General features: G+C 33.6%; 3 protein-coding genes across 3 annotated transcripts; 2 read left to right on the forward strand and 1 right to left on the reverse strand.

Annotated features, from left to right (window-relative positions):
- Positions 1-27,485: 27,485 nt before the first annotated feature.
- On the forward strand, positions 27,486-28,185 carry LOC139886634 (17.8 kDa class I heat shock protein-like). Its single transcript, XM_071870567.1, has one exon. The coding sequence runs from the start codon at positions 27,584-27,586 to the stop codon at positions 28,049-28,051; it is 468 nt and encodes a 155-aa protein (XP_071726668.1). The 5' UTR covers positions 27,486-27,583; the 3' UTR covers positions 28,052-28,185.
- On the reverse strand, positions 28,147-33,115 carry LOC139841499 (uncharacterized). Its single transcript, XM_071831715.1, has 12 exons — positions 32,946-33,115; positions 32,716-32,850; positions 31,646-31,712; positions 31,506-31,572; positions 31,353-31,403; positions 31,063-31,238; positions 30,670-30,691; positions 30,255-30,494; positions 30,103-30,171; positions 29,923-29,982; positions 29,440-29,491; positions 28,147-28,528 (listed from the first exon to the last, which is right to left on the reverse strand). Exons 1-12 carry the CDS (start codon positions 33,094-33,096, stop codon positions 28,440-28,442), a joined length of 1,179 nt encoding a protein of 392 aa, XP_071687816.1. The 5' UTR covers positions 33,097-33,115; the 3' UTR covers positions 28,147-28,439.
- Positions 33,116-34,709: 1,594 nt separating this feature from the next.
- On the forward strand, positions 34,710-40,901 carry LOC139876331 (U-box domain-containing protein 13). Its single transcript, XM_071863643.1, has 4 exons — positions 34,710-35,165; positions 37,677-37,793; positions 37,895-38,353; positions 39,431-40,901. The coding sequence occupies exons 1-4, from the start codon at positions 34,887-34,889 to the stop codon at positions 40,553-40,555; spliced, it is 1,980 nt and encodes a 659-aa protein (XP_071719744.1). The 5' UTR covers positions 34,710-34,886; the 3' UTR covers positions 40,556-40,901.
- Positions 40,902-72,089: the final 31,188 nt, after the last annotated feature.

Consider the following 72,089-nt stretch of genomic DNA (forward strand, 5'->3'; position numbering starts at 1 on the left):
TCATTCGAAACTCTATATCTACGAATTCTAGACCATTATTCGCTTGACTTGAAGTCGGGAAGAGAAAACAAAAGTATGGAACTCCGAAATATAAAGGAGAATATAAGCCCGATAACAACACATAAATTACAAACCGTGTATATCAATTTTTATTGCAACATAAAGATACGGGAGAATTAAAAACATTATAACCCCAAGGGCGAAGTAAAAGAAAACAGATTCCTCCGGTGATAGTTGAAAAAGGAGAATGATTGTTGAGATAGTAAGGAGAAGGACAAGAATCAGAACTGAATTAAACATTTTCATAATCTTTTGGATGTATAAACTAAGAAAGAAAGTATAGGAATAGTGAGAATAATGGAACGGAAGAGTTTAATTTATAATGGAAATGTCAGACAGAGTAATCGGGACAGATCATCGCATTTAATTAAAGAGATCCTAATTTCCTCAAGAATCAGATCTTATAGATTTCATAGATTTTCTTTAAATCCCTTGATTTCTGGAATTCAAACGTGACTACGTCAAAAGTTAAATCTCTATCTCAATCTTTGGTGACAGCTTCACTCGTACGCTTCACATAATCGAATCGTTTTATCTATATTAATCAATAATGATAAAACTATAGTTATCAACTCGTATTCGTCATGAAAACACTTTTATTATTAACCATGACGACCACACTCAAATTTCGGGACGAAATTTCTTTAACGGGTAGGTACTGTGACAACCCGGGAATTTCCGACCAAATTTAAACTTGATCTTTATATGTTTCCGACACGATAAGCAAAGTCTGTAAAGTTGAGTCTCAAAAAGTTTGAACTATTTTCACATATTCATGTGACTTTCGGAACCATTGCTTGTAAATATGTGGATATATATAAAAAAGTGTATATAAATATATGTATAATGTATATAATAACATGAACATTAATAAACTATTATATACATTTATCATTATAAATAAATATGTAAAAAAAAAATACATTGTAATAAAAACTATTATTTTATATAATATATGTATATTACTTGTATATATATATATATATATATATATATTGTTATATTTAATTTAATTATTTAATATATATTTATTTGCGTAGTAAATTTTGTTATTTAAAACTGTTTATATGAATTCATTTGCCCTATGCCTAATTCCAACGATTCTCGAACAGGTGTAGTAAATAAATATAAATATATAGCAAGACAAATGTAAGAGTTTATATATAATATTTTGAGATACACTTTAATCAATCGAAATTAAAAATGTAAAATGATAAATAAAATAATTAAGTTACTATTGAAATGAATAAATATATATGATTTATATTAATAATTAGTATATTAATATATATATATATATATAAAATATATAAATGTTAAATATTCATATATGTTATAGAATAAGAATTACATAAGTAATGAAATGTAAAGCTAATATATTATATGTAATTACAAGTTAAAATATAAATGTTGTATTATGAACATTATTTTCACTAATGCTGATATTAATATTAATATATGTATTATTAATATTATTAATTTTAATGAGATTGGATATGTATGAGTTGTGATTATTACTATTATCATTATTAATATTAATATTAAAATCAGTATTTCTAGAAGTATTATTTTCAATATATAACTAAGTTATTACTAACATGAATTTATATATAAATATATATATGATTTCGGTACATGATTATTATATGTACCATGTACATGCATTAAAATGTATAAGAAATTAATACTCAATATAAGTTATTACATAATGCATATTATATAGTATAATCAATAAAATATAATACCAATATATTAAATTTAATTATAAATATAAGTTGTTATAATTATTACTTTCAATACTAACACCAAAATTCAATACTAATACCAATACTAGTGATATTAATATTATTAATTTAAATATATAATCTATAGGTATAATTTTGATACGTATAGTTATTCATATTATTATTATCATTAATAATAATATTATTACTACTAGGATATTATTAAAGAAATTTTATTAGTTATAGTATTAAGAGTAATATTGTTATTGTTATATTTGTTAGGTAATAAGATTAATTATGATATATAAATATAAATACATAAATACAGATAATTTATAAATACAATTAAATACAAAATATATATATATATATATATATATATATATATATATATATATATATATATATATATATATATATATATATATATATATATATATATATATATATATATATATATATATATATATATATATATATATATATAGATAATAAAGACTAATTATATGTATTATATAAAAATAGATAAGTACGCGTATTTATTAGTATATCACTATCTGAATCTTTATTTTTTTGTTTTCTTCTTATATCTATATTTTTCTGTTACCTCCGTGAGATAGAACCCTACCACAAGACCTTGAGCAATTTTTTTTTTTTTTGAATCAATCTTTCGAATAACAGGTTATAACCCAATGCTGCAAATTGATTTAAAGAAACAGATATATTTCTTTCTTTCTTTCTTTCTTCTTTTTCAGCGAAACCTCTGTTCCAACTCGCTTACTATCAGAATTCGAAATTGAAATAATTGTTAGAATCCATTAATGTAGCTTTGTTAGGAATCTTTTACGCAAAATATCTTCAAAATTTCAGTTTCCAATTCTTTAAGATGAATTCGAATTGTACAGTCAAAGTTTATAATGAAAAAGTCAACAATTTTGTTCATAGAGGAATTTGAAATCGTTTTGATGTTATAGGTTCAATTGATGATCAAGATAGTTTCCAACAACGATTTAGAACTTATGTTATTTAGGAACTTTTATCTAAAACGTGCCCGTAATAAAAATCAAATTTTTTTTTATTTTCAATCGACGAACAACTACAGCTGTTGTATTTTTTTTTTTTGTATGTTAATCAAATTACTCACTTATAATTATTTTGGTACTGAATACTAAATCCTAAAATCAATCCATTTCAAAGCTTTGCATCGATGGTGTAATTTGGTCGATCCAGTGTTAGTTTTGGAAGAAGGAGAAGACAAGTGAAACAGAAATAAGATCGGTTTAATAATAAATAGGTTGTGTATTAAAACAGAAAAATTGAATTGGATCAATGGTTTGAGAGAGTGTCGGGTTATCGGGAGGTCTTGGGTTCGAGTCTCCTCCGGGACAATTCTTTTTAGAAAAGATTCTTAAAGGGTATACACTTTTATATTTCATTTTCATTATTACGATTATTATTATTATTGTTATTATTATTGTTATTAGTGTAGTTATTAGTATTATTATTTTTACTAATAAAAGTAATAGTTACCATTTATGATTATTATCGTAATTATAATTATAATGATGATATTATTATTGATTATTACTAAAAATTATTATCATTACTAGTATTATTATTAGGTAGTATTAGTATTATTAATGTGATTAAAATTGATACAAGAATTATTATTATGATTATGACTATTATTATTATTAGTTTTATTATGAAAACAACATAATTTATTATTATTTTCATTAATAATAGCATTAGTACCATTTTTAGTATTATTAGTATTATTATTATTAAAAAATATATATTATTAACATGAATATCATTGGTAGTAATGTTATTATCAAAACTAGCATTTTTTTAATAAATAAATATTTTGTATATAAAAATATACTTATTTCGTATACCAAAATTATATTAAAATTTCATATAGATATATATCAAATATTTTTACATTTTTTTTATATATAAATACTTACACACAACAAACTATTGATTTTTAAATATAATACGATATATATATAAAGATATTATAATATAAATAAATGTATAGATATTAATCATTTTAAAAATATATACAAAATAAATATATAGATAACATATAATCTAAGATATAAAATAAGTAAACGTTTTAAATGGAATTTAGTATAAATTCTATATAACTATAAATATATAAATAATATATATATTAATAAATAAATGAATGTGATTTTCATTATATTTATTAATAGATATACAAATTATATAGGTTCGTGAATCTGAGGCCAATCTTGCATTGTTCAATGACGTCATATGTATTTTTACTACAAAATACAGTAGTGTGAGTTTCATTTGCCTTTTTACCCTTTATATTTTTGGGCTGAGAATACATGCGCAATTTTTATAAATGTTTTACGAAATAGACACAAGTAATCGAAACTACATTATATAGTTGAATGATCGAAGCCGAATATGCCCCTTTTTGCTTGGTAACCTAAGAATTAGTAAACCGATCTACTAATTAACGCGAATCCTAAAGATAGATCTATTGGGCCTAACGAACCTCATCCAAAGTACCGGATGCTTTAGTACTTCGAATTCGTTTTTATCATGTCCGAAGGATTTCCCGGAATGATAGGGGATATTCTTATATGCATCTTGTTAATGTCGGTCACCAGGTGTTCAATCCATATGAATGATATTTTTGTCTCTATGCATGGGACGTATGTTTATGAGAAATGGAAATATGAAATCTTGTGGTCTATTAAAATTATGAAATGATTACTTATGATAAACTAATGAACTCACCAACCTTTTGGCTGACACTTTAAAGCATGTTTATTCTCAGGTGTTAAAGAAATCTTCCGCTGTGCATTTGCTCATATTAGAGATATTACTTGGAGTCATTCATGACATATTTCAATAAACGTTGCATTCTAGTCGTCGAGTTCATCAAGATTATTACTAAGTCAATTATAGTTGGTTATATTATGAAATGGTATGCATGCCGTCAACTGTCGATGAAATGAAAGTTTGTCTTTTAAGAAAACGAATGAAATGTTGTAAAATGTAACATATAGAGGTCAAGTACCTCGCGATGTAATCAATTGTAATGTATTCGTCCAGATGGATTAGGACGGGTCGTTAGAACCACTCTGAGACCTCGTTGGTCATAGCTATGTTGGTCACAGTTGGCACCCTCTTTTCGGGTCTAAGCCACCACTCCATAGGCCACCAATCGGACGTATCGGGGCCTAAAGATGATGCCAGCTCTGATACCAATTGTCATGGTCTTCCTGGGATGAACCGGAGAAGACCCCGATTCTCAACATGGGACGAACCGGAGGTGAGCTCGAACTAGCCATAAGCCCAAGAGTCGAACTCACTCTCAAAACCTAGCTTGCACCTTGATTTATAGCCCAACACTCAGCGATAGTCTCCCTAACGGTCGACGGTAGTGAAGGGACCCGTCCTAATCCATCAGGACGAATACATTACATTTGGTTACATCACGAGGTACTTGACCTCTATATGATACATTTTACAAACATTGCATTCGTTTTTAAAAGACAAACTTTCATTTCATCGAAAGTTGACGGCATGCATACCATTTCATAATATATCCAACTATAATTGACTTAGTAATAATCTTGATGAACTCGACGACTCGAATGCAACGCCTTTTGAAATATGTCATGAATGACTCCAAGTAATATCTCTAATATGAGCAAATACACAGCGGAAGATTTCTTTAATACCTGAGAATAAACATGCTTTCAAGTGTCAACCAAAAGGTTAGTGAGTTCATTAGTTTATCATAATCGATCATTTTCATCAATTTAATAGACCACAAGATTTTCATTTTCATTTCTCATAAATATACGTCCCATGCATAGAGACAAAAATCATTCATATGGATTGAACACCTGGTAACCGACATTCACAAGATGCATATAGAATATCCCCATCATTCCGGGACTCCCTTCGAACATGATAAATTTTGAAGTACTAAAGCATCCGGTACTTTGGATGGGGCTTGTTGGGCCCGATAGATCTATCTTTAGGATTCGCGTCAATTAGGGTGTCTGTTCCCTAATTCTTAGATTACCAGAATAAAAGAGGCATATTCGATTTCGATCATTCAACCATATAATGTAGTTTAGATTACTTGTGTCTATTTCATAAAATATTTATAAAAGCAGCGCATGTATTCTCAGTCCCAAAAATATATATTGCAAAAGCATTTAAAAAGGGAGCAAACGAAATTCACTCTACAATATTTTGTAGTAAAAATATTCATACGACTGAACTGAACCATGCATGGTTGGCCTCAGATTCACAAACCTATATCATTTGTATATATATATATATATATATATATATATATATATATATATATATATAGTAACACATATAACCGTAATCGAACAGATCTATATATTATATCTTAAATTATATATTATATATATTTAATTTGTGTATATATTTGAAATGAAATATTTATATAGTTATATCAATATATATATATATTAAAAATACGTAATTTGTTAAAAATGTTAATATGATTAGTACATACTTATATGTAATATTACTATAAGTATATTTTTATATCAATAATAGTAACAAAGGTTGTATTCGATTATAATGATAATAGTAATAATAATAATACTGATAAAATAATAATAATGCCTCTAATAATAATGATAATAATAATTATCCTAATAATAATAAAAATGATAATTTTATTAAAAATGTTATTTTTAATAATATTGATAGTAATAATTTTTAATAAAAATAATACTTTTACTAGAATGATACTTTTCTTAATAATGTTAATAATGATAGTTTTAGAAATAACGATATTTATAATAATAATGACAATAATCATGACAATATTAGTTTTAATTATACTACTACTACTACTACTACTGCTACTACTACTGCTGCTGCTGCTGCTGTAGTGAACCCGAACTTTTCCATGTTTATATATATTAATTGAGATTGATATTTACATGATTAAATGTTTCCAACATGTTAAGCAATCAAACTTGTTAAGACTTGATTAATTGAAATATGTTTCATATAGACAATTGACCACCCAAGTTGACCGGCGATTCACGAACGTTAAAACTTGTAAAAACGACATGACAATATATATATGGATATACATATGGTTAACTTGAGATTATGATAAGTAAGTATCTCCATAAGTATATTAACAATGAGTTATATACATATAAACAAGACTACTAACTTAAGGATTTCGAAACGAGACATATATGTAACGATTATCGTTGTAACGACATTTAAATGTATATATATCATATTAAGATATATTAATAGATCATAATATCATGATAATATAATAATTTAACATCTCATTAGATATAATAAACAATGGGTTAACAACATTAATTGAGATCGTTAACTTAAAGGTTTCAAAACAACACTTATATGTAACGACTAACGATGACTTAACGACTCAGTTAAAATGTATATACATGTAGTGTATTTAGATTTATTAAAATACTTTTGGAAGACTTCAAGACATATATCAAAACACTCATACTTAACGAAAATGGTTACAGTTACTTTTCCATTCTTTTCTTTCATCAAGAATTCTAGTCGTATTCTTACCCGTATTATACACAGCTTCAAAATGTACTTACTATGAGTATATACCAATAGGAACTAGCATGGGATTCCACTCTTGATTATGTCATGTATGACTAATCAATTTTAACTTCTACCATGAGCTAGTCAACTAACTAGAACTCCTTTTAACCCCACTCACCAATTACCACTCATCATTCACTCCATTTCACTTCCAATTCTCTTTCTAATTCTCTCTCAACACACACACACACACTATTATGAATGTATTTTTCCAGTAGTTAATCATCATCTTCATCAAAAATCACTTCAAGAATCAAGCTATAATCATCATAGGAAGAACACTTCAAGAACACTTCAAAAATCCCTTCAAGTTTACTAATTTACTTCCAAGCTTTCTAATCCATTCCAAGTAATCATCTAAGATCAAGAAACCTTTGTTATATACAGTAGGTTATCTTTCTTATTCAAGGTAATATTCATATTCAAACTTTGATTCAATTTCTATAACTATAAACTATCTTAATTCGAGTAAAAATCTTACTTGAACTTGTTTTTGTGTCATGATCCTACTTCAAGAACTTTCAAGCCATCCAAGATCCTTTGAAGCTAGATCATTTCTTGTCACTTCCAGTAGGTTTACCTACTAAACTTGAGGTAGTAATGATGTTCATAACATCATTCAAATCATATATATAAAACTATCTTATTCGAAGGTTTAAACTCGTAATCACTAGAACATAGTTTAGTTAATTCTAAACTTGTTCGCAAACAAAAGTTAATCCTTCTAACTTGACTTTTAAAATTAACTACACACATGTTCTATATTTATATGATATGCTAACTTAATGATTTAAAACCTGGAAACATGAAAAACACCGTAAAACCGGATTTACGCCGTCGTAGTAACACCGCGGGCTGTTTTGGGTTAGTTAATTAAAAACTATGATAAACTTTGATTTAAAAGTTGTTATTCTGAGAAAATGATTTTTATTATGAACATGAAACTATATCCAAAAATTATGGTTAAACTCAAAGTGGAAGTATGTTTTCTAAAATGGTCATCTAGACGTCGTTCTTTCGACTGAAATGACTACCTTTACAAAAACGACTTGTAACTTATTTTTCCGACTATAAACCTATACTTTTTCTGTTTATATTCATAAAATAGAGTTCAATATGAAACCATAGCAATTTGATTCACTCAAAACGGATTTAAAATGAAGAAGTTATGGGTAAAACAAGATTGGATAATTTTTCTCATTTTAGCTACGTGAAAATTGGTAACAAATCTATTCCAACCATAACTTAATCAACTTGTATTGTATATTATGTAATCTTGAGATACCATAGACACGTATACAATGTTTCGACCTATCATGTCGACACATCTATATATATTTCGGAACAACCATAGACACTCTATATGTGAATGTTGGAGTTAGCTATACAGGGTTGAGGTTGATTCCAAAATATATATAGTTTGAGTTGTGATCAATACTGAGATACGTATACACTGGGTCGTGGATTGATTCAAGATAATATTTATCGATTTATTTCTGTACATCTAACTGTGGACAACTAGTTGTAGGTTACTAACGAGGACAGCTGACTTAATAAACTTAAAACATCAAAATATATTAAAAGTGTTGTAAATATATTTTGAACATACTTTGATATATATGTATATATTGTTATAGGTTCGTGAATCAACCAGTGGCCAAGTCTTACTTCCCGACGAAGTAAAAATCTGTGAAAGTGAGTTATAGTCCCACTTTTAAAATCTAATATTTTTGGGATGAGAATACATGCAGGTTTTATAAATGATTTACAAAATAGACACAAGTACGTGAAACTACATTCTATGGTTGAATTATCGAAATCGAATATGCCCCTTTTTATTAAGTCTGGTAATCTAAGAATTAGGGAACAGACACCCTAATTGACGCGAATCCTAAAGATAGATCTATTGGGCCTAACAAACCCCATCCAAAGTACCGGATGCTTTAGTACTTCGAAATTTATATCATATCCGAAGGGTGTCCCGGAATGATGGGGATATTCTTATATATATGCATCTTGTTAATGTCGGTTACCAGGTGTTCACCATATGAATGATTTTTATCTCTATGTATGGGATGTGTATTGAAATATGAAATCTTGTGGTCTATTGTTACGATTTGATACATATAGGTTAAACCTATAACTCACCAACATTTTTGTTGACGTTTAAAGCATGTTTATTCTCAGGTGAATACTAAGAGCTTCCGCTGTTGCATACTAAAATAAGGACAAGATTTGGAGTCCATGTTTGTATGATATTGTGTAAAAACTGCATTCAAGAAACTGATTTCGATGTAACATATTTGTATTGTAAACCATTATGTAATGGTCGTGTGTAAACAGGATATTTTAGATTATCATTATTTGATAATCTACGTAAAGCTTTTTAAACCTTTATTTATGAAATAAAGGTTATGGTTTGTTTTAAAAATGAATGCAGTCTTTGAAAAACGTCTCATATAGAGGTCAAAACGTCGCAACGAAATCAATTAATATGGAACGTTTTTAATCAATAAGAACGGGACATTTCAGCTGCCGCCGCTGCTGCCGCCGCTGCTGCTGCCGCCGCTGCTGCCGCCACCGCCGCTGCTGCTGCTGCTGCTGCTACTGCTACTACTGCTGCTACTACTACTACTACTACTACTACTAATAATAAAATAGAGTACAACCTTTGACGAACAAGCTCCTAAAAATAAAATGCCACAGTCCGGGCTCGAACCTGTGACCTCTCGTTTTACACACAACCTACTAAACCGTCTGCTCTGCTTCTATTTTTCTGTTATAACCCGATATTTAAACTTTATAACTTAACTCGTATTAAAGTCCATCTTCTTCTTCATTATCAAACTAATCAACCCAAGAACATTCCAATCAATTAGCTAACTATTTTATGACTTTCAACAAGATTAAAAACAATCTTTACAGACCCTTGAATTACTTGAAAACGAAAAGAAGAAGAAAAAAAATAAAAAAAATAAAGCTGCTTGGTACGTCGCTGTTTTGGAAAAAAAAGAAAAAAAATTGATCATGAAATTTCGAATGTTTTAGGCTATGAATTTAACATGAAATATTTTGTAAATCGTTCATAGAAACTATTGAAATCATCAATTTAGTTGGAGATATCAAAACGATTACGAATTTTGCGATGAACGATTTATTTGACTTTTTTTCTTCAAAACTTTGACTCCAAAATTAAATTTCGTTTTGAGGAATTGGATCGTAAAATTTTTCAGAAAGATTGAGTAAAAGATTTCTAACACTTCTTCATTATTACATTTTGAAATTTCATTCGAAATCGAGCCATTGTATTTTGAGTTCATAAACAAAGACTATCGACTAAATTTTAATATATTTTCTATTTTTAATTCGCTCAGAGCTGCACAAGTAATCATATAGTGGGTGAATTTTGTTTGGTAACATAACTGAAACAGACTTGTAACAAACCCCTGACAGAAACAAATTTTAGAAAGTTTGATTGAGAAATATGAGAGGGATCGTACCATTTTCTTGACTAATTATAGTTTTTATAATTAAATTAATATTAATAATTAATATATACAATTAATAATAATAATAATAATTTATAATAATACTAATTATTAATGATAATGATATCTAATAATAATACTAACATTAATTAAAATGACAAAAATTATAATTACTAATTATAATAATAATGATATTAACAATGATAACTATAATAATAATAATAACATAACAACTTATTCATGTCAGGCTTCATATATATATATATATATATATATATATATATATATATATATATATATATATATATATATATATATATATATATATATATATATATATATATATATATATATATATATATATATATATATATATATATATATAATATTAGAATAAATTACATAAATGATACAAATATTAATATTATTGTTAATATTAATAATAATTTTTATCAAAAATGATACTAATAATGATAAGAATAAAAGTAAATAAAATGATAATGATAATATCATTATTGATTTATTGATACTAATAATAATACTAATCCTAATAGTATTAGTAATAATAATAATATAACAATTTATATATATATATATATATATATATATATATATATATATATATATATATATATATATATCATTTTCATATTAATAATTACTAATATAAATGCTAATATTGAAAGTAATAATAATATTACTATATCTACTATAATTTAACTTATATCTAAACTTATTATATTAATATTACATTTTATTATTTATGTAATATATATATATATATATATATATATATATATATATATATATATATACTAACATACATTGAATGCTTCAATATATAGAATTCATATATATATATATATATATATATATATATATATATATATATATATATATATATATATATTTATTCTAATAACAACTAAATAATTGTTTTACATTTTTAATTCCAATGATTAAAGTATAATTTATTAATTGAAAATATTATACTTTTGTTTATATATATATATATATATATATATATATATATATATATACATATATATATATATATACATATATACTTACACACAATTGTTCGTGAATCGTCGGAATTTGGTCGAGGTTAAATGAATGTATGAACATAATTTAAAATTCTTGAGATTTATCTTAACAAACTTTGCATATCGTGTCGGAATAATATAAAGATAAAGTTTAAATTTGGTCGAAAATTTTTGGGTCGTCACAGTACCTACCCGTTAAAGAAATTTCGTCCCGAAATTTGAGTGTGGTTGTCATGGTTAACAATAAAAATATTTTCATGACGAATATGAGTTGGTAAATAGAGTTTTATTACCATTGAGTAATATGGATAAAACAAATGCGATTTTCGTGAAGAGTACTAGTGAATCTATCACAGAAAAGTGAAATGAGTATATGCATATTTGTCTTAACCGGTGACGTAGTCATGGTTGAATTCCGGAATTCAAGGGATTCAAAAAGAAAATTTTGGAAATCTATAAGATCTGATTCTTCGAGATTTAAGAAAATTAGGATCTCTTTAATTAAATGCGACGATCTTTCCCGATTACTACTTCTGATATTTCCATTATAAATTTACCTTTTCCGTTCCCTTAGTTTTCATCACTTCTATACTCAATTCTCAAATTCAAAAGATTGTGAAAATGCTTAATACAGTTATAATCCTTGTCGTTATCCTTACTATCGCAACAATCATTCTCCTTTTCCAACTTCCACCGGAGGAATCTGTTTTCTTCTACTTCGCCCTTGGGGTTATAGTGTTTTTAATTCTCCCGTGTCTTTATGTTGCGATAAACATTGATATACACGGTTTGTAATTTCCGTGTTGTTATTGGGCCTTATATTTTTATTATATTTTGGAGCTCTTTTGCCTTTTTATTATCTTCTCGACCTCTATTAAAGCGAGTAACGGTCCAGAATTCGTAAGTATGGAGTTTTGAATGAACGTAATGTTCTAAACAAGAATAATCATAATAGCACGATTTGATTTATCAATTTACCAGAATCACTAAGGATAGAACTATCAAGAATATACTTTCTTGATATGTTCAGTAGTTAAGTAGAATGAAAGAGTTATGTAACATGGCAGATGATGACGTTATGGTCTGTGAATCATCACGTTCCATTCAGAAACTCAGCATGACTTACTGTAATATAATCACGTTGATCAAGTGTCATTATATTATACTAACTCATGCTTCAGTTTCCAACACTTCAGCAAAAACATTCATAATTTAAACTCGAAGGTTTACAGAATATAGAAACTAAACAGTTTCTTTTATGATGTAATACAGATAACGCGAAGAGATAATTAATATCGGACAAGAATATTTATGAAGATATCTTCAGAAATATTGAGGATATTTACGATGAAAGATACTATAATATCTTAGAATTTTAGATTCAAGGTGTGATAAGAAAGTTCCTTCACAATGATTTAGAGCAATTAAGGAGTAAGGTATTCGCTAAAGATTGCATCAGGAACAGAGTCATCAGGATTCTTTAAATACAGGGTTTAGTCCTTGTATTTGTCCTTGGTCTCCTTCATGGTTTGCTTAATCCGTTTTCCAGTTTCAACTTTTCTGAGACTTGCCAACATACTATTGTTTATCATCAAACTTTCGACGGTTAAGGTCGTTTACGATTGTCTACAGTTTCTGCTGCTTCATTCAGCTTTTTTTTTAAACATTCAGAGTATTGATTTGTAGACTGAGTGCTTTTCAGAATTTCAGAATGGAAGATCATAATTCTAAGAGATAAATGTTATATGTATATATATAACTGTTGATGTAGATATGCTGCGAGATTTCAAAATACTGATTGCTAGTTCTCGGTAATTGGTATGGTCATTCTCGTTACAAGATGCCGATGAGTTCATAATAAGACTTCAATAGATAAATATAGTGATTTGTCGGAGAGATTTAAGTCAAGGAGCAACAAGGTTGCTGGTACGTCTGCTGGTAATATGGTGGAATATAAAAAGTTCCCCGATAACGAAGGCGAAAAGACAACGTATATATCAAGGTTATACTAAGGTCGTTTCGAATGAAAGGTCGAATTTTATTTGCTGAAGCTGTGACAAAACTAGATATCTCGAACAGGAGTTGCAAAGTTATTTTCAGTAAAAATAACACTAAAGGAATTAGCACAGACACGTGTTAAACGTTTACACAGGTTCCGAGTGTTTTCAGGTGCATAACTATATGCATCAATCTCTTCTTCCGTAGATGAAATGCGGTTGGTTCATCCTATCGATTGAAGTGTTTTCAAGAATTATGAAAGGTTTGAACGTAGATTGGAATCGTCAAGATACAAATGAGGTTTAAGATGAAATCAAGTGGCAAACTTGAAGAAATGTTTAGTTTCATATGTTATAATCAATATTTTAATTCATTTTAATTGTCCAATGTTATTAGTCCACAGTCGATAGTCCACAGTTAACAGTCCAATAATTCATATATAGTTTAATATATAATATTCGAATTAATTAATACGTATCGTGACCCGTGTACATGTCTCAGACTCGATCACAACTCAAAGTATATATATATATTATTGTAGAATCAACCTCAACCCTGTATAGCTAACTCCAACATTACTGCATATAGAGTGTCTATGGTTATTCCAAATAATATATATAGATGCGTCGATATGATATGTCAAAACTTTGTATACGTGTCCCGATATTTAAAGTGCGTAAAATAAATAACAAAAATTAAATGACGATAAATAAAATTGCGAGAATATAAATTGCGATAATTAAATTGCGATAAATAAAATGTAATCAGTTAGCTAGGAACAGTTAACGTGGATTCTTAACAAAATTTTCTCATAGTTAATTTGTTTGTTTCTAACAAACTTTATTTTGTCTAATGTTTTCTTCATTATGCCACTTGTTGGATTCTGATAGGTCAAAATCCAAATATGTCATTGAATAAAAATGGTTATTCTGCGGTGAACGGATACGTATTTCGGTGGTTGTAAGTAGGATAGTAAATGACTGTTGAATAAGATTCGAAGAATGTACAGTGTAACTTATTAATGTGAAATCTAAATATTCCTCGGGTATTACCTACCCGTTAAAATATTTTCACCATTAACAAGAATTTTTAATTACAATCTTTATGAAAATATACTTACATATACCTTTTCTCCAGATGTAATCATAGATTTAATGAGTTAATATAATATTAATCTCATTTGATTTACAGTTATAACCAGAATACATAATCTCTAAAACATTAGAGATTACATAATCGCCATATAAAACGAAGATAAATGATGTAGAACGATTCGTAGAACAATGATTAAGTTCGAGATATGGATTGTGATGTTGAGACGTGTGATGTTGAAACTTGGGTTGTTGGTGGTACTGTTGGTGCCGGTGATGTTGTTGAAGCTGGTAAATTTTGCACCATATTCTCCAAATTGATTACTCGAGTGCGAAGTTCATTGACTTCTTCTATTATTCCAGGATGATTGTCAGTCAGAACGAGCTGATGAATAATGTTTAGAATTTGAGATAGTATATAATCGTGGCAAGATATTCAGGAAATGAGGGTGAAAATTATAGTGACCCGAACTTTTCCATGATTATTCCATGATTATATATTAAATGAAAACTATATTTGCATGATTAAATTTTTTCAACATGTTAAGCAATCAAACTTGTTAAGACTTGATTATTTGAAATGAGTTTTATGTAGACAATTGACCACCCAAGTTGACCGGCGATTCACGAACGTTAAAACTTGTAAAAACTATATGTTGATATATATATGGACATATATGTAACGATTATCGTTGTAATGACATTTTAAAGTATATATATATCATATCAAGATATATTCATTGTTGGTGATTTGTGTCACCAATATGATTTAATTGTAATGGGATTAAATTGTTAACCAAAATAACCTTGTTAAATATCGAACAAGTTTGGGGAAAGTGTGGAGTGCACAATTGTTTGAACTTATCTTGATTATGACGGTGGTTCGGGGGCAGCGCCCTCGATAGCGGGGTCCAAGGGGTGGCAACCCCTGGCAGGGTCCAAGGGGCAGAGCCCCTGGCTGGGGTCGAGCTGCCAGGTCAGCTTGGAAATTTTTTTTGGGTTAATATCGCTTTATTAAAAATGTGTTAAAAATTTGATTTTAAGATTTCAACAACATTAAATAAGATCATTAACTAAGACACATATCAAAGTACTTCTACTTAGCAAAAATGCTTACAATTACATTTCCATTCATTTTTCATCAACAATTCTACTCGTAGTCATTCAGTATTCGTACCCGTATTATACACAGCTGCTAGAGTACTTACTATGAGTATATACCAATATGAACTACCATGTGATTCCACTCTTGATTATGTCATGCATGACTAATCAAATTTAACTTCTACCATGAACTGGTCAACTAACTAGAGCTCCTTTTAACCCCACTCACCACTCATCATTCACAACTCACCAATCAATCCATTTCACTTCCAATTCTCTTTCTAATTCTCTCTAAACACACACACACACTTAGAAACGAAATTTCCAGTAAACTAATCATCATCTTCATCAAAAATTACTTCAAGTATCAAGCTATAATCATCATAGGAAGAACACTTCAAGAACACTTCGAAAATCCTTTCAAGTTTGCTAGTTTACTTTTAATCTTGCAAATCCATTCCAAGTAATCATCTAAGATCAAGAAACCTTTGTTAATTACAGTAGGTTATCTTTCTTATTCAAGGTAATACTCATATCCAAACTTTGATTCGATTTCTATAACTATAAACTATCTTGATTCGAGTAATAATCTTACTTGAAATTGTTTTTGTGTCATGATTCTGCTTCAAGAACTTCCAAGCCATCAAAGATCCATTCAAGTTCAAGATTATTTTTGTCATTTCCAGTAGGTTTACTTACTATACTTGAGGTAGTAATGATGTTTGTAACATCATTCGATTCATATATAAATAACTATCTTATTCGAAGATTTGAAAACGTAATCACTAGAACATAGTTTAGTTAATTCTAAACTTGTTCGCAAACAAAGTTAATCCTTATAACTTTACTTTTAAAATCAACTAAACACATGTTCTATATCTATATGATATGCTAACTTAATGATTTAAAACCGGAAAACACGAAAAATACCGTAAACCCGGACATACGCCGTTGTAGTAACACCGCGGGCTGTTTTGGGTTTGATAATTAAAAACTATGATAAACTTTGATTTAAAAGTTTTTCTTCTAGAAAAATTATTTTTCTTATGAACATGAAACTATATCCAAAAATCATGGTTAAACTCAAAGTGGACGTATGTTTTTCAAAATGGTCATCAAGACGCCGTTCTTTCGACTGAAATGACTACCTCTTACAAAAACGACTTGTAACTTATATTTCCGACTATAAACCTATAATTTTTCTGTTTAGATTCATAAAATAGAGTTTAATATGAAACCATAGCAATTTGATTCACTCAAAACGGATTTAAAACGAAGAAGTTATGGGTAAAACAAGATTGGATATTTTTTGATTGTTGTAGCTACGGGAAATATTGTAGCAATTCTATACAAATCATATCCTAGCTAACTTATATTGTATTATACATGTATTCTAATATATTATGTAATCTTGGGATACCATAGACACGTATGCAAATGTTTTGACATATCATATCGACCCATGTATATATATTATTTGGAACAACCATAGACACTCTATATGCAGTAATGTTGGAGTTAGCTATACAGGGTTGAGGTTGATTCCAAAAATATATATGCTTTGAGTTGTGATCTAGCCTGAGACGTGTATACACTGGGTCGTGGATTGATCCAAGATAATATATATTGATTTATTTCTGTACATCTAACTATGGACAACTAGTTGTAGGTTATTAACGAGGACAGCTGACTTAATAAGATTAAAACATTAAAACGTATTAAAAAGTGTTGTAAATATATTTTGAACATACTTTGATATATATGTACATATTTGTTATAGGTTCATGAATCGACCAGTGGCCAAGTCTTACTTCCTGATGAAGTAAAAATCTGTGAAAGTGAGTTATAGTCCCACTTTTAAAATCTAATATTTTGGGATGAGAATACATGCAACTTTATAAATGTTTTACGAAATAGACACAAGTAATTGAAACTACATTATATGGGTGAATGATCGAAGCCGAATATGCCCCTTTTAGCTTGGTAGCCTAAGAATTTGAGAACAGACCCCCAAATTGACGCGAATCCTAAAAATAGATCTATCGGGCCCAACAAGCCCCATTCTGGAATTTGGAATGCTTTAGTACTTCGAAATTATCATGTCCGATGGGTGTCCCGGAATGATGGGGATATTCTATATGCATCTTGTTAATGTCGGTTACCAGGAGTTCACCATATGAATAATTTTTATCTCTATGTATGGGATGTATTGAAATATGAAATCTTGTAGTCTATTATTATGATTTGATAATATATAGGTTAAACCTATAACTCAACAACATTTTTGTTGACGTTTTAAGCATGTTTATTCTCAGGTGATTATTAAGAGCTTCCGCTGTTGCATACTAAAATAAGGACAAGATTTGGAGTCCATGCTTGTATGATATTGTGTAAAAACTGCATTCAAGAAACTTATTTTTTGATGTAATATATTCTTATTGTAAACCATTATGTAATGGTCGTGTGTAAACAGTATATTTTAGATTATCATTATTTGATAATCTACGTAATGCTTTTTAAACCTTTATCGATAAAATAAAGGTTATGCTTGTTTTAAAAAAATGATTGCAGTCTTTGAAAAAAGTCTCATATAGAGGTCAAAACCTCGCGACGAAATCAATTAATATGGAACGTTTATAATCAATATGAACGGGACATTTCAAAAATGGTGTTGCGGATAGGTTCGCCGGTAAGTGCTTCAGGTTCTTCACCAAGAGGTGAATTCGGTTGACGGAAAGGATCACCTTTTTCTTGTCTCCAATGATTAAGTAAACTACGAACCCATCAGATGAATTGGGGATGGCTGATTGGTTAATTCATTCTGGTGACGCTGCTTTCGGAGCTTAGGTGAACATCCATGTCGAAATAGCTGTCGGAATAACTATCGGAATAGCTATCGAAATCTGGGGGACTCGAACCGGTTGAGGGATTCATCTCGTACGATCAGATGAAGGATTTTTGATAAGAAATAGATTATAGGATGTAGATTAGTACCCTGCAATACATAATTTACATATGCATATATAATACTAAAATCCCATAAGTTACGGAGGAATCTACAGAAGCTGTCAGGCAAAGGTAACAATAACATATACGCTAAGATATGAATTTATCTATACACTGTCTATGCAATAGAGGCAGTAAGACGTGTCTATACTTAAGGATGATAAGCAAATAATTTTCGACACGAAATGATAAGCAAAACTTTTGACATGCAGACACGGTCGAAGTCCAGACCCACTAATGCATCTAAACAACTATCAGTTAGACACATTAATGCAAGACCTGGTTCGCTAAGACCACCGCTCTGATACCAACTGAAGGGACCCGTCCTAATTCATCAGGACGAATACATTACATTTGGTTACATCGTGAGGTACTTGACCTCTATATGATACATTTTACAAACATTGCATTCGTTTTTAAAAGACAAACTTTCATTTCATCGAAAGTTGACGGCATGCATACCATTTCATAATATATCCAACTATAATTGACTTAGTAATAATCTTGATGAACTCGACGACTCGAATGCAACGTCTTTTGAAATATGTCATGAATGACTCCAAGTAATATCTCTAATATGAGCAAATGCACAGCGAAAGATTTTTTTAATACCTGAGAATAAACATGCTTTCAAGTGTCAACCAAAAGGTTGGTGAGTTCATTAGTTTATCATAATCAATCATTTTCATCATTTTAATAGACCACAAGATTTTCATTTTTATTTCTCATAAATATAAGTCCCATGCATAGAGACAAAAATCATTCATATGGATTGAACACCTGGTAACCGAAATTCACAAGATGCATATAGAATATCCCCATCATTCTGGGACTCCCTTCGAACATGATAAATTTCGAAGTACTAAAGCATCCGGTACTTTGGATGGGGCTTGTTGGGCCCGATAGATCTATCTTTAGGATTCGCGTCAATTAGGGTGTACGTTCCCTAATTCTTAGATTACCAGACTAAAAGGGGCATATTCGATTTCGATCATTCAACCATATAATGTAGTTTAGATTACTTGTGTCTATTTCGTAAAACATTTATAAAAGCAACGCATGTATTCTCAGTTCCAAAAATATATATTGCAAAAGCATTTAAAATGGGAGCAAATGAAACTCACTCTACAATATTTTGTAGTAAAAATATTCATACGACTGAACTGAACCATGCATGGTTGGCCTCAGATTCACGAACCTATATCATTTATATATATATATATCTATATATATATATATAATATATATATATATATATATATATATATATATATATATATATATATATATATATATATATATATATATATATATATATATATATATTAAAACATATAACCGTAATCGAACAGATCTATATATTACATCTTAAATTATATATTATATATATTTAATTTGTGTATATATTTTGAATTATTAATATTTATATAGTTATATCAATATATATATATATATATTAAAAATACATAATTTGTTAAAAATGTTAATATGATTAGTACATACTTATATGTAATATTACTATAAGTATATTTTTATATCAATAATATTAACAAAGGTTGTATTCAATTATAATGATTATAGTAATAATAATAATAATAATACTGATAAAATAATAATAATGCCTCTAATAATAATAATGATAATAATAATAATCCTAATAATAATAAAAATGATAATTTTATTAAAAATGTTATTTTTAATAATATTGATAGTAATAATTTTTAATAAAAATAATACTTTTACTAGAATGATACTTTTCTTAATAATGTTAATAATGATAGTTTTAGAAATAATTATATTTATAATAATAATGGCAATAATCATGACAATATTAGTTTTACTACTACTACTACTACTACTACTACTACTACTACTACTACTACTACTACTACTACTACTACTACTACTAATAATAATAATAATAATAAAAAAAAAATAGAGTACAACCTTTGACGAACAAGCTCCTAAAAATAAAACGCCACTGCCCGGGCTCGAACCCGTGACCTCTCGTTTTACACACAACATACTAAACCGTCTGCTCTGCGTCTATTTTTATGTTATAACCCGATATTTAAACTTTATAACTTAACCCGTATTAAAGTCCATCTTCTTCTTCATTATCAAACTAATCAACCCAAGAACATTCCAATCAATTAGCTAACTGTTTTATGACTTTCAACAAGATTAAAAACAATCTTTACAGACCCTTGAATTACTTGAAAATGAAAAGAAGAAAAAAAAAGAAAAAAAAAATTAAAAAAATTAAGCTGCTTGGTACGTCGCTGTTTTGGAAAAAAAAAAAAAGAAAAAAAAATTTGATCATGAAATTTCGAATGTTTTAGGCTATGATTTTAACATGAAATATTTTGTAAATCGCTCATAGAAACTATTGAAATCATCAATTTAGTTGGAGATATCAAAACGATTACGAATTTTGCGATGAACGATTTGTTTGACTTTTTTCCTTCAAAACTTTGACTCCAAAATTAAATTTCGTTTTGAGGAATTGGATCGTAAAACTTTTCAGAAAGATTGAGTAAAAGATTTCTAACACTTCTGCATTATTACATTTTGAAATTTCATTCGAAATCGAGCCATTGTATTTTGAGTTCATAAACAGAGACTATCGACTAAATTTTAATATATTTTCTGTTTTTAATTCGCTCAGAGCTGCACAAGTAATCATATAGTGGGTGAATTTTGTTTGGTAACGTAACTGAAACAGACTTGTAACAAACCCCCGACAGAAACAAATTTTAGAAAATTTGATTGAGAAATATGAGAGGGATCGTACCATTTTCTTGACTAATTATAGTTTATATAATATAATTAAATTAATATTAATATTAATAATTAATATATACAATTAATAATAATAATAATTTATAATAATAATACTAATTATTAATGATTATGATATCTAATAATAATACTAACATTAATTAAAATGACAAAAATTATAGTTACTAATTATAATAATAATGATATTAACAATGATAACTATAATAATAATAATAACATAACAACTTTATTCATGTCAGGTTATATATATATATATATATATATATATGTATGTATATATATATATATACATATATATATATATACATATATATATATATATATATATATACATATATATATATATATACATATATATATATATATACATATATATATATATATATATATATATATATATATATAATATTAGAATAAATTACATAAATGATACAAATATTAATATTATTCTTAATATTAATAATAATTTTTATCAAAAATGATACTAATAATAATAATAAGAATAAAAGTAAATAAAATGATAATGATAATATCATTATTGATACTAATAATAATACTAATCCTAATAGTATTAGTAATTATAATAATATAACAATATATATATATATATATATATATATATATATATATATATATATATATATATATATATATATATATATATATATATATATATATATATATATATATATATATATATATATATTCATTTTCATATTAATAATTACTAATATAAATGCTAATATTGAAAGTAATAATAATATTACTATATCTACTATAATTTAACTTATATCTAAACTTATTATATTAATATTACATTTTATTATTTATGTAATATATATATATATATATATATATATATATATATATATATATATATATATATATATATATATATATATATATATATATATATACATACTAACATACATTGAATGCTACAATATATAGAATTCATATATATATATTTATTCTAATAACAACTAAATAATTGTTTTACATTTTTAATTCCAATGATTAAAGTATAATTTATTAATTGAAAATATTATACTTTTGTTTTATATATATATATATATATATATATATATATATATATATATATATATATATATATATATATATATATATATATATATATATATTTACTTACACACAATTGTTCGTGAATCGTCGGAATTTGGTCGAGGTTAAATGAATGTATGAACATAATTTAAAATTCTTGAGATTTATCTTAACAAACTTTGCTTATCGTGTCGGAATAATATAAAGATAAAGTTTAAATTTGGTCGAAAATTTCCGGGTCGTCACAGGTAGTCTCCCTTCTAAGCTCGGTCGACAGGTAGCACTTCAATGTCAGTATAGTGCTAAAAGAAGGACCGGATTAATAAAAGTGGGAATGCTGTCACTAGAACGGACCACACAAATAGGGGTGATCTATGCATAGTCATTCCAGGTCCTAAAGGAACGGGTGAAGTCTCGGGATCCGCTCTAGTCGAGTACGAAAACATTTTCCAGTACTCGTCGTTTGTCTTTCAGATTCTACATCTGCTACTGATAATGACTAGACTACCAGTGCCAGCAACCCATATTTGAGCGATGTGGGATCGTAACAAGAACGCCCTAATATGCAAAATAATAATAAAAAAATTTGTTCATAAAGATAAGCTACTATTTGATGATGATTCTTTAAGTTGTTGACGTTTTAGCATTGAAATCCCATCAAACAATGATAATCCCAGTTATTGGAATCCATAGAAATTGATTTCAAGTGTTAACTCTAACCTTTGATAATTTTGTTTATGTTCACGTGATATTTAATTTGATGGTGAGGTGGTCATGATGGGTTCACAAAGCTCACGTTGAACAAGACTGATGACGAAGATTAGTAGTGTTGGTGGTGGTGGTCTGAACCTTCCCTTAATTATTTGCAAGAAGAAGATGAAGATTGGGATCGAAGATGATGAAGAGGACGTTGGGTGCAATTTTTAAGAAATTTCAGGGATCAACCGTGTATTTTTGACGAACGAGTGTTAATGAATTTGACGGTGATTACCTCAATTTCACACTTTTTCAAATCGTACTCCTTTTTTGTGCCGAATTAAAAATCATAACCCTTTTCGGGCTTATGCAAATGGGAGGTTACTTTTATTGTCAAATTGAGTAACTTAGATTAACTTTTCGGGCCCTACAAATATTTAACGTACGAATGTGGTGAATTTATCAATTTAAGTTGTGAATATTGGTGGGTCACGATTAAATGCTGTTGGGATTGGGGTTATCGAGTCGAAAGGTGATGAAGTTATGGTTGCAAATGTTCCTTTTAATTTGGATAGGGTCACATTTTAAATGTTGTTGGGAATGGTGAGGCAATTGTTGATATTGTTACTTTGCAGTTTGGTTGTGAATGATTTTGAGAATGATTGTTGATTCAGGTCCGGGTTTTGGGGGTTTTGGTAATGATGTTGGGAAAAAGTTGGATGTGTTCACGGTCCAAGAGAGGCTGAGCTTCTTAATTCTTTTGATCTAAATGTCGAGAGTGAGTTCTCTACGGTCCTAAATGTAAAAATGCTAAGCCAAAGAAAATTTACGGGGATAATTTTTTCTAAAATTCTTAACAGTGACGGAATGTGAAGTGTTGGAGTCGGGTTTTGTTTGCTTTTGGTTTAGATGATGTGTTCGGGTTCAGGGGCGGCCCTAAGGGGGTGCAAGGTGTTCCACCGCTCATGGCCCATGATTTTCAGGGGCATCAAGATCAGTTTTTTTGATTTTTTGAATGAGAAATTACAATTATGAATCTGGATTTTAATGGATGATGCAAGGTCAGGGAAGAAGATGATAAATGTAAAAAGGGAATAAGGGATGGTACACAATTCATGAGGTCCCACTAGCTATTTGTTTTCTTGTCTTGAAAATATAATACTCCGTATATATATATAATCTTTAATATAAAAAAATAATACTCCGTCCATTGAGTACATAGTTGAAGTTTTGAGATGATGAGATGACAACTTATATTATGGGGCCCACATATATTTCAAAGATTATTTCAAATTGTTATTATTATTAAAAATTGTAATATGTTATTTTGTGATATTAATATATATTATACTATACTTTATTATTATTTTATTTTATTTTATTATTATTATTATTATTATTATTATTATTATTATTATTATTATTATTATTATTATTTTATTATTATTATTATTATTATTTTATTTTTATTATTATTATTTTTTACATACTAAACCTCCTCCCATTTTTGGTCGTTTCAGTTTTAACGAATTGTCACCTCCTCCCATTTTTGGTCGTTTCAGTTTTAACGAATTGTCGTTTTGAGTTTGCGTTCACACTACAAACGGTCCTCCAACTTTCACACAAATTACACAACAACCCCTCAACTTTACACTTTTTCAGGGGTAAAAAATGTAAATTTATAATTTAATTAAAATAAAAAAACCTTACTCCACCCGAATTTATAACGGGCCCTATCTTCTCGCTCGGTGCGAGTTAAATTTTTCCGAGGCCACCGTTCAACTCGAAAAAATCTCACGAACCCAACGGGACTAAGTATATGCAAAACGGACATCGTTAAAAAAACACTAAATAACGGGCCCTGTATTCACGCTCGGTGCGAGTTAAATTTTTTCGAGACCACCGTTCAACTCGAAATAATTTTACGAACACAACGCGACTAACTATACGCGAAACGGACATCGTTAAAAAAAATAAATATTTCGGGCTATATTACATACATATATATACATATACAACACGACTAACTATACGCGAAACGGACATCGTATATTCAAATTGGACCGCGCGTCGAATACAACCGCAGCAACGCGCGGTCGGATTTTTTCTAGTTACGTAGTATATATTACTCCATATATATTAATATTATTTATACATATATAAATATGGGGTTTAGAATACATATATTATTATTATTATTAAACTATTATTTTGATTAAATATTATACTTAATTTTGATTTAAATTCTTTATCTTAAATTCTAGTAACTATTTTACAGAGTAATACATAATATATTTCAACTTTAATATTAAAAAAATTATATTGAATTCATATATTGTAAATATAACTCAACAATTAATTTATGTTATATTCAAGTATAATTAAAAATCTTGTATATATAAGGTTTATTTATTTCATATTTCTTCAAAACATACAAATTTTTTTATTTTAAGTGATTTATTTTAACTTTAGAATTTAAAATTTATCGTTTAAAATTTAGAGGGCACATTTCAATCTTTTCGCTCAGGGCACTAAAATTCATAGGACCGGCCCTGTTCGGGTTGATGGTATCTTTGGTCGTTTATTTGGTGTGGTTAGTTTGCTAATTATGTTGTGTTAGGTATTATTTGTCTCCCTTTTGTTGTTTGGTGTTTGGTTAGGTTTTGTATGTTTAGTTTGGTTTGATTATGGGTCAGTTTTGTTTTGAGCTTTGATTGCCTTGTTATATCGTGTCTTTGGGGCTTCATCTCTTTTATGAAGTTTTTTTTACATAAAGTTCTAGTTTGTTCGTAAATTAAAAAAAAAAAATAATAATAATAAAATAGACGGTTAAGTTTGATATCTTCTGGAGAAACTGGGCTACAGGCAAAATAGGGCAACTTGCCCCGGGCAAGTGGGAGTTGGCTGGCTTGGATGCTGCTGTTTCGAGTCAAGTCGGCTTATCCAAAATTTCAAGCCGGCAAAGCGTGATTAAGAATTACATTTTGTCAGTATCATTTCGAAAGATAAACTAAATATAAATGAATAAAATAAAAATATCATAATATAATACTAATACTATGGTCCTTGTGGATTTGTTGTATCATCCTACAAAGAACTAATTACACTATCCATCCTTGGAGTATGCAATATTGACAAATTTTTCCAGATACCACATGATATAACCTAAATACTTTTATCCTTTCCTTTTTTTTTTTTTTTTTTTTTGAATCAAAAGGCTCCGATTAGATCATTGTGACGTGAAAAACTACCAATAAGCTATGATAAACGTTCATACCAAAACAAGTACTCTGTACTTACCTGTTACTATCTTTTATGCAAAAGTAGACCATGATCGAACTTGAACACAAACTATTGATAACCGTATACTTGTACTAACGTCATAAATAAAACACGCTATAAAGTTAACGTGGTGGTAGTGGTACTAGACACCAAAACAACTACGAAATGTACATTCGACTTCATGCTAAGTTAAAAGATAAAACACATATACATACATTTCTATCTACATATGATAGTATGTTAGTACAATATACTTATTCCTCGCTACTAAGTACTGATTCAAAGCACAATGAAGTTTTATCAAGTAAGAATCTAAAAACGCTAGAACATCCTACTTATAATAAAAAAGTTAAGAGACAGATGCTAGTGATGACTAAAGAGGCATATATCTTTTATCTTTAGCAAAAGGGTCCACAAAAGTGCCAGAATGGTCTAATGAAATCTAATTAACAATCACATATTACTATTGCAAACCCCAGAACCATCTTCCCTCACCTATAAATAACATGATCATCTTACAATCCCACCAACACAATCAAGCAAGTAGTTAGTCAAGTTTCATTCTATAACAAAAAAGAATGTCTATTATTCCAAGTTTCTTTGGTGGTCGTAGAACCTACGTCTATGATCCCTTCTCATTAGACATATGGGACCCATTTTATAACAACTCCATTTCCAATATTCCGTTCGGGGCCCGTGACACGTCAGCTTTTGTGAACGCCGAGATCGACTGGAAGGAGACCCCAGAAGCTCATGTGTTCAAAGCCGATCTTCCAGGGTTGAAAAAAGAAGAGGTGAAAGTGGAGTTGCAAGAAGGAAATATTTTGCAGATCAGTGGAGAAAGGAGTAGCGAAAAAGAGGAAAAGAATGACAGGTGGCACCGTGTTGAGAGGAGCTCCGGCAAGTTTCTCAGACAGTTCAGGTTACCGGATAATGCGAGGGTTGACCAGGTCAATGCTAAGATGGAGAATGGGGTTCTGACTGTAACTGTGCCTAAGCAAGAGGTCAATAAGCCGAAGAAGAAGGCCATTAGTATCGCTAATTAGTAATCTTTATCAAACTCTGAATAATAATAAAATGTGTGACTATATGCATGTGTAACCTTAAGCGAACATGTTGAAGAAACTACGCTATACATGTAACATGTTTGTCATGTAATAAATACTGTGTGTTTATTTCATGCTCTATTTTCAAGAAGTTCAGTAAGCTGGTTCGTTACTCGTTACACTAGTCATTTAACAAACTATCAGAATCTGAACATTGTGCAGCGATGCATTATTATAATGATGATGGTCGTAAGATAATACATAATCTCTTTACCGAACTAACAAGTTAGATAGATATCAATGTTTTGTGAAAACTCATTTACAACATTACCTTTGTTAGTGACATCAGCAAGCTCTAATCTTTGTGTTCATTAAATCTTCTACAATGTTATCCTTTGGCTTCTATGAACTCCCTCAAGTTCTGCCATACTCCTTTGTCATAGGGATTTATAAACCTTGTTGTGGTAAATGTCTCTCCTAGATAAACAAAGATTAGTCAATGTATGGATTCATATAACGCTAACTACGATACTTAAATTTATTTGGCAAAAAAACAAGATACGATTTGAGTTCCTCTCAAGAGGTCTCAGTTCAATCATCATTAAAAGCATACCTTAGGGTGGCCAGGGAAAAGGTTAGTAAACCTTATCTGTTTACCCGTTGGTTAATGTATTGATCTTGAAATATAAAACTACATGAATTTATAGAAACCCAGCAACATCTCACTGTTTGTAATCACCTATATAAGTCAGCAATTTCCCTAAAAGATGAAGGAACTCATATGACATGGTTGCAAATGGCGGTTGCGGCGGACGATGCGGCAGTTTGGTGACTGGCCCGTACCGATTCAAGATACAAATCGTTTAATAAGTCAGGCAACAGTCGAAAGTCAGATAAAAGTCAGTCAAAAGTCAACTTTTCGTCTGACCTTGTTCTAGTATAATCTGAAATCCTAAGCCCATTTAAAAAAAAAATTAGGTGGAAAAACACCGGTATCCTATAAAGATAAATTAATAAACACTAATTTAGGTATTTATTGATAAATACACTATAATTATAGTTATAACCATCACAAGATAGCCAAGTGGTTGGGGCCCTGAGTTCTTTGCAACAGGTATCAGGTTCGAATCACGTCTGGCCGGGCTGGACGGCGCACATCGGATTATGGGGTCGGATTAGCCGCCCTCCCGGGTAGCCCGGACAGGGAAAAAGCTTCTACCTTAACTATTATTATATTTATGTTTATATATAACATTATAAAAAACCTGTATACCTATTATTTAAACTAACACCACATCAGCATATCACTATTGAAGCTGAACATTAGCATCTTTAACTCAAAAGTCAAAAGTGCCAAAAAAAATGTATGAAAGCACGTGAACAAGTACCTGGTTGAAGATGTACGGTACGTTGAAACTCCGGATATTTCTTCCAGTTTAACTGCAAAAACACAAATACATACAGTACTATAGCTCCTGTTTATACGTGGCAGTTTTAACTTATTTACGATCGATTGGGATTGTGTTTTATCACAATCGTCATATGGGCCAAATGCGTGAAAAGTTGCTCAAAGTTCACATTTTAAAGCATACAACTTTCTAAAACAAACTGTATTATTCAAAGATACATATTACTGTTGTAAAAAGCTTTGCTCAAATAACCATACTAATAAATATTTATTTGAAACAAACTACAAAATGGACAAAAACTGTTAACAAGTCAACCCAGCCAGCCTGTTACCCAGACCACCGGACCTGCCATCTTGCCACATCTACTGTGTTATTTAAGACAACTACGTAATAGCGAATAAATAATTCACATTAATTTTCTATAATGTGGCCTCATGGATCAAAATTGATTATAGTACTAACCCACTCATCTGTTCTGATATTGAAACACACACAATATATGTGCCATGCAAGGAATACCGCCTATCAATTACAAACAAAATCATGGCATGTATCATTATCATTATAGAAGTAATAGAAATAGAATAAAAATTAAAAAAAATACATGGTATATTTTAATGTGCAGAATGTAATGAGGTGCACCTGCCATAGAACTTGTAGAAGGGAAAATACCATTGTGCTTGTAGCTAACTTTTCAGTCCAACCGATCTGCTGAATACAAGATCTAAAATATCACAAAATATTATTTGTAGGTTACAAGATTTAACGTGTCGGTTTGAAAGATATTGGCATACCTTCCTGCCACTGCTATCCAATGTTCGGGATGTTGTCACATATGAAACTTGAAATAAAAAGTGACGAGCATTTGAAAATGACGACCTTAATGAAAGAAACTGGATATTAAGAAGATTACTCTGAAACTTACTTTTAGATGCACCCATAATGTAACAAACCTCGGCTATTATAAATCCAGCTAGCAGAATCATAAAAAGAAGTTGATTGTTTTGTCCTGCACTAGATGTCCAAGTCAGTAACTTTGATCACTTGAAGACAAGGTTGTAAAAGCGAGAGTGGGGAACAAGTCAGTCGGGACGAGTCAAGCGTTGACAAACGTTGACTTTTGGTAACTAAGTAAATAAAACATATATCCGTCCCAAAAAAAGAATTCACATTACTATTTAAATCTATCCCAAAATAAGTGTCCCTTACCTGAAATAACACTAACGTATCACTAAAGTTACATTTCTACCAGTTTTATAACCGGAAAAGAAAAAAAATAACATAACATTTTATTCATAGAAATGGAAACTTTGTTGAAGTTAACAAAATTAGATAGTTACTCATGAGTGAGGGCAAATTGGACAATAATATCATATATCTTAAATTGATTTTGTTTTGTTGGGAGACTCTTTTTCGGGACGGAGGGATAAATCAATCAAACATAATACATAAATATTTCAAACATAGAAATATCGCACAAAATCTAATTTACAAATATAAAAGTTTTGACCTAACTTTGACTTTGACCAAGACTTTTTAGCGTTGACCAACTTTTAAGGCGATTTTGGGCGAGTCGCAACGGGCTAGTCCCCAAATCAATGCGTCGGCCGACTTTTACAACAGCGCTTAAAGATGTTCCTCACATTAAAATCGAGACATCTGAAATAATGTATTAAATTACCTATACAATTACCAAACGCAGGACAATGGTGATCGAATCCCTTCACATGTGCTTCACAGTATTTACAATATCTTACCCTTTGAAGTAAAAGTGAACTCTGTTATAACATAAGTATTGAGTACTTTAGTATCAGTATTTTCATACCAAATCAAGCGCTAAATCTAAAGGAGGAAGAAAATTATGAATGCAAGCACTACGTGTTACGGTCAACCTCAACAGTTGGACATCCTTCAATCATGTCAGAAGTTGGGAGCTCAAATCCCTGCATGAATAAACAAGATCATCATGCATGTACTACGATTTTCACGGGAACAATTTTTTATTATTTTTATTTTTATTTTTTTAGTTTTTGAATAATAGTAACCTCCAGATAATTTTCAGTATTGAAGAGAGGTTCGCAATCTACAAATCCAGGATCACCGGAGAGGATCCTGCCACCAATAACAGTCTCATTAGGCTTATCATAAGATTAAGTATTGACCAAGTTGTAGCACATATACAGACCTATAAAGACCAATATGGAGCATAATAACCTCAGCATGGAAGATGATGTTCAATAAACTTGAAACGTCTGCAAAACAGAAGGAAAAAAAAAAAAAAAGTTTGTTTAGTGATGTGTTTAATATAAATTATAGGTATTTGAATAAAAGTGTAAATCAGTTCAAGATTAAAGTTTACATGTTTGCAAATTCTTAGGAACTACATAAGTTCCATTCATCAAATACTTTCGACACAAATTATTTAAAAGGTTGAAACAAATAAGTAACTTTCTAAAATAAACTTCCAATAGAGCAAAGAAGACAACATATAAGTTACAAAACACGGTCTATTACAACTAGTGTAACCAAATGTTAGCACAGAGACGGTGAGTTTCATTTTGACCCCATACAGTAAACATTAATGCAATGCTTAAACATATGCAACGTCTGGAACAATGTGTCGTTCAAACTAGATCTCTATATTTGAACTTTTAGTCACCATATCGAAATCACCAATCGAAAGAAGAACAAAAACAGTATTTTAACATGTAGTGTACTGTCGAATGGTCAGCTCATATCAACTTGCAAGAGGCAGGAGGCCTCCTATTGGTTAGTTCTTTGACCTCGTCTCATTGGTTGGTTTGTGTGTAGAGATAAAGGGTCTATGTATGTAGATACTTGCAAATCGCAAATGCTTTTGAGCCTATAAATAGAGGTTTATGTATACTAGAAACAGTTACTAGCAAAAGCATATGATATACGCTGTCCTCTCGTTTGTATATTTTATAAGACATATAGTTAAGTGGTGCGTTTGAGGAACTAGGCAAAAGTTGGCAAAACCTTTCTGGCGGAATTGGAATTGAATTGGGACACGATGCGTGTCTAGATTCAATTCCAATTCTGCCGGAATCCCATTGGATTCCGTGAGCCAAACGGGGACTTATTGTCGTTGATTAGAATTAGATTAACTAAAGATCACTATGATTAAATTCTACCACGGCATAACATAATTCAGAAACCATACAAATTTATGGTGAAACAAAGGCAAACATGAACATTAAAATAAGAAACAAGTGAAAACAAGAAGTTGATGACCTTGGTGAATCACAAGTAAATACACAAACCAAATGAAGAACAAGTTAGCAAACACGAAAGCAGGAGCTGAGCCACGTAAGCCAAATAACCGTTTGCATCTTCTCCCTATAACAGCTATACCTATTAATACAATCACTGAATAAAGAGATAAAAAGGTAATTAGGACAATCAGCCGTTTTGATATGTATAGATAGATACAGTTATATATAGAGAAGAATAGAATAGCTGACCTGAGAGAAAAAGGAGGGTTATGATGTTGGAGAATGTGAAGAATGAAGAGATTAGGTAGAGGGCAAAGTGAGCGAAGCAGACACAGATGACGGAAACCGTAATCCGGCCGATTGATTTCTTGCGCTTTCTTCGGCGCCCTGTATCTTCCATTTCACATGCGCAAATTGATTCTTACGATACAGTTAGAAGCTTTTTAGAGTCGGGTCGGGTTGGATCAAACTATGGCGACAAATTTTGTTAACAAGGGTTAATCACAATATTTTTCCAAGAGATTCCTTTTTTGAGCAAATAGAAAATTAGTAAGGTCAATTTGCTAAACAAATGAATTCACAAGGGTAGTTTCATAAATTTAAGATACAATTACACAAATGTCCATGCAACTTCATCAAATTACTACATTTACCCAATTTTTACATGCAAAATAAAAAATGAAGATAAATATTATGGGTAAAAGTGTAAAGTTAAATAAATGTACGTATATTTTTAATCTCCACATTTTATGTATTGACAATTAGTTTGAACGGAGTAAATAGAAATTTTTTTTATCATAAAATAGCATGATAACCCGAGGTTTTACTTTTAATGTGGAGTCAATGTGCTTGTTCATATGATGCTTTTCTCGCTTAACTAAAAAAAAAAATTCAATAAAATTATTTGTATACAACCGAACAATTTAATTGTGTTAAAAACTTAAAGAGTTCACGATTTCGCGATGAAGCGGAGAAAATTACCCTCGTTACTTAATATTAATGATTTTAAATGTTAAAATAAGAGTGATAATAAAGATAAAGATGAATATCAAAATACTCAGCAAAAATTTATTCATGGGTAGACTCGATCTGATAACTTTAAAATTGATGTCACACTTTTAATGAGGCTTGCTATAAGTTCAATTTATTAGATGATGATTAGGGATACATCAAATTGAATTCTTGGAGACGAGGCACGTGGGGTTCAAAGACATTTGTAAGATAGTTTTATGCTCATATACTTTTGTCAAATATTCTAAGTTGACAATAATTGTTTACTAAATACTAATGAACAAGGAGGTGATTCTTACAAGTTACAAACAATATTTAACTTATTGCAAGGAAATAAATTATTTGTTGTGAAAACGAAAGGTGTTTTGTTAACGGATATCCTTAAACTCTTAAAGTTCTCGTTTTTTAAACATACATAACAACACACTATGTATTTCTTCTTGAATTTATAGCGACTCCTATAAACTTCCACTAACGAAACCAAAAAAAGCTTATGTTGTCTTATACTCCGTAAAAAGTATAAAACATACTAACAAAAAATTACTCCTAGAATCCCATTTCTCACTTGTAACTTGCAAGTATATATATTATACAAATACAAATATATGTACTATGTACTATTTTTATAATTTGGAAGCTTAATTCTTTATGTAAAATGAATCGGCATTATCTGCATGGGTTAAATTGTGAAAATTACCGGTGCTAAATTAACCATATTCGAGAATCCAAAGTTCCTCTGTCAGTATATCAGTTAATAACCGGTAGACACTCGCAACTCACAAGACACGTGGTGGAAACTCTATAGCCGAATCAAAAACAATCGCCCTAGAGCTAAGTTTCAGCCAAACCAGAGCAAGCCGAACCGAACTGTAACGAGCCGATATGAGCCGATACGAGCCGAGATTGCAAACTCATTTCCAGCTAATCTTTGCCAAAAACAGAAACCGCGACTAAACCCTAGTTAAGTTGTCAGGTTAAGCTCACATTCACAATACACCACACCAGCAGCCAAAGAGCCTACCTGTAAACCTGTTCCCTTCTCTCTCTCCTCACGTTCTCTCTCAAATGGATTCCGACCACCTCCGTTCTCCGGTCACTGTCACCGTCAATTAACAAACAGATTCATCTTCTTTTCATAATTTATACAGGTAGTTAACTTTATTCACAAAAGGTATTGCGATGGCGGAAGAAATAGAAAAAGGTGGATTGATTCAGAAATTAATTGATGTTGTAAACGAGATATCTTCAATCTATGATTACAGGTCTACGGTGAAGAAACTTTTTTCAAACCTAGCTAGAAGATTGAAGCTATTAACTCCATTGTTTGAAGAAATCCGTGATATCAGCAAGGATTCACTTCCTCTTCAATCACATCAATCCTTAATTTCCTTACTCGAAGCCATGGAATCTGCTAAGGAATTGCTTCGCATCGGAAGTGAAGGCAGCAAAATATATCTGGTATAAATATCTCTGTTTGAATCTAATGCTTTCTGATTTTTGTTTTTTATTCTATTATACGGAGTTTTGTTTTATTTTAATCTTCGACCTAGGGTTTTGGTAGTGAAGTTATTGATTTATCTGATGTGATTATTTATTTCCTCTTTTTTATTATTATTATTATTAAACAAATTTAAATTATCAATTACTATTACTATATTTATCATAATCATTTTTATTAATTATTAAAATTCCAAAATAATTAAGATCTTATTTAGTGTGTTGTGTTTATGCTTTGTTAGATCGTTCTTTCAGAGTTGTGTTTATGTGCAATTATTGGCTGAAGCTTGTATTGTGCACATTTCACAAGTGTAATTAATGCTAAATATAAAAAGGGTTATTGTTAATGCAGAATTATCATTAAATCATTATACCTTCATTATAAGAGCGAAACATTAAATGGCGGAATTCAATTGAACTTACAAGACCAACTATCGTTAGTAATCTCAATCGAATGCAACTCTCAGTTGAGTCTTATTTTGTTCAAACATACCGAGAGCAAAATGAGTTGTTCTATTAGTTGTCAAATGATTGGTTATTATCTCAATTTTTGGAATGACGCTATTTATCCGGAATAACAATACTGGCTCGACTGACTTACCAACTAACTAGTGAACGTAAAACTCGTGTACAACTTAGTAATAGCCTAGTTTAACTTCAAACTTCTATTGAACGATTATAATTATCCATAACAACTACCCATTTACTAAAAACACCCTTGTCCTCAAGGACGGTAAGCAAAATACACATCGAAAGCCGAAATCTGGACCACAAAGCTTGAATTTCTTCCCACTTGCTTGCAAATGGTCATCCTAATGCATGCTATAAATGAGTATGTCACTTGTCACTAAAGGATACCGTAAAACTTGTATTACATTCCCGAAGAAGTAAGGCATAAAGACTACATTCGTTAAGCCTTGGAAAGTTTTAGGAGCATTTGAAAACCCGAATGCATGACAGGGAACGTATATAACCATCATGAGTTCTATATGGCATAATGTAATATATAATTTATCCTTTATTCTAATATGGTATATAATATAACTACTTTTGAGATCTCAATTTGAAATAGGAAATGATCCTTGATAAACTTTCTATAACGCACACATAACCTCCAAGTTCCATCCTTCTTAATTTGTGCAAATGGTCATCCTAATGCCTGATATATGTTTTTAGATCAGAAGTGGACAATCAAGTGCTTGTACACTTGTAGCCGCCAGAAGTCATATACTTTACGTATTATTGTAGCATATGCTGATGTAACTTTTCTCTGAAAAAAACTTGATTGGCCATCTTAATTCTTAATATTTAAAGTTTTACGAGAAATGCAACAGGAAATTAAATTTCATGCTTAAATAGAATGAATTCAGTAGAATTCTTGTCCATTATGGTATATCGAAGGGTCCCTTACCGTGTGAATTGGAAAGTCAAACTTACCTATGGGTTAACTTGTAATCTGTTATTTTTTCTAATGAGATTCCCCGCTTTTAGAAACTGCATTTCTTCTTTGAAGTATGATAAAATTTCTACATCAGATTGTAATTATTTGGAGATATCGGTTAACATGAAATTGAATTTTCATGCCTCATTGCTTGACGATTGACATCATCATAAGGTCCCGTTACTATTGGGCTAGAAAACTGACGCATACATCGTCACAGTTGCCGGAGGTCGAGTGTCTTAACTCTTAATACCATTTGGTAAGCTCGAAACTTATCAACGACCGAATTGAATCAAAACTACAAGAACAACTAGCGATCTTAATAAAAGCAACTCTCAATTGAGTCCTAATTTGCTGAAGAACAGATTTTGGAGCAAACATAGTCCTTTTGATTACTAAACAATGGTTATTATCCCAATTTTTTGGTCGACATTATACTCAGTACTTACTTAACCAACTTTCCAACTAATGTTAAACACTTGTACAACTTAGTCACAACCTACATTATAACCTTTGACATCTGTTAGCTGATTACAAATGATCCATGAAACTTTATACATACAGCTGTATATAAACTTATTACTCAGATAGGTAGAAATAATTTGAGTGTATTTGCTATGATTAAGCTAATGGTACGTGTCATCTCTTAGTTTAATAATAAAAATCATAATAATATGTCCTACATTTAGTTTTTTATACAATCAGCATTGGACTTTTCTATTTTTTATATATTTCTTTTGGTGGTTTCTGCTCTCTAGATTCCAGCTATCTTATACCATTATCCGTCAATTAATGCTTTATAGAATATGAAGTTAATGTGTCATCATCGCAAAAGCTCTAGTTTCCTCTATGGCTAGACCAATAGATTTTCTAATTAATTATTTTAGTAACTTCGTTTTTTTTTTAACATTTAAAGGTGTTGTAAGACAAGAGTGTATGCGTCGAGGCCATATTATCTTACCTGTAACTTGTTAAAGTCCATTAGAATTTAGATTAGTGTATTTTACTCAACGTTTCTTGCTGTCATACAGGTCTTGGAGAGGGACGAGATCATGAAAAAATACGAGGCAGTCGCTGTTCGTTTGGAACAGGATTTAAATGACCTTTCAGTTGATGAACTTGACATATCAGATGAAGTGAAAGAACAGGTGAGATTTACCCTAATCTTGATGACAGTAGGTATACAATTATAATCATACATGTGAAATAATCATGTGTTGATTGATCTACTATATTAATGGTTATATAGGTTGCACTTGTTCTTGCTCAATTCAAAAGAGCCAAAGGAAGAACTGATGCACCAGATGCTGATCTGTACGAAGATCTTTCATCACTTTACAACAAGGATATTGATGTGGCAGAAGATCCAGCTGTCTTGAAAAGATTGGCTGAAAAGTTACACCTAACTGAAATAACCGACCTTACACATGAGTCAATAGCACTGCATGAAATGGTTACAGCCACTTTTGGAGACCCAGGGGAAAGTATAGAAAAAATGTCAATGCTGCTAAAACGACTCAAGGATTTTGTGCAGACAGAGAGTCCATACGCAGGCGGCTCACCACCAGGAGAAAGTTCTGCTCTTCCCAGTTGCACTGGTCCACCAACATTGGTCAAAAGTATTAAAAACAGTATCATACCAGATGATTTTCGTTGTCCTATTTCGCTCGAGTTGATGAAGGATCCTGTTATTGTCTCAACAGGGCAGGTAATACTCGTCACCTTTCCATGAATTGTAATACAGGTTACACTTACGAATCGGCCACGTTAGGTTTCTGGGTTTCTGGTTCATCTCTGTCAGATCAGATCAAATAGATAAATATAATGCTTTTTTTAACATATAGGTCATATGGATCTCAAGGCGTACAGATAGTATCTTTAAATTGCATTAATGTATAATATTCACTTGATTATTGAAATTAAATATACGGATACCGATGATTATTGAAATGATATGTAAATCTTTGATTTTTACCTACATATAAACATCTTCACTATTATCTTAAAGTTAAACTAAGAGCGTTTGATTGTTATTGTTACAAAAAATCTTCAGTTGCTGCATTGGTGGTGACTTGACTTTAGGGAAGTCAGGGGCATGACTCCCATGTGCTGCAAAAATATCTCCCTTGTGGTTACCTGCCCATTTCATAGGCCTCGGAGGTTTTCGGACGTCTATGCGTTTGAGCTTCACCAAGGGGTTTTACCACACGTCATACTCGTATGGATTTATGAGGGGCGGTAGGACTATAATTGTTCGTACTAGGGAAATGATCGGGTGGGTGGGTTGGTTGCAACATCACGTTCGGACCCCGTTAGTGACTCGTAACCGCTGTTAGAAAAAGAAATTCTTATACTTTTATTCCTAAACTAGAACTAACAGTTGTTGGGTTTGTGGTGTGAAACACTAAATGAATATTATCATTAAAAACCATTTTGAAGAAGTGTAATATGTTAAAAAAGTTATTTCTATATTTGCATAAATTATAACTGCCTTTGGATATGCAATGTGAATAATAAAACGTGTGAAATCGACCATATGCGGCTGCTATGAGCAGGTACACTGCTAGTATAACAATGTGCGTAAAAGTAACTATTTAAATGTAAAAAAATAATTATCGTGGGTCACTAGTGTTTTAGGTCAAGCTGATGAGACACATTTAGACCCATTACCTGACCCGCCTGTTAGGCCACCCCGTTTTTGTAACATGCTCCATCTTTCTGATCACATATCAAAGCTATATTTTTGTTTTGATTTTTAATTTTCCTTTGCTTTGCATACTTGTAGACGTACGAGCGTTCATGCATTGAAAAATGGTTGGAAGCAGGGCACCGCACGTGTCCCAAGACACAACAGAACCTAACCAGCACCGCACTCATACCCAACTATGTGTTACGCAGCCTCATAGCTCAATGGTGTGAGACAAACGGAATGGAATCACCAAAACGAGCCACTCAGTCTTCTTCTGCTTGCACACCCGCAGAACGTTCAATGATCGAAAGTCTCCTTCGTAAACTCAACTCTGTTAGTCCCGATGACCAACGGACCGCTGCTGGTGAAATCCGTCTCCTTGCAAAACGGAACGCCGATAACCGTGTCGCCGTAGCAGAAGCTGGAGCCATCCCGCTCCTTACACACCTCCTAACCGCACCCGATTCGCGCACACAAGAACACGCAGTTACTGCTCTTCTTAACCTCTCTATTTGTGAGGATAACAAAGGAAGTATCGTATCCTCTGGGGCTGTTCCGGGAATCGTTCAAGTTTTACGGAAAGGTAGCATGGAAGCTCGGGAAAACGCGGCTGCTACGCTTTTCAGCCTCTCCGTAATCGATGAAAACAAGGTAACAATAGGTTCGTTAGGTGCGATCCCGCCACTTGTATTACTTCTAAGTGAAGGTACTCAGAGAGGGAAAAAGGATGCTGCAACAGCTTTATTTAATTTATGCATATATCAAGGTAATAAAGGACGGGCTGTTCGGGCTGGTGTTATCCCAACATTAATGGAGCTTCTTACAGAACCGCAAAGCGGTATGAAAGATGAAGCTTTGGCCATTCTGGCTATACTATCGAGTCACCCTGAAGGTAAGGTGGCTATAGGTAAAGCTGAGGCGGTGCCTGTTTTGGTGGAGTTTATCGGGAGTGGGTCCCCGAGGAATAAAGAGAATGCAGCAGCGGTTTTGGTGCACCTTTGTTCGGGAGATCAAAAGTATTTGGTGGAGGCTCGGGATCTGGGTGTGATGGAGGTACTGGTGGATTTGTTACATCATGGCACTGATAGAGGGAAGAGAAAAGCTGGACAGTTACTGGAAAAGTTGACCAAATTGGCGGAAGATCAAAAGGTGTCGGCTCCGGTGCAAGAGCAGGACCGTACACCGCTGGAAGATCAGGCGGGTTTACGGCATTATAGCTGACTACTTGTTGCTTCTTTTGAAATTTCTCTATTATCATTTTTTGGGGTTGATTTTGTTACTCCATTAAATGTAGAGGGGAAAAAGTTGAAGATCACCCACCAGTACCACCACAAATGTGATGAACTTGCAAAGTCTTTGTTCAGTTTATAGTTTTTATTTTTATTATTATTACATATTTTTTGTTTTTGTTATTGTTTTCTGTTCTTTTTGATGAGTAGAAACAAGTGACTGACCAAAATGCATAAAAGGGGGAACAGGAAAGATGGGCGATTTGTGGGTGAAATGTAATTGTAAGAATGTAACATTCTCATGCTGCTGTTTAAATGGAAGTTATGTTCTGTCTGTTTTTTTAAGACCTGTTTTTTAAAGACCAGTGCATAAATAGTTGTTCTCCTTGAGCACAAATGGGTAATTACCCGTTACCATAACATGTCTTTTGGCCAAAAATTGGCACCAGTTCAGTTTTCACGTTATAGGCGGTCGCGCCTAACAACTTAAATGCGCATTCTCAAAACTTGTGATGATTAAACCTTTGGCATCAAAATCATGCCCTGGCGCGACGCGCAAAGATCAGGCGCGACATGCAATAGTGCTTTGTTTGAGTTCTTGAACCAACTCAAAGTCTCGACATCCTAAACCCGTTATAGCGCACGACGTGAAATGTCCCGTTCTTATTGATTAAAAACGTTCCATATTAATTGATTTCGTTGCGAGGTTTTGACCTCTATATGAGACGTTTTTCAAAGACTGCATTCATTTTAAAACAAACCATAACCTTTATTTCATCAATAAAGGTTTAAAAAGCTTTACGTAGATTATCAAATAATGATAATCTAAAATATCCTGTTTACACACGACCATTACATAATGGTTTACAATACAAATATGTTACAACAAAATAAGTTTCTTGAATGCAGTTTTTACACAATATCATACAAGCATGGACTCCAAATCTCGTCTTTATTTAAGTATGCGACAGCGGAAGCTCTTAATAATCACCTGAGAATAAACATGCTTAAAACGTCAACAAAAATGTTGGTGAGTTATAGGTTTAACCTATATATATCAAATCATAATAATAGACCACAAGATTTCATATTTCAATACACATCCCATACATAGAGATAAAAATCATTCATATGGTGAACACCTGGTAACTGACATTAACAAGATGCATATATAAGAATATCCCCATCATTCCGGGACACCCTTCGGATATGATATAAATTTCGAAGTACTAAAGCATCCGGTACTTTGGATGGGGTTTGTTAAGCCCAATAGATCTATCTTTAGGATTCGCGTCAATTAGGGTGTCTGTTCCCTAATTCTTAGATTACCAGACTTAATAAAAAGGGACATATTCGATTTCGATAATTCAACCATAGAATGTAGTTTCACGTACTTGTGTCTATTTTGTAAATCATTTATAAAACCTGCATGTATTCTCATCCCAAAAATATTAGATTTTAAAAGTGGGACTATAACTCACTTTCACAGATTTTTACTTCGTCGGGAAGTAAGACTTGGCCACTGGTTGATTCACGAACCTATAACAATATATACATATATATCAAAGTATGTTCAAAATATATTTACAACACTTTTAATATATTTTGATGTTTTAAGTTTATTAAGTCAGCTGTCCTCGTTAGTAACCTACAACTAGTTGTCCACAGTTAGATGTACAGAAATAAATCGATAAATATTATCTTGAATCAATCCACGACCCAGTGTATACGTATCTCAGTATTGATCACAACTCAAACTATATATATTTTGGAATCAACCTCAACCCTGTATAGCTAACTCCAACATTCACATATAGAGTGTCTATGGTTGTTCCGAAATATATATAGATGTGTCGACATGATAGGTCGAAACATTGTATACGTGTCTATGGTATCTCAAGATTACATAATATACAATACAAGTTGATTAAGTTATGGTTGGAATAGATTTGTTACCAATTTTCACGTAGCTAAAATGAGAAAAATTATCCAATCTTGTTTTACCCATAACTTCTTCATTTTAAATCCGTTTTGAGTGAATCAAATTGCTATGGTTTCATATTGAACTCTATTTTATGAATCTAAACAGAAAAAATATAGGTTTATAGTCGGAAAAATAAGTTACAATTCGTTTTTGTAAAGGTAGTCATTTCAGTCGAAAGAACGACGTCTAGATGACCATTTTAGAAAACATACTTCCACTTTGAGTTTAACCATAATTTTTGGATATAGTTTCATGTTCATAATAAAAATCATTTTCTCAGAATAACAACTTTTAAATCAAAGTTTATCATAGTTTTTAATTAACTAACCCAAAACAGCCCGCGGTGTTACTACGACGGCGTAAATCCGGTTTTACGGTGTTTTTCGTGTTTCCAGGTTTTAAATCATTAAGTTAGCATATCATACAGATATAGAACATGTGTTTAGTTGATTTTAAAAGTCAAGTTAGAAGGATTAACTTTTATTTGTGAACAAGTTTAGAATTAACTAAACTATGTTCTAGTGATTACAAGTTTAAACCTTCGAATAAGATAACTTTATATGTATGAATCGAATGATGTTATGAACATCATTACTACCTTAAGTTCCTTGGATAAACCTACTGGAAAAGAGAAAAGTGGATCTAGCTTCAATGGATCCTTGGATGGCTCGAAGTTCTTGAAGCAGAATCATGACACGAAAACAAGTTCAAGTAAGATCATCACTTGAAATAAGATTGTTATAGTTATAGAAATTGAACCAAAGTTTGAATATGATTATTACCTTGTATTAGAATTATAACCTACTGTAAGAAACAAAGATTTCTTGAGGTTGGATGATCACCTTACAAGATTGGAAGTGAGCTAGCAAACTTGAAAGTATTCTTGATTTTATGAAACTAGAACTTTTGGAATTTATGAAGAACACTTAGAACTTGAAGATAGAACTTGAGAGAGATCAATTAGATGAAGAAAATTGAAGAATGAAAGTGTTTGTAGGTGTTTTTGGTCGTTGGTGTATGGATTAGATATAAAGGATATGTAATTTTGTTTTCATGTAAATAAGTCATGAATGATTACTCATATTTTTGTAATTTTATGAGATATTTCATGCTAGTTGCCAAATGATGGTTCCCACATGTGTTAGGTGACTCACATGGGCTGCTAAGAGCTGATCATTGGAGTGTATATACCAATAGTACATACATCTAAAAGCTGTGTATTGTACGAGTACGAATACGGGTGCATACGAGTAGAATTGTTGATGAAACTGAACGAGGATGTAATTGTAAGCATTTTTGTTAAGTAGAAGTATTTTGATAAGTGTCTTGAAGTCTTTCAAAAGTGTATGAATACATATTAAAACACTACATGTATATACATTTTAACTGAGTCGTTAAGTCATCGTTAGTCGTTACATGTAAATGTTGTTTTGAAACCTTTAGGTTAACGATCTTGTTAAATGTTGTTAACCCAATGTTTATAATATCAAAATAGATTTTAAATTATTATATTATCATGATATTATGATGTACGAATATCTCTTAATATGATATATATACATTAAATGTCGTTACAACGATAATCGTTACATATATGTCTCGTTTCAAAATCATTAAGTTAGTAGTCTTGTTTTTACATATGTAGTTCATTGTTAATATACTTAATGATATGTTTACTTATCATAATATCATGTTAACTATATATATAACCATATATATGTCATCATATAGTTTTTACAAGTTTTAACGTTCGTGAATCACCGGTCAACTTGGGTGGTCAATTGTCTATATGAAACATATTTCAATTAATCAAGTCTTAACAAGTTTGATTGCTTAACATGTTCGAAACATTTAATAATATAAATATCAATCTCAATTAATATATATAAACATGGAAAAGTTCGGGTCACTACAGTACCTACCCGTTAAATAAATTTCGTCCCGAAATTTTAAGCTGTTGAAGGTGTTGACGAATCTTCTGGAAATAGATGCGGGTATTTCTTCTTCATATGATCTTCACGCTCCCAGGTGAACTCGGGTCCTCTACGAGCATTCCATCGAACCTTAACAATTGGTATCTTGTTTTGCTTAAGTCTTTTAACCTCACGATCCATTATTTCGACGGGTTCTTCGATGAATTGAAGTTTTTCGTTGATTTGGATTTCATCTAATGGAATAGTGAGATCTTCTTTAGCAAAACATTTCTTCAAATTCGAGACGTGGAAAGTGTTATGTACAGCCGCGAGTTGTTGAGGTAACTCAAGTCGGTAAGCTACTGGTCCGACACGATCAATAATATTGAATGGTCCAATATACCTTGGATTTAATTTCCCTCGTTTACCAAATCGAACAACGCCTTTCCAAGGTGCAACTTTAAGCATAACCATCTCTTCAATTTCAAATTCTATATCTTTTCTTTTAATGTCAGCGTAGCTCTTTTGTCGACTTTGGGCGGTTTTCAACCGTTGTTGAATTTGGATGATCTTCTCGGTAGTTTCTTGTATAATCTCCGGAACCGTAATCTGTCTATCCCCCACTTCACTCCAACAAATTGGAGACCTGCACTTTCTACCATAAAGTGCTTCAAACGGCGCCATCTCAATGCTTGAATGGTAGCTGTTGTTGTAGGAAAATTCTGCTAACGGTAGATGTCGATCCCAACTGTTTCCGAAATCAATAACACATGCTCGTAGCATGTCTTCAAGCGTTTGTATCATCCTTTCGCTCTGCCCATCAGTTTGTGGATGATAGGCAGTACTCATGTCTAGACGAGTTCCTAATGCTTGCTGTAATGTCTGCCAGAATCTTGAAATAAATCTGCCATCCCTATCAGAGATAATAGAGATTGGTATTCCATGTCTGGAGACGACTTCCTTCAAATACAGTCGTGCTAACTTCTCCATCTTGTCATCTTCTCTTATTGGCAGGAAGTGTGCTGATTTGGTGAGACGATCAACTATTACCCAAATAGTATCAAAACCACTTGCAGTCCTTGGCAATTTAGTGATGAAATCCATGGTAATGTTTTCCCATTTCCATTCTGGGATTTCGGGTTGTTGAAGTAGACCTGATGGTTTCTGATGCTCAGCTTTGACCTTAGAACACGTCAAACATTCTCCTACGTATTTAGCAACATCGGCTTTCATACCCGGCCACCAAAAATGTTTCTTGAGATCCTTGTACATCTTCCCCGTTCCTGGATGTATTGAGTATCTGGTTTTATGAGCTTCTCTAAGTACCATTTCTCTCATATCTCCAAATTTTGGTACCCAAATCCTTTCAGCCCTATACCGGGTTCCGTCTTCCCGAATATTAAGATGCTTCTCCGATCCTTTGGGTATTTCATCCTTTAAATTTCCCTCTTTTAAAACTCCTTGTTGCGCCTCCTTTATTTGAGTAGTAAGGTTATTATGAATCATTATATTCATAGATTTTACTCGAATGGGTTCTCTGTCCTTCCTGCTCAAGGCATCGGCTACCACATTTGCCTTCCCCGGGTGGTAACGAATCTCAAAGTCGTAATCATTCAATAATTCAATCCACCTACGCTGCCTCATATTCAGTTGTTTCTGATTAAATATGTGTTGAAGACTTTTGTGGTCGGTATATATAATACTTTTGACCCCATATAAGTAGTGCCTCCAAGTCTTTAATGCAAAAACAACCGCGCCTAATTCCAAATCATGCGTCGTATAATTTTGCTCGTGAATCTTCAATTGTCTAGACGCATAAGCAATCACCTTCGTCCGTTGCATTAATACACAACCGAGACCTTGCTTTGATGCGTCACAATAAATCACAAAATCATCATTCCCTTCAGGGAATGACAATATAGGTGCCGTAGTTAGCTTTTTCTTCAATAACTGAAACGCTTTCTCTTGTTCATCATTCCATTCAAATTTCTTCCCTTTATGCGTTAATGCAGTCAAGGGTTTTGCTATTCTGGAAAAGTCTTGGATGAACCTTCTGTAGTAACCAGCTAGTCCTAAAAACTGGCGTATGTGTTTCGGAGTTTTCGGGGTTTCCCACTTTTCAACAGTTTCTATCTTTGCCGGATCCACCTTAATACCTTCTTTGTTCACTATGTGACCGAGGAATTGAACTTCTTCCAACCAAAATGCACACTTTGAAAACTTAGCGTACAATTCTTCCTTCCTCAATACTTCTAACACCTTTCTCAAATGTTCACCGTGTTCTTGGTCATTCTTTGAGTAAATAAGTATGTCATCAATGAAAACAATGACAAACTTGTCAAGGTATGGTCCACACACTCGGTTCATAAGGTCCATGAACACAGCTGGTGCATTAGTTAAACCAAAAGGCATGACCATAAACTCGTAATGACCGTAACGTGTTCTGAAAGCAGTCTTTGGAATATCATCTTCTTTCACCCGCATTTGATGATACCCGGAACGTAAGTCAATCTTTGAATAAACAGACGAGCCTTGTAGTTGATCAAATAAGTCGTCGATTCTCGGTAGTGGGTAGCGATTCTTGATGGTAAGTTTGTTCAACTCTCGGTAGTCGATACACAACCTGAATGTACCATCTTTCTTCTTGACAAACAAAACAGGAGCTCCCCACGGTGATGTGCTTGGTCGAATGAAACCACGCTCTAAAAGTTCTTGTAATTGGCTTTGCAGTTCTTTCATTTCGCTGGGTGCGAGTCTGTAAGGAGCACGAGCTATTGGTGCAGCTCCTGGTACAAGATCTATTTGAAATTCAACGGATCGATGTGGGGGTAATCCCGGTAATTCTTTCGGAAATACATCGGGAAATTCTTTTGCAATGGGAACATCATTGATGCTCTTTTCTTCAGTTTGTACTTTCTCGACGTGTGCTAGAACAGCATAGCAACCTTTTCTTATTAGTTTTTGTGCCTTCAAATTACTAATAAGATGTAGCTTCGTGTTGCCCTTTTCTCCGTACACCATTAAGGGTTTTCCTTTTTCTCGTATAATGCGAATTGCATTTTTGTAACAAACGATCTCCGCTTTCACTTCTTTCAACCAGTCCATACCGATTATCACATCAAAACTCCCTAACTCTACTGGTATCAAATCAATCTTAAATGTTTCGCTAACCAGTTTAATTTCTCGATTCCGACATATATTATCTGCTGAAATTAATTTACCATTTGCTAATTCGAGTAAAAATTTACTATCCAAAGGCGTCAATGGACAACTTAATTTAGCACAAAAATCTCTACTCATATAGCTTCTATCCGCACCCGAATCAAATAAAACGTAAGCAGATTTATTGTCAATAAGAAACGTACCCGTAACAAGCTCCGGGTCTTCCTGTGCCTCTGCCGCATTAATATTGAAAACTCTTCCGCGGCCTTGTCCATTCGTGTTCTCCTGGTTCGGGCAATTTCTAATAATGTGGCCCGGTTTTCCACATTTATAACAAACTACATTGGCGTAACTTGCTCCGACACTACTTGCTCCGCCATTACTCGTTCCGACACCATTTGTTCCTTTCGTTCTATTAACCCCTGGTCCGTAAACCTCACACTTCGCCGCGCTATGACCATTTCTTTTACACTTGTTGCAAAATTTGGTGCAGAACCCCGAGTGATACTTTTCACACCTTTGGCATAGCTGCTTCTGATTGTTGTTGTTGTTGCGGTTATTATTGTTATTGGGATGATTGTTGTAGTTGCTGTTGTTGTTGTTGTTGTTGTTGTTGTTGTTGTTGTTGGGCCGTTTGTTGTAGTTGCGATTGATGTTGCGATTGTTGGGATAATTGTTGCGATTATTGTTGTAATTGTTGTTGTTGTTGTATTGGTGATTCTTATCACCGTTTTCCTCCCACTTTCTTTTGACTTGCTTCACATTGGCCTCTTCAGTAGTCTGTTCTTTAATTCTTTCTTCAATCTGGTTCACTAGTTTGTGAGCCATTCTACATGCCTGTTGTATGGAGGCGGGCTCGTGTGAACTTATATCTTCTTGGATTCTTTCCGGTAATCCTTTCACAAACGCGTCGATCTTCGTCACTTGTGGAAACATTTTGTTTAATAGTTGTAGCCCGATGTTCTTGTTCTCACTTTGGTGAGAAGCGAACATTACTAATCCGTAAGCATAACATGCTTCTTTATGTTGCATGTTAGCCGCTTTTTCTAAATCACGAAGTCCAATATTCGGATATATTGAGTCAAAATAATTTCTTAACCCGTTGCGTAAAATAGCATTTGGGTTCCCCGCAATATATGCGTCAAAGTAAACACATCGTAACTTATGGGTTTCCCAATGTGCTATCCCCCATCTTTCAAACGAAAGTCTCTTATAAACCAAGACATTCTTGGAACGTTCTTCGAATGTCTTACAAACTGATCTCGCCTTAAATAGTTGTGCCGAGGAATTCTGGCCGACTCTAGACAAGATTTCATCAATCATGTCTCCGGGTAGGTCTCTTAAAATATTGGGTTGTCTATCCATTTTGTGTTTTTAAACTGTAAAATAGACAAGAGTTAGATTCATAAAAAAATACTTATTAATACAAGCAATTTTTACATATATCATAAAGCATAAGAACACTATATTACATATATTACACCACACGAATACAACTATCTTATTCCGACTCGCTCGTTTCTTCTTCTTCGGTTTTGGTTCGTTTTGCCAAGTTTCTAGGGATATATGATGTTCCCCTAATACGAGCCGTCGTTGTCCACATTGGTTTAGAAAAACCTGGTGGTTTAGAGGTTCCCGGGTCATTGTTACAACTTAAGGACTTCGGGGGTTGACGATACATATAAAGTTCATCGGGGTTGGAATTAGATTTCTCTATTTTTATGCCCTTTCCCTTATTATTTTCTTTTGCCTTTTTAAATTCAGTTGGGGTAATTTCTATAACATCATTGGAATTCTCGTCGGAATCCGATTCATCGGAGAATTGGTAATCCTCCCAATATTTTGCTTCCTTGGCGGAAACACCATTGACCATAATTAACCTTGGTCGGTTGGTTGAGGATTCTCTTTTACTTAACCGTTTTATTATTTCCCCCACCGGTTCCGATTCTTCTTCCGGTTCCGATTCTTCTTCCGGTTCCGATTCTTCTTCCGGTTCCGACTCTTCTTCCGGTTCCGACTCTTCTTCCGGTTCCTCTTCGGGAACTTGTGAATCAGTCCACGAATCATTCCAATTTACATTTGACTCTTCATTATTATTAGGTGAGTCAATGGGACTTGTTCTAGAGGTAGACATCTATCACATAATATCAAACACGTTAAGAGATTAATATATCACATAATATTCATATGTTAAAAAATATATAGTTTCCAACAAAAATGTTAAGCAATCATTTTTAAAGAAAACACGGTCGAAGTCCAGAATCACTAATGCATCCTAACAAACTCGATAAGACACACTAATGCAAATTTTCTGGTTCTCTAAGACCAACGCTCGGATACCAACTGAAATGTCCCGTTCTTATTGATTAAAAATGTTCCATATTAATTGATTTCGTTGCGAGGTTTTGACCTCTATATGAGACGTTTTTCAAAGACTGCATTCATTTTAAAACAAACCATAACCTTTATTTCATCAATAAAGGTTTAAAAAGCTGTACGTAGATTATCAAATAATGATAATCTAAAATATCCTGTTTACACACGACCATTACATAATGGTTTACAATACAAATATGTTACAACAAAATAAGTTTCTTGAATGCAGTTTTTACACAATATCATACAAGCATGGACTCCAAATCTCGTCTTTATTTAAGTATGCGACAGCGGAAGCTCTTAATAATCACCTGAGAATAAACATGCTTAAAACGTCAACAAAAATGTTGGTGAGTTATAGGTTTAACCTATATATATCAAATCATAATAATAGACCACAAGATTTCATATTTCAATACACATCCCATACATAGAGATAAAAATCATTCATATGGTGAACACCTGGTAACCGACATTAACAAGATGCATATATAAGAATATCCCCATCATTCCGGGACACCCTTCGGATATGATATAAATTTCGAAGTACTAAAGCATCCGGTACTTTGGATGGGGTTTGTTAAGCCCAATAGATCTATCTTTAGGATTCGCGTCAATTAGGGTGTCTGTTCCCTAATTCTTAGATTACCAGACTTAATAAAAAGGGGCATATTCGATTTCGATAATTCAACCATAGAATGTAGTTTCACGTACTTGTGTCTATTTTGTAAATCATTTATAAAACCTGCATGTATTCTCATCCCAAAAATATTAGATTTTAAAAGTGGGACTATAACTCACTTTCACAGATTTTTACTTCGTCGGGAAGTAAGACTTGGCCACTGGTTGATTCACGAACCTATAACAATATATACATATATATCAAAGTATGTTCAAAATATATTTACAACACTTTTAATATATTTTGATGTTTTAAGTTTATTAAGTCAGCTGTCCTCGTTAGTAACCTACAACTAGTTGTCCACAGTTAGATGTACAGAAATAAATCGATAAATATTATCTTGAATCAATCCACGACCCAGTGTATACGTATCTCAGTATTGATCACAACTCAAACTATATATATTTTGGAATCAACCTCAACCCTGTATAGCTAACTCCAACATTCACATATAGAGTGTCTATGGTTGTTCCGAAATATATATAGATGTGTCGACATGATAGGTCGAAACATTGTATACGTGTCTATGGTATCTCAAGATTACATAATATACAATACAAGTTGATTAAGTTATGGTTGGAATAGATTTGTTACCAATTTTCACGTAGCTAAAATGAGAAAAATTATCCAATCTTGTTTTACCCATAACTTCTTCATTTTAAATCCGTTTTGAGTGAATCAAATTGCTATGGTTTCATATTGAACTCTATTTTATGAATCTAAACAGAAAAAGTATAGGTTTATAGTCGGAAAAATAAGTTACAAGTCGTTTTTGTAAAGGTAGTCATTTCAGTCGAAAGAACGACGTCTAGATGACCATTTTAGAAAACATACTTCCACTTTGAGTTTAAACATAATTTTTGGATATAGTTTCATGTTCATAATAAAAATCATTTTCTCAGAATAACAACTTTTAAATCAAAGTTTATCATAGTTTTTAATTAACTAACCCAAAACAGCCCGCGTTGTTACTACGACGGCGTAAATCCGGTTTTACGGTGTTTTTCGTGTTTCCAGGTTTTAAATCATTAAGTTAGCATATCATACAGATATAGAACATGTGTTTAGTTGATTTTAAAAGTCAAGTTAGAAGGATTAACTTTTATTTGCGAACAAGTTTAGAATTAACTAAACTATGTTCTAGTGATTACAAGTTTAAACCTTCGAATAAGATAACTTTATATGTATGAATCGAATGATGTTATGAACATCATTACTACCTTAAGTTCCTTGGATAAACCTACTGGAAAAGAGAAAAGTGGATCTAGCTTCAATGGATCCTTGGATGGCTCGAAGTTCTTGAAGCAGAATCATGACACAAAAACAAGTTCAAGTAAGATCATCACTTGAAATAAGATTGTTATAGTTATAGAAATTGAACCAAAGTTTGAATATGATTATTACCTTGTATTAGAATGATAACATACTGTAAGAAACAAAGATTTCTTGAGGTTGGATGATCACCTTACAAGATTGGAAGTGAGCTAGCAAACTTGAAAGTATTCTTGATTTTATGAAACTAGAACTTTTGGAATTTATGAAGAACACTTAGAACTTGAAGATAGAACTTGAGAGAGATCAATTAGATGAAGAAAATTGAAGAATGAAAGTGTTTGTAGGTGTTTTTGGTCGTTGGTGTATGGATTAGATATAAAGGATATGTAATTTTGTTTTCATGTAAATAAGTCATGAATGATTACTCATATTTTTGTAATTTTATGAGATATTTCATGCTAGTTGCCAAATGATGGTTCCCACATGTGTTAGGTGACTCACATGGGCTGCTAAGAGCTGATAATTGGAGTGTATATACCAATAGTACATACATCTAAAAGCTGTGTATTGTACGAGTACGAATACGGGTGCATACGAGTAGAATTGTTGATGAAACTGAACGAGGATGTAATTGTAAGCATTTTTGTTAAGTAGAAGTATTTTGATAAGTGTCTTGAAGTCTTTCAAAAGTGTATGAATACATATTAAAACGCTACATGTATATACATTTTAACTGAGTCGTTAAGTCATAGTTAGTCGTTACATGTAAATGTTGTTTTGAAACCTTTAGGTTAACGATCTTGTTAAATGTTGTTAACCCAATGTTTATAATATCAATATAGATTTTAAATTATTATATTATCATGATATTATGATGTACGAATATCTCTTAATATGATATATATACATTAAATGTCGTTACAACGATAATCGTTACATATATGTCTCGTTTCAAAATCATTAAGTTAGTAGTCTTGTTTTTACATATGTAGTTCATTGTTAATATACTTAATGATATGTTTACTTATCATAATATCATGTTAACTATATATATAACCATATATATGTCATCATATAGTTTTTACAAGTTTTAACGTTCGTGAATCACCGGTCAACTTGGGTGGTCAATTGTCTATATGAAACATATTTCAATTAATCAAGTCTTAACAAGTTTGATTGCTTAACATGTTCGAAACATTTAATCATATAAATATCAATCTCAATTAATATATATAAACATGGAAAAGTTCGGGTCACTACACGACGCGCCGTAGAGCGTGGTTTTGGTCCTGTCTTACTTTGTACCATTTAGCTCACCCAAGTTCAATTATACTCTTAAGTGATATTTCTAACTCTTTACGAACATGTACTCTACACTTCCCGGGTTCGTGTATAGTATCAAATGATCACTTCCACTTTCAACCAAGTAAATCCAATACACTAAAATAATGGTTAAGTTGGATCACACTATACTGACCAACATTTTATATTTTATACTTGGATAATTGCACAACTCGATAACAATATTCTTGGAATTCATCAGGAAAGCCTTTGAACACAATCGTTGTTTCATTTATTCCATACTTTTCTAGTGTAAAATTACACATAAAGAATAAATGTTCATGTGAATCTGCACACTGTCTACAAAATGAAATACATCTTTTGGATACCATTTTTGCATTTGGTCTTGAGTTGATAGCCTTCCATGGATAACCAACCAAAAACGTGAAGGCATATTTAGGGCTGAATTGAGGGAAACTACACAATATGATTCCATATCATTTCCAGTCCCTCTTAAATGAATTCATACTCGCTTAATGGAACATGCAACTCTTTTTATTCTTATTAGTAACTGAAATACTTCATCTTGAAGATTAGCATTGAGCCTTGGGACAACCAAATGTGTTAACTCAGGTAACCTACCATTTCATTTTCTTAGCCACATCTATTGATCATTCGCAATCATAGAAACAACTGTTAGATTGTCACTAAAATCAGTTTTAGTAAGATCTTATTTTAACACCAACAGTCCACTTGAAGTTGATTAACCATTCCCCAATCTATGAACAACATGGTTGTAACTCTATTACTCATATTCAATAGCTGCTTCCAACCCCCGCTATATTTTAGAAACCCTAACGTACCATAAACTCACAATATATATTGGATTGATCATGCATATTTTATCACGGGGTTTAATATGCATGCTCAGCACGTTAGAAGGGTGGGGTTTAAGGATCTTAGAACGAGGCTCTCCGGTCCGGCTACCGTGAATAACCCTGGCCGACATGATGATGTCGGCGGGGTGGCCAAGTGATTAAGTCCAGCTTTTAATGACGATCGTCGATTAAAAGGCCCCAAATAAGGTCGTGGGTGCTAGTTAATCAAGAAACTAACCTGTTAACCTTGAGAAGATGCTAGATGATGTTGTTACGTAAGACGTGTAGCAGATGATGGTTACGTAACGTGATGATGTTTAGAATGATAGTTAGGGTTTGTATATATAGGCAAACCCTAATTCTAGAACCATCCGAGATAATGGCAATCCTTTCCATAACAAACTCCCCCGAATCACGGATGTAATTATGGAAAAGATATTCACTTGATAGCCAAGTAATCGCTGTTCCGGGAACAAAGGCATTAGATACGAATCCGCATACCGCATAACGCACATGAGCACACGCATACGCACCCTAGAGGGTGCCCGCATAGATATTGGGTACGCATGCGGATTGCGGTATCATTATGTCCCCCTAGTTTGATGTTATATGGCGCAAGACATATGACATCAAACTATTAAGAGAAAAAAACAAGAAAATGGCTAGCATTCAATGTTCCGCGTGCGTTTCGAGGTCATTTAATGCCTGTCACTGTCGCAGAAAACCATTCGGCTGACAAGACGTAAAGTGGCAGTTGGCAGACGCGTGACAGCCACGCGCTCATAGGTAACCATACCCAACTGACATCCACGTGCGCACTTAAAATGCCACCCGTTGATCGCGTAACACGTGTACAGCCACGATCAACCCATGACTCCAAATCATCACTATAAATAGCCTCAATTCACACACATTTCCATTTTTCAGCTCCAAGCTTCCCCAATACGCTGCTATATTCAATTCCGATCAAATCCTAAATACTCCGGCCACCGTCTAAAGGTTAGTAATTCTCCAACCACTCTATAGAAAATGACTAAGGCTAACGAGACCTATGTAGATAGTGTTAGATCGATTATAGAGCAGAAACACATTGATTACTTAGTCAAACAATACCCACCGTTAGCAAAGTACAATCCGGTGCCACCCTTGTCTAATCAGCGTGCTCATGAGCCACCGGAGAAGAAGGTGGCCATCTACGAACATGCGTTCAAGCACGACAACTTTAGGGTTCCCCCCTACGACTTCTTCCTAGGAGTACTAGACCACTTCAGAGTGGGATTAGGGCAACTACACCCTTATGCCATAGGTAAAATAGTACTGTTTGAGATGTGGTGCGTCGCACTCAACAAGGTACCGCTTGTTAAAGTTTTCTATTATCTATACCGCTTGGCCAATCACCACAAATCCTGGTTCACCTTCTTCGCCCGAAAAAATTTCACAAAAACCCCAAAGTCGAATGCGGGTAACTGGAAAGAAACGTTCTTTTACATTGACCAAACTGTAGTTGGTACCAATTTTTCGCAAATGCTTATATGGTGCGAGAAGGTGGAGAAGGATGTGAACAAAACCCCGGTCCTTGATGATGAGGAAACAAAGCTATTGGCGGAGTGCACTAACGCACAGCTGGTGCACCGGTCATACGGGAACGTAATGTTGCGGTTAGGGAAGATCTCCGCACACTGGCCATGGGAAGATGTGCGTCCAGCCATAGTCGGACCGGATGGAAAGGGTAGGAATATTATGATCACGTACTAACATAACAGTTTGCTATTTATATATGCTAACGCATGCGTACATGTTTGCAGAGATGAAGATGAAGAAAGTACTGACTGCGGAGGAGATTGCGGGCATTTCCTTCCGCAAGCAGAATGTGAATGAGCAGTTGGAGCAGGAGAATGTTGGCGAGAATGCACCTGCCACCTCCGGTAATAAGCGCAAGGCCGCCGAAGCCTCCCAACCCAAACTGAAGAAGAAGAAACTCACTCCCAAGCAGAGGGAGGATAAGCAGAACGACAACTTCGTTCCCATCGAACCTCGTTCAGCGGATCTACCTCCCCCATCTTCTGGTAAGAGTTCTGCTTTTGCGCATACCGCATACTTAAGTTTGCATTTATTTAACCATTTATTAATACGCAGAGCATGCTAAAGAGACGCATCACACCCCACCGCGGGTCAATCCGGACCTTGAAGCTACCTCCGAGTCAAAGGACAAGACGATACACCTTGACTCTGAGTCTACACCAACTCCGCCACACGGCAGTTTCCGATTGGCGAACCTGGCGCAGCTCACCCAGTCATCGGCAAAAAACGCCGCAGAGCAATCCGCCTTCCTCCAACAAATCTTCCCGGCTGAGTTCCGCAACCAACTAGCCGCACTGCCATTTAATCAGGCGCTCAACGCCTTTATTCAAAACGGCCTTGTCTTTTTTGGCATGGTTGCGGATCAAGCCCGCCGTTCCACTAACCTGTATCAAGTGACAATGCAGAAAGAAACAGAATTAGGGCTGCTGCAAGCGGGGGTTGAGCAGGTTAAGAAAGACAGGGACGCCGCGGAAGAAGCGCGCAAGGCGGTAGAGTTAACCGCGGCGGAAACCAAAACCGCATTGATTGAAGACAGAAAGAAAAACCGCGAGCTGGTTGGGGCGGTTGACCAGTCCAAGGGGGAGACTGAGCGTCTGCGGGTGGAGCTGGAAAAGGTTACAAGGGAGAAGGATGATGCGGTGACGTGCTGCGAGCTAGCAGAGGCGGACTTGACAAAGCTTCGCACCGCTCTTCCTACCATTGTGCAGAAGGTGATGGATTCCGGGCCTGTGTCCGACAAGTTCAACGCCTACGTTGACGCGGTTAAAGACCACGAAATCAACAAGGCAGTGCTAGAGGTGATCCAAGCCTGCGGGCTCACACCGCCGTACCCCGACGTCGTGCAGAAAAAATTGAAGGAGGGTACGGCTGCGGTGCTCTTGGAAGCGGAAGAAGCCATCACTGCCATCCCGATCCCCCTAATTAATGCGTTTGCAGCAGACCCTAATATGTCGATTGATGGGTTCCTCAAGGAGGATTACTAGGAGGTTGTAATAGTTAGCGCTGTAAGTCCTATGCTTAGGCAGGCAATTGTAAATACAATATTTGGGCCTTAAGTCCCGTGATGGGCAGGCGTTTGAAACAATTACCATTTGTAATAACTTTATGTATATTATTATCGTGTTATGCATGCGTAGTGTATTAATTTGTTTATATACCTCGAATCAAAACAAAGAATTAACCGCATGCCCATGCGCATAGTTAACCAAAACTTATGCGTATGATCAGGTACTGCGTAAAATAAACCAATACGTTAGCGATTTTACCTTGAACAACTTAGACTCAAAAGCTACTGCGTTATTGCTTTGTCATGTACTAGGGGTGCACTTTAGCTGTATGGTAAGCAACGCAACTAAAAACAAACCAATGCTTTTATGCTTGAGTTCCTCACGCAAACCAATGCGAGAGTAATTACGCACAAGCAAACCAATGCTTGTATTTTTAAGTCGACTTGGCAGCCATCTAGTCTACGTGGCGCTTGGCTAGGGGAAAACCAATTCCCTTCGCCTGCCGTTAATGTCTAGCCTTGTAACCAAACAGGCTTCTGCCGCACGGGGGCTAGAGGACACCCCTTAAGTAGGAAGGAACCGCATACAAAAAGAAATAAACAATAAAAGTATGCGCGAGTAAATATTTAATTGGCATTAATAATGATTACAACCGCGACACATCCAAATAGACGGAAAATACATAGAAAAAATAATGTGCTAAAATAAATTGGTGTGATCAGGTCCATCCAGCTACATATAACATTTTTTCAACAATGTCGCGTGCCAAGTGCGTTTCACAGGTTTTCCATCTAATGTCTCGAGATGGTATGCCCCGGTGTTGCTTGCTTTTGCAACCCTATACGGACCTTCACAGCAGGGGCCCAATTTTCCAGTATCCTCCGCATGACTTGGGTCATTCTGACGCCAAACTAAGTCCCCGCACTTATAAGAGCGCGAACGCACACGCTGATTGTAGTACTTTGCAATTTTCTGCTTGCTATTGGCTTTGTTTACCGCCGCAGAGAGTCTGCGTTCTTCAAGCAGATTAATATTTTCCCGTAAAGCTTCTGAGTTATTTTGTTCGTCAAAATTCTGTATGCGGAACGTTGGTACCCCAACTTCTGCGGGCACAACAGCTTCTGATCCATAGACCAAACTGAACGGAGTCTCACCAGTGCTTGCTTTGGGCGTTGTTCTATGCACCCACAATGTGACGACCCGGGAATTTCTGATTAAATTTAAACTTAATCCTCATATGATTTCGATACGATAAGCAAAATCTGTAATGTTGAGTCTCGAAAGTTTTGAAATTTATATTCATGTAATCAATTACCCTTTGACTATTCTCGACGATTCACGAACCTTAATGTATAAATAAATGATTATACAGGTAAATAAATTATAGATAATAAATTAAATATATTACTGAACTATTACAAGACAACTTAAAAATAATCAAAACTTGTTATTTGAATACGTAGAGTATATTTACCATAAATGATTTCGAATATGATTTGTCAACGATTAAATGTATACCTTGAATTATTTGTTTCAAAATAAATAATTAATATATTTATCTAAGTAACAACACTTAATAATTAAAACAATATTATATATAATAGTTAAATATATATATGATTTACAATACATAATTGATGATTATATGTATATTGTATTATATTAAAGTGTATAAATATTAATTATATAAAAAAAATGATATTATATATTATAATTAAATGTCACATAATTAATAATATGTAATACTAACTTATTAAATGTAAATATAAGTTAAAATATAGTTATTATAATAAAAATTTTAGTACTTTTATTATTACTATTAAAATTAATATTATTATTATTATTTTTAGTATTATTTTTAGATATTAATGTTAAGAATTATTTTTATAAACTATTATCATTATAATTACTATAGTTATTATAAATTAATACAGTTTATATTTCTTATTAATGTTATTGATACTCTTACCATTATTATTCCTATTAGTATTATTATTTGTTAATATTAGATATTAATATTTATATAATTATGCTTCTTTAAATATTTAACATACAAATATACATATATACATACATATATATATATATATATATATATATATATATATATATATATATATATATATATATATATATATATATATATTTGACATATACATGTAACTATACAGATACAGATATACATTCAAATTCTTATATAAAAATAAAAGTGATAGTTATATAAATACATATACATATATATAAATAAATAAATAAATACTGTATATATATATTTTTTTAAACGGCACTGTATATATATATTTAGATACAGGATAATCTGTATTCAGTTTCAAATCGATAATGAGCTGTAATAAATATTGCTTTATGTTCCTAACTCTGTACGAATTGATTCTCTATATCTCAGAAACAAACAAATCTATTTTAAGTCACAATCTTCTTTATTTTTTTTATTCATATTTTGGTACCTACTTCAATAAGTCTGTCGAGCAATACCAGCTAGCAAACAATGAGATTTAAGCTAAATTGATTTTATGTACATCTATAAACACTATATGATACGTCACTAACAGCAATTCAAGCAAAAACAACCAAAAAAAAAATTCAAATCGATATTTAAAGAACAAGTCACTACGGCTCTGTTCTGGTATCATTTTCCAAAAGCACTAAATTCAAGCATAATCTAAAAACCCTTTAATTACTGCTACTGCTGCTGTTTTCGTTTTCTGTTTGCAGTCCGACAAACACCATAAACCACCATCACCTACAACATCCGAAAATCAACTTACAAAAAACATTTATTTACCTTTACCCATTAAAGCCCCTGCAACCCATATCCCGTGAAAAATAAAAAAAATAAAAATAAATAAATACTGCTATCGCTATTTTTTTTTTATAAATAAATAGAAAGAAATCTAACCTGGTTTCTGATTCACTTCCTTTTCCTGTTAATTGTTGCTATTGTTAACACATCAACAAAGACTGATTCTGTTAATTGATAATTTCGCTGCTGTCACTTGCGAATCTAATTACAATTACTTCCTGTAAACCACAATGAACATCAATTACTTCTTCTAATTTCTGTTGTTACTCAGCGATGATGATAAATCGATAATGATTAGGTTGATGATGATGATTTATGATGAACATGCAGAGGAACCGAAACCCTATTTTTTTCTCCCTTTCGATTGATATCTGGTGAACCCTACGTGGAAACCAAACCCTTAATACCTTCTTGTTGTTGGGCTGAGACTAATTCACCTGTTGGGCTGAATTCCTCCTTTTGTTTTCTGTGGGCCGGTTCTAGATAAGATTGGGCCGAAAAATTTGTAAAAGGATGATTATGATAATAATTATAATGTTGATGACGGGTGTGAAGAAGGAGACAGTCGGATTTTATGGTTTAAAAGATTTAGTTTACGAATTAAATCTGATAGTATCAAATAGCTCAATGGTTTGGTGTTGTGATAGGTTAGTGAGAGGTCATGGGTTCGAGTCCGGTTATGGGCATTTTTTTTTTTGGAAAACATTTAAGGTAGACTCTTTATTACAATTATTAGTAATATTATCATTTTTATTATTATTATGTCTATTATTGTTATTGTCATGATTATCATTCTTAGTATTATTAATAATATCATTTCAATTAATATTATTAGTAATATGGTTATTATTATTATTATTATTATTATTATTATTATTATTATTATTATTATTATTATTATTATTATTATTATTATTATTATTATTATTATTATCATTATTATAAGTATTATAACAAATATTATTATTATTATAAGTATTACTAGTGTTAGTATTATTAATATCATATAGGATTAGTATTAGTATTATAATTGATAAGATTATTATTACTAAAATAGGTATTATGATAGAAAATTTACTTATTATTATTAGGATTACAATTACAAATATGATTTATAATGTTGTTACTAATATAAATGCTATCATTTAAAAATGTAATTTTATTATTTTAATTACTAGTATAAGTATTATCAATATTAAGAAAGTTATTATTATTAGTAAATCATTATTATCAAAACTATCATGTTCGTTACAAATAAATATTTTGTACCTAAAATATACTTAATACATATATTATAATCATATTAATAGTTTATATATCACATATCAATTATAATAACATTATTTATATAAATATAAATACTTATATATAACGAATTAAGAATATTTTCATATAATACTAACCATATATATAGAGATATATTAATATATCCAAATATATAGATATTAAACATTTTAAATATATACACAAACTAAATAAGTATAATATATAATTCAAGTTATAATATATAAACTTGTTCGAATACGATTATACATTTTAATATATATACAAATGATATAGGTTCGTGAATCCGAGGCCAACCCTGCATTGTTCAGTTTGTCTAATGTCGTCATATGTATTCTTACTACAAAATACATTAGGTGAGTTTCATTTGCTCCCTTTTTAAATGCTTTTGCAATATATATTTTTGGGACTGAGAATACATGCGCTGTTTTATAAATGTTTGACGAAATAGACACAAGTAATTAAAACTACATTCTATGGCTGGATTATTAAACTGAATATGCCCCTTTTTAGTCTGGTAATCTAAGAATTAGGGAACATACACCCTAATTGACGCGAATCCTAAAGATAGATCTATTGGGCCCAACAAGCCCCATCCAAAGTACCGGATGCTTTAGTACTTCGAAATTTATATCATGTCCGAAGGAGGATCCTGGAATGATGGGGATATTCTTATATGCATATTGTGAATGTCGGTTACCAGGTGTTCAATCCATATGAATGATATTTTTGTCTCTATGCATGAGACGTATGTTTATGAGAAATGGAAATATGAAATCTTGTGGTCTATTAAAATTATGAAATGATTATTTATGATAAACTAATGAACTCACCAACCTTTTGGTTGACACTTGAAAGCATGTTTATTCTCAGGTACGAAGAAATCTTCCGCTGTGCATTTGCTCATTTTATAGATATTACTTGGAGTCATTCATGGCATATTTCAAAAGACGTTGCATTCGAGTCATCGAGTTCATCAAGATTATTATAAAGTCAATTATAGTTGGATATATTATGAAATGGTATGCATGCTTGTCAACTTTTGATGTAATGAAAGATTGTCTTTTCAAAAACGAATGCAATGTTTGTAAAATGTATCATATAGAGGTCAAGTACCTCGCGATGTAATCAACTGTTGTGAATCGTTTATGATCGATATGGACTTCGTCCGGATGGATTAGGATGGGTCCTTTCACACAAAACCTTTGGCAGTTTGTCCACCCAACCAACTCTACCATGGCCCAACCTAGCTTTGATTCCAGCCACTATGTCCCGGTTGGTGACTTCGCACTGGCCGTTCGCCTGCGGATGCGCAACGGATGTAAAAGTTTGCTTAATATTAAGCTCCGTGCACCAGCTGCGGAAAGGATCTCTCGCAAATTGCGTTCCATTATCACTAACAATTTCGTTTAGTATACCAAATCGACAAACTATGTCTTCCCATACAAAATTACGCACCGTTTTTCCTGATAGTGTCGCCAGCGGTCGTGCTTCAACCCATTTCGTGAAATAGTCGATTGCAACAATCAAGAATTTGATGTTTCCTGCGTGTGCAGAGTATGCGTAAGATACTGACGTAAATAGCATACGGTATAAAATAAAAATATTACCTCGGCCTTTTGGAAATGGTCCGACTATGTCAATTGCCCATTTGCAGAATGGCCACGGTGAGGAGACCGGTATCATAGGATGCGCAGGTGCCCTGCTGATGGGTGCATGTATTTGGCAAGATTCACATTGCTTAACTATTCGCGCAGTATCTGCGTACATAGTGGGCCAATAATAACCTAGCCGCATAATTTTTGACACAATAGACCTGTGCCCCGAATGAAGAGCGCATGCACCTTCATGCACCTCGCGTATAACCTCCTCTGCCTCTTTCGGGCCAATACACCTTAAGTGCGGCCCTAAATAATTTTTCCGATATAGGACATCACCCTCAAGGGCATATAGTGGTGCCTTGGTGCGGACCTTCTTCGCATCAACGGAGTCCGCAGGTGATGTGCCATCCCGCAGGAAAGCAATAATGGGTGTCATCCATGTTAAGCTGGATTCCTCGACAGGTGCTACCAAAGGCATCATAACGATGAATTTTGCATGCAGTTCTTCTATAAGAACTTTCTTCCCCAGATGATCAAAAGACAAAGCGGCCAATTTGCTAAGCGCGTCCGCTTTCTTATTTTGCCCCCGCATTACGTGGGAGATTTGAAAAGCTTCAAAATGGTCAGCGAGGTTATGAACAAGTGATAAATATTGCTGCATGGCAATGTCGTGTGCTTCAAAGTCCCCGCTGACTTGACTACATACCAGCTTTGAATCCACATAAGCGTGCAAAATTTTAACATTCAATTTATGCGCAATACGCATACCCGCTAATAGAGCCTTGTATTCTGCTTCGTTGTTCGTAACAGCAAAATTAAACCGTAGCGCATATGTATGCTCCTCGCCATCTGGACCAGTTAAAATTACACCCGCACCCGCGCCAGCTGCGCTGCAGGCACCATCGGTGTATAACTCCCATGGTGACATAGTTGGTGCAGGCGTATGCAGGTAACTCTGCTAGGTAATCCGCAAGTATTTGACCCTTAACGGCGCTGCGCGAAGAAAAATTTATTTCATGTTCTTCTAACTCAACTGCCCATTTAGCCATTCGGACAGAAATCTCAGGCTTGTATAACACCTGAAAGAAAAATGATTGCGTTAGTCAATGCGGTAACCCCGGACATTGCTGCAAATTAGGCATGTACCAACCTGTTTGATCGATTGATCAGTTAGAACCACGATTGGATGTGCTTGAAAGTACCGGCGCAAACGCCGCGCCGTGTGGACTAGCGCATATACTAGCTTTTCTATTAGTGAATAGTTTACTTCACTTGATGTCAGCGTCTTGCTTACGAAGTAGACCGGCATTTGCGTCTGAGAAAACCTCAGCGTTATATTTCTGTGAAATAAATAATGCATGTAAATAAAAGTGGATTACCTTTCCGCGATCTGCGATAAGGACCGAGCTGATAGCCTCTTTCGATGCCGCAAGATACAGCGTAAGCGTTTCTCCTCATACTGGCGCGGTGAGTGTTGGTAATTCAGCGAGCACCTTCTTCATCTCCTGAAAGGCTGATTCTGCTTCCTGAGTCCGCACGAAGTCTTTTTTCTTTAAACAATTCTTCAAAGTATTGAAGAATGGCAATTGTCACTCTGCGGCCTTCGACAAAAACCGCGTGATCGCTGCAAGCTTCCCGGTTAGACTCTGCACGTCTTTCTTTGTCTTCGGAGATGGTAAACTATCAATGGCTTCAATGTTTTTGGGATTTTCCTTGATTCCCCGCGCTGTCACCACATGACCTAGAAACTTGCCTTCCTCTTCCCCAAAACTACATTTGAGCGAGTTAAACTTCATGTTTATCCTGCGTAGAGACGCAAACGTTTCTAGGATGTCCGCGAGCATTTCTTCTTCAGTGTTGCTTTTAATTACCAGGTCGTCAACGTACGCTTCAAGATTCCTACCAATTTGGTGTTTGAACGCCGCATCAATTACGCGCTGATAGGTTGCACCTGCGTTTTTTAATCCGAAGGGCATCTTCGTATAACAGTAAATACCTTGCGGCGTATGGAAAGCAGTCTTGTCCTCATCATCCGCAGCCATTAAGATTTGGTGATAACCCTTGTACGCGTCTAGAAAACACTTGTACCTGAACCCTGACAGTGATTCCACCTTCCAATCTATTTCCGGGAGAGGGTAGTTGTCCTTAGAACACACTTTATTAATGTCTTTAAAATCAACACACATCCGCCAATTACCATCAGCCTTTTTGACTAACACAGAATTAGCAACCCATGTCTGATGCCGCACCTCCCGTAGGATGTTTGCTTTAACAAGATTATCTACTTCTGCGCATAGCCAATCACTGCGTTCAAGATCCATATGCCGCTTCTTTTGTCTAACGGGCGTGAGTGATGGGTTAACATTCAATTTATGTTCCGCAATGTCTCGCGGTACCCCGGTCATGTCTGATTCACGCCACGTAAAAACATCTGCGTTAGCGGTCAATATTCCGTGCAATTTGGCCTTTGTTTCGGCTGACAAGCCTGCACCGATTTTAATCCGCTTATCCGGATGTAAACGGTTTGCTATGACCGTACTGCTTGCGAGTTTTTCTCCTATGCTGGGAATGTTTACAGGCACAACTGAACCACACAACTCGGTTGTTTGATGTGAAGCAATTGTGGCAACCCCTCGTGTCTAACCATGCACCACCGATGGTATAATGTTAAAACGTCGTATGAAATTTCTCCCGAGCAACGCGTTGTACCACGAAGTTGAACGAACCACGTAAAAGTCAACTAACTCGTGTCTAACCAATTGCGGATTCTTGTCATCCGCGAGTTCTATTATTAGCTCTATCCGGCCTAGCGGCCATGAGCTTTCCCCGGAGAACCCAGATAACATAATATCAGACTGGCGTAGCTACGTTTTAACTTCTGCAGGGAGGAAACGATAGCAATGCTAGTACATAATGCCCACACCACTCCCGGTGTCAATATGCATGCGTTTAACTTGTACTCCGCAAGTAGGGATGCGACACTTGATGATAATGGGCTCGTTACCTGTGTCGATTGACATTACAGGAGGAAACGTGATTGGGAGAAGTTCCCAGTCATGGTGATCATTGTACTTTCTCCGCTGGCTAACTTTCTCTGCGTCGACCATATTAATGGTTAAGTCGGAGTTTTTTGTTTTATCAACTTTTTGCCATGCGAAAGTTTTTGCCTTCGACCCTTCTTCTGCGAATTTTCCCTTGTCCTTCTTAGGTGGTTTTAGGTGATCCAATTTACCTGCGCGTAGTACCTCGAGCACTCGTTCCATCAAGTTTTTGCATTGATTAGTGTCATGCCCGTAATCGTCATGGAATTCACAATACTTTGTTTTATCCCGCTTACCGAATTCTGTAAGCGGAGTTGGAACCGCAAAGGTTGCACACACTGGTTCGGTTGCCAAAATTTCTTTTGGCGTTTTAGACAAACTTTTAAGCAGCGCATAGTTCTGATTATTGATGCCGCGCTGATTATTGTTTCGATAATTGCCACTTGATTTCCCTTTATCATTCCTGATAGGACCACCGCAAGGATACCTTCCGCGAGAGTTGTTGCCACGATTTTGATCACGCGAACGATCATCATCATCTTTCCTCTCGTTGCGTGAACTAGCTGTTGGAATATCATTATCTTCACCACTCCGCATATAGTCATGGCATTCATTAAGCGCTTCCGCATAAGTTATTGGGACCGTATGGCGTAGACGTCTTACCAGTATTGGATGACGTTCTGAGTTTATACCATTTATGAGTCCAGAAATCTGTTGCTCTGGCTTGAGATCTGGTATGTGTAGACACTCATTAGTATATCTTGTGAGAAATTCACCCAATCCTTGGATTTCTGCATAATATCATGACATTCGATATGAGTGCGTTTGCGTGGCCTCTGATTCTGATATTGCAGCAAGAATTTCGTCCGCAGGTCCATAAACCCGGCTATACTACCTGTCGGTAGCTTATTAAACCATTCACGAGCAATACCCTGCAGTGTCATTGGAAATATCTGACACGCAACCGGATCCACCCAACCTTGAGTGCGCATTGCGCCTTCAAAACGCTGTAAGAAGTCATCTGGATCAGTTAAGCCATTGTAAGTACCCAACGTATGAGGTATCTTTGGCGCAGTTGGAAACGGATATGCAGTTATAAGCGGAGGAAACTTATCGAAAGTAGTTGGTAGCTCAAAAGGTGGTTTAACAGGGTCACCTTTGAGCCTTGCGAAGAAACGCCTCATCATATCCTGAACAAAATCAGGTTGTGAAAATAGGTGGACCATGTCAAGAGGTGCCGCCTGCATAAATTGGCTTGCGAGGTTTGCCTGCCCCTGAATATTTTGCCAGGGCTGCCCTGGCGTCTGCGGATACAACCAAGGCTGATTTGGAAAAGAAGGCAGGCTTGTCGACGCAGAGTATACGGGTATCTGAAAAGGTGCCGAAACCTGTGGTGCAGATGCCTGCGAGACCTGAGGATATGCCGCTATAAGCCCAACCGTATGCGCAGTGCTTTGCTGTTCTGCAGTTATCGGCGTCCAATGAGAATTGGCATCCGGAATGACACCGAACCCCCAACTATTAAGTAATGCCTGCGCATCCGCAGGAGTCAAAAACTGTGAAATTGGACGTGGTGGTTGCCAAGGTTGCAACGGTGTAAACGATGAATTCTGCTGAACACTCTGCGTCTGCAGAGGGATTGAAACCGTGGTACTATAAATAGGTACATGGCCGCAGCATACTACGTGCGGGCCTACTGTTTCACCGCTAGTGCCTACCAAGATGACCCTTGGATCCACTGCGGAAAAATCCAACCGCGTGGTGGTAACTGGCGAATTTGCCCTTGGCGGTGTAATCCCCTCTGGATATATCGGCTTATACCTCTGAAAAGGCTCACCGGATACAGGTGGAAGATATGGCGCGTATCCCACCCCCGTAGTCATAGCCTGCGTATGTTGACTGCCAGATGGTGTGTTCTGATTATCCGTTTGAGTACGTTCCGACGAGTCCCCGGAAGTCATGATACTGTTAAAAGAAAAAATTCAAAAAAAATTTCGTGAACAATAAGCCTTATAATTCAAACCCATTTAAAAGAGAAAGCAATTAAACAGTCTTGAACTAATTCAGTGAAAGGACCCGTTCATATACATTATAAACGATTCACAATAGTTGATTACATTGCGAGGTATTTGACCTCTATATGATACATTTTACAAACATTGCATTCGTTTTTAAAAGACAATCTTTCTTTACATCGAAAATTGACATGTATGCATACCATTTCATAATATCCAAACTGTAACGACCCTGGTTTTTCCTACGTTATTTATTAATAATTATTATTATTAATACGCTCGATTAAACGAATGTATGTTATTACATTTACATGTTGCTTTAATTGCCCGTACTTGAACTTTAAATGCCCGAAACGTCTTTGTGACACCCGGAACTTGCACGAATAATATTTTAAGATATTATTTACATTCATGATTAATTTTATTAATCATTTTAATTAACTAAGGCTTTTAATTAATTACTTGGGCTTAAGTTGGACTTATTTGGATTATTTGCAACTTGGGCTTTAATTAGTGTAATGGACTCTTGAATAAGACTCACAAGCCCACCCTACTTCTTTTAATGGACATTAAGCCCACTCTTGCATACTTGTAAGTATTACTTTCATAAGTAACTAGTTAGTTTGTGCATTTGGAATCAAATTACTTGTTATCCCCATGTACACCACCCTTTTACCCAACTTTTGCAAGCTTTTCATTCAAATAACCATTAAACTTAACCTTCCCCCCCTCCCTTTCAGCTGAATGCCGAATCCATATAGACCATATAGTGGTGATTTGATTTTCTTTTTACATTACATACTCACTTGAAGTCTTCTCTCAAAACACACACACATTACTTGCATATTCCCTCAAACTTTCTTCTCTTTTTCTCTCATACTTGTAAGTGTTTGAAACAACTTCTTTTCTTCTTTTCTTTGTTGGTAAAAACTGATTTCATAAACATTAATCATCATCATCAATTGTTGTTTGTTTACTTGTTCTTACTTAATGTTTGAATACATGAAGTTACTAGTTATATGTTACTTACTTTCTAACTTTCAAGAACAAACTTACTAGTTTGATTTCTTCACCTTTATCTTGTTATAACAAGAACATTCAAGAACATAATCTCCCTAGTTATGTTCTACATATTTTGTTTCAAAGAATTAAAGTTCATAGTTGTATAAACTCTTTACTTGTAGTTCTTGAAGTAACTTTGAAGTTACTTCACTTAAAGATCAACTTGGTTGAATCTTTAAAAGTAAGAGCAACTATGAATCATCTTCTTGTTTAGATTAGCTTTCTACTTTATTTATTTCAAAGATTTAAAGTTTATAATCTTTAATTTTTGTTACTTGTGTTCTTGTTTGTTGTATGTTACTAGAATACCACCTTCATGGTTGGTTTAGGTTTATCATTCATTTTCTTTATTTCTTATTGTTAGTTGCTTACTACACATTTGAACAAGGACATGAAACCAACAAGAGCTTACACTTTGGTGCAAGTATCATGGATCCAACACTTGGTTGTGATCTTTCTTAGTGTTCATGAACTTGTTCATAAACTTACATGTAACCTTGGTTCATCAAACACTTACAACACTTGCACTTGAGTTATGATGGACAAACCTTGGTCTAAATGATGTTAACACATCAACGAGTTGTACACTTGAAGCTATACGCATCAAGGATGAGAACCGTGATGAACATCAAGCACCGAGACAACCGGAACTCTCCAAAACCCACTGTTCTGTCCAAAAGTTTCTGACCTACTGCTTCTGGAACAGACCAGTAGACCTGGGCTGTTCTAACCTTGATTTTTAGATAGAACTTTTCGAGTAGATAACTTTTCATATAGGACTCGTCTTAATCCGAGTTACGGTTTAGGATTTATGGCCCTCCGATCGTTACCATGTCCTTTAACGTTGTGCAGAAATTTCTGACCTACTCGCACTTAGACCGTCGCCACGGTCAAACCAAGACGAGTTTGCTTCTGTAAATTTTACCACACTTAAGGGACTCATAGAAGGAGCCATGACCACTGGTCTCACCTTAATTCAGTAAGGGTAGAGGCCGTGGTGACTGACCGAAGTCAGCCTTTGTTTTAAACGACTTTCATAAACGAGTCTTACTTGTTACCTTTTGTTTAATGATGATTGATGATGACCCTTATGACCTTAATTACGTACTTGTAAACCTTTTGAGACGACCTATTGACTTAGTGCTATTTGACTTAGGTTGAGGACGTTTGGACCGTTACTTGCACACCACTTTCCGACTACTACCTTACCATTACTACTAATCATTGTGAGTTATAGCATTCCCTTTTTACTTTAACTTATTTTGGGAACTGAGAATACATGCGGATTTTATGTTTTACATACTAGGCACGAGTACTTAAACTTATATATGTGTGGGTTATATAACGGCAGAAACATTCCCTTTAGCTCGGTAACGTTTAATCATTGGTTTTTGAACCGTGAACGCGAATCTTAGATATGGATCCATAGGGTTTGACATCCCCACTCGGGCTAGTAGCGCTAGCATTTAACGAGTGTTTAATACTTCGAGGTTATACGCACTTGCCAAGTGCACTTTAAGGGGGTACATTAAACGTTAAGTTAGTTACCGGGTGCCCACGGTTAAGCATATACTTTTACATACTTTTGAAACGCTCGTTGTAGCACTGAAATCTCGTGGCCTACTTACATTACTGTTATACTTAAACTATAGCTCACCAACCTTTGTGTTGACCTTTTTAAGCATGTATTTTCTCAGGTGCTTGAAGTCGCTTCCGCTATCTTACTAGTCGTGCTGTAGAACCCGCTGCCTAGAGTTGTTATCGCATGACTACTTATGTTGCATTCAAACTTTTTACTTATGAACTTATGTTATGTAACGACCATTATGGTCACGTACACTTATTTAATGCTTCTACTTAGCGAAGCATACTTTTGATTTGTAAAACAATTGACGTATGTTATGACGTCACTTTTATTTATGAATGTAAACTCTGTTTTGAAAACGCATATAGTACTTAACCTTGTAATGATCCTGTTGTTGATGGTCCGTACATGATGATTTAGTACGGGGCGTCACATTTGGTATCAGAGCATTGGTTGTAGGGAATTAGGATGCATTAGTGAGTCTAAGACCGACCCGAGTAGGATTCACTAATAGGGCTAATCTACAACTTGTTAGTTTACTTGTTTCCGCTGAACTTACTGCATGCTGCTGCTTACTGTTACTGCTATATGTCGTATGCTACTACGTGATTTCACTACTGCATGCTATTACTTGCTTTCGATTGCATGCTAGTTTCGTACGATTACTGATATTGCCATGCTACTTATTGTTATACATGAATTAAACTGTTGGCCTATTATTTGCTTGCTTTATGACATACTGACATGGAAAATTTATTTTTCCTTGTTCAGATGTCGGACGTTCCACCTACTGACATCCCGAGCGGCTCAGGCCCCGTTGTTCCTCCCACTGCTGCACCCGTTGCTGCTGCTGCTGCTGCTGCCGACATTCCGGCCCCGACACCCACTGGCGACCCCGGCGCCTCTAGTTCTGGAGCTAGCTCTAGTGTGCCTATCCCGGCGTCTTCTTCCAGACCCCTGAGGCAACTGGCTCGCATTGGTGGTATGGAGATCCCCGCAGAGTTCGGGGAAGGACCCTTCCGTAATCACTGGCGCACACCTTGCCGACGCACTACCGACGGCCGCTTAGCCGTGATCACGCCAGGCCGACACCGACAGATGTTGGCCGCTTTCGGATACGTTGAGCCACCCGCACCACCACCGCATGATTCAGACGACGGTTCTTCCACCGATGCTTCTTCAGACGACACCTCATCTGACGACTCCAGTGATGAGGAGGATCCCGCTGACCGACCGATTCAGGCACCTTCTACCCCGCCGAAGAAGCGGTATCGCTTCGCTGGCATAATTCCTGGTCGTACTGTCACTGACGCTTATGGTCGGCGTCGTAGGATCACTGCTCGTAAACGGCTGGTGCCGTACCCCGCCGACCCACTGTATTACCGTCTCCACCCAGAGCCGGACCATCCACTTCAGCACCACCGGCTCCACCTGCACCGCCAGCACCACCTGCCCCACCATCTTCCTCTAATGAGGA

The sequence above is a fragment of the Rutidosis leptorrhynchoides genome, chromosome 1 (genome assembly GCF_046630445.1).
Source record: "Rutidosis leptorrhynchoides isolate AG116_Rl617_1_P2 chromosome 1, CSIRO_AGI_Rlap_v1, whole genome shotgun sequence".
In the NCBI taxonomy this organism is placed as follows: Eukaryota; Viridiplantae; Streptophyta; class Magnoliopsida; order Asterales; family Asteraceae; genus Rutidosis; species Rutidosis leptorrhynchoides.

What these genes read in the sequence shown, in the direction of transcription:
- LOC139886634 (XM_071870567.1), top strand. Translation starts at nt 27,584, where the DNA reads ATGTCTATTATTCCAAGTTTCTTTGGTGGTCGTAGAACCTACGTCTAT.
- LOC139841499 (XM_071831715.1), bottom strand. Translation starts at nt 33,096, where the DNA reads ATGGAAGATACAGGGCGCCGAAGAAAGCGCAAGAAATCAATCGGCCGG. An exon ending in AAGGATGTCCAACTGTTGAG is followed by an intron (nt 31,239 to 31,352) that starts GTTGACCGTAAC and finishes ATGTTATAACAG; the next exon opens with AGTTCACTTTTACTTCAAAG. An exon ending in TTCTACAAGTTCTATGGCAG is followed by an intron (nt 29,983 to 30,102) that starts GTGCACCTCATT and finishes TGTAATTGATAG; the next exon opens with GCGGTATTCCTTGCATGGCA.
- LOC139876331 (XM_071863643.1), top strand. Translation starts at nt 34,887, where the DNA reads ATGGCGGAAGAAATAGAAAAAGGTGGATTGATTCAGAAATTAATTGAT. An exon ending in AAGGCAGCAAAATATATCTG is followed by an intron (nt 35,166 to 37,676) that starts GTATAAATATCT and finishes GCTGTCATACAG; the next exon opens with GTCTTGGAGAGGGACGAGAT. An exon ending in CAGATGAAGTGAAAGAACAG is followed by an intron (nt 37,794 to 37,894) that starts GTGAGATTTACC and finishes ATGGTTATATAG; the next exon opens with GTTGCACTTGTTCTTGCTCA.